The sequence below is a fragment of the Quercus suber genome, unplaced genomic scaffold (assembly GCF_002906115.3).
Source record: "Quercus suber isolate HL8 unplaced genomic scaffold, Cork oak 2.0 scaffold_24, whole genome shotgun sequence".
In the NCBI taxonomy this organism is placed as follows: Eukaryota; Viridiplantae; Streptophyta; class Magnoliopsida; order Fagales; family Fagaceae; genus Quercus; species Quercus suber.
In genome coordinates this window covers 2,328,040-2,389,367 of record NW_027069489.1, presented here as the reverse complement: position 1 = coordinate 2,389,367, position 61,328 = coordinate 2,328,040, and the positions used below count along the sequence as shown (strand labels likewise).

Genomic DNA, 61,328 nt, shown 5'->3' with positions numbered 1-61,328 from the left:
TAAATTAATATTAGAAATAATTGTAATATGACATTTTTTCTCAAATTTAGTTGCTTTAACAATTATTGAAACAAAATGGTGAAAATACAATTTTGGTCCCTACATTTTGGGCCAATTCACATTTTGGTCCCTCCTTTTCTGAAGAGCCTATGTCGGTCCCTAAAAATAAAAAATCTTTACTGTTTTAGTCTCTCCCATCATCTCAGTAACGAGAATTATCTATGTGGCAAATAAAGTGCACTACTGCATGTTAGATGCTGACATGACTAATAAAATAATAAATTTAATAAATTTTATTTGGCATTTTTTAAATGCCTTGTTAGAATTTTCTATTTTTTGAAGCTGTCATGTCAATATTTAAATTGAAAAAAAAAAAAAAAAAACCCTTAATCGGAAAACTATAACAAAAAAAGAACAAAAAAAGAAAAAGAAAAATACAAACACAAACGCAAATGCAATAATTAAAATATTAATTTTCTTTTATTTTCTTAGCAACCAAACATGCAAGAACACAAACACATACAAAATCTCATATCGAAACCATCTGTTTCTTACTATTTCTTCTCAAAATTCAACCCATTTTCAATTCCTCTCTACCTCACCTTTTTCTATTTCTCTCTTCTTCACCTAATCCCTTGCCTTCTCCCTACCCCTCTCTTCTTCACCTTTGCCAACTGTCGTTAGCCAATGCTGCCACCCCAATGGTGGCTCTCAAACCCACCACCATTCTAAGCAAACAAAGACAACTTGTAAAGTCATGATTTATAACTATGTTTTATGTTGACTTTAATTCTGTGTCAAATTTGATTGTAATTTTTTTCAATCATTTTCCTGTATTTTGGTGGGATTTAATGTAAGGGTTGTGTTTGAGAGTTTGGTGAAGAATTTGTGGAGATGAGGATTTTGCGACTAGCTTACGACTGCTGACCCGCAAAACATGCCACGTGAAAAGCACATGCTAGAATTTGAAGAGTCTTTGATAGATTAGATTTCGCGAGTCATTCACGACTCATGCCAAGTCGTTAGTGACCCATGAAACTCTCTGTCTGATTATTTTGGAGTGTGCCTTTTCTCATTCCTTTACCAACACTATATAAACCCTTATTATCCACGAAATGTAAGAAGAACAAGGAGTATTCACAAGAAACTTTTAAGAGAGAAAACCTTAGCCAAATACTTGAGAGTTAGAAATTATTTACCCACAATTCTCTATATCATTTCTTTAGAGTTTCCATTTACTTTTCGCTCTCCACCTATACATTCTTGAGAGGTTCTTAGCCTAAACACTTACCTCTCCCATTCTAAGTGTTGAGAGAAGTTTTGGTGCCTATGGGAAGCATTGGAAGAAGTCATTGAGTGACAGATGCAATCGGGCGGAATTGAAGGATCCGGATAACTAGTAAAGACAAGACTCCGATAATTCCGTTGGTAGCATGAGCTTAAAAGGCTCAAGTACATTAAGTAGATTAGGCTTTGAGAGTCTTTTTGATATTCGTGTACTCTAACTTATTCACTAGTGGTTTAGGCTTGGAGAGCCGTAGAGAGGTTTTTCATCGAATACTTCAATTTTCTCTTCAATAACACATCTCGGTGTTATCTTGTGTTTGAATCTCTCTTTCCTACTCTTTAAGCTTTACATTTATCACTTATTGTACTTACTTATGACTTATAGTAGAGTTCAAATTTATTGCGCTTCATTTACTTTTATTCTGCACTTAGATAAGTTAGAATAAAAGCAATTAAGTCATAATTTAAAATTGGGGGTCTAAATAAGTATTAGTGTTTTCACACTAATTGTGCTTTCACAACTTAACATAGCTAGCTGACCTAATGGCTTCCATCTTGTAAAAGAGTAGGTCAGGGAGAGAGAAGATGAGGTAGGTGTGTGCGATGTGAGTGATATTTGGGTCTTCTTCACCTTCCCTTGCCTCTACCCTCTCTTCTCTTAACCTAAACCTCTCTCTCTCTCTCTCTGCCATATGCACAAGGTGGGGCTTCCTCTCTTTTCTCCTATAGAGTTCGTTTATGATCTAAGGTGAGAGAATGAACTAACCATCGAGTTTTAAACTGGTTGCAAGGAATTTTTTTTTTCAGATCTAGAACTAAGATTTGTAAAGGTTAATTTGGTTTTTTTATTTTTTTTATTTTTTTTTTTTATAATTTCATTTTTCTGGGTTATTGTTCATTGTGTTGTGGAAGGACAAAAATGACGTTGAAAATCTATTGGGTTTGTTTTTGTTGCTGGCTCTTTATTATGTTCATGTGCTAAGTTTGATTTTTTTGTTCATCCATATGTATAAAATTTTCCCGATTCTATAGGTTTTAGATTTGCTAGAGAAATGTTTTTTGTGTTTTTTGTGTTTGAATGACTTTATGGGTTTTTGATTTTAAATGCCCAATAATTCAAAGAAATTCTCTGAATTATGCAGGGTTGGATTGAATGATTTTGTGCATTTTCTAGGTTTGCAAGTGTAGGTTTTCTAGGTTTTTTGGGTCTGATGGTTTATGTTAGGTTCGAATTTTTTCCTAGTTGATTATTTGTTGGTAATCAAGTTGTTTATTGTGTTAAAATTTGTTGAGGTTGATCATGAGTGGTTAGGTATGTCTTGATTTGGTTTTGTATGTTCTTTTGCATGTTTGGTTGTTAAGAACATGCAAGAAAAGAAAAGCCAAACACATTCTTTGGGAAAAAACATGAACTCAAAACATGAATATTCTTCCGAAAAAAGTTAATTTAACTAGATTGATTTTTTTTTTTTTTTTTGGTTTAAATTGTCTGACGTAGCTTCATTTAAAAAAAAAAAAATGCTAACATGGTGTTTAAAAAATGCCAAATAAAAATTATTATTATTATTTTATAAGCCATGTCAGCATCCAATATGCTAACAATGTACTCTGTCTGCCCACGTAAATAATTTCTGTTATTGAGATGACGGAAGAGATCAAAATAGTAATGATTTTTGATTTTCTATGACCAACATTGGCGCTTCAAAAAAGTAGAGACCAAAATGGTAATTTACCTAAAATGTAGGAACCAAAATTGTATTTTTGCCTAACAAAAGCAAATAAAAGGCAAAAGCAAATTTAATATCATGCAATCAAGAATACAAACACACACACACATATAATTATTGTGCCTAGAAAACAGGCTCATATTCTTATAGTTTATATTTTTTTTGTCTTTTTATTAACATGTAATATAATTAAAACTAATTCCCAAAATATTATAACACATAATGAAATTATACATTTTCTATAAAGATAATTTCTTACAAGTATTTTAAAATAAACATATAATATATTCATGCATTGTGCGAAACATCAACTAGTTTTTTTTTTGGGTAGAACAAAACATCAACTTGTTATCTAATCAAATCACAAGACTATTAATTAATTCATGTTATTAAAAGCACACTTGTTTACTTATTTAAGTTGACACATTGTGAATTGAAGGAAAATTCTATCTTCTAAAGAGTTAAATATCCAATTGGCCTATACTTGGCCCCTATGAAAAAGAAAACAAAAAAAAAAAACAAAAAACAAATTTATGCTATAAGCATTCAACCATGGTTGGATCAACCAGTCAAAAAATTTCTCACGGATTCAAATGGTTTTGACAACGTTGTTTAGCTTAAGATCTGGTCAAATATGAACAATGTGAAGCCGCCAAGTCCGTTTGAGGCCAAATATCCCTTTTAGCTTCAAACTACTTAGATTAGTGACAACTACTACCTTTATGTGGCTGAGATCCCTCACAGCCCAAGCACAACCACGCAATTATCATGAGCATGACCATTGAGCTAATAGCCCATTGTGAGGGCCTCCCGCTAGGGCCCACTACGCCAAAAGTGAGAGAAAGCCCATCCTTCTCTTTCCTTCAAGGTTTGCTTAGTTTTTCATACTTTCTATGTTTCTAGAGTTTATAATTCAAATAGTATGTCCACATGTTTAGAATTAGGGTTTCTCTTAATTATAAATATGTTTCCATGCTTTTGATTTATAATACTAAAATCACATGTTCTTGCATCCAAGATTGAGAATTATTTTGTTGATTAAGGTCTGTTTCATAGATCCAAATTGCTAAAAAGATCTTAGAATTTCCTTTTGATTAAAATTCTCAAACTTATTTTAAGAATGAAATATGTTTCAAAATCAAATCTTCTTTTCTAAATTGAATCTCTTTGCAAAATCTCAAGATCCTTTTCAAATTAAAGATTATTTTCAAAATCAATTTGGATCTATGAATTAATCTTACTCTCAAATTTAATTCTAGGTCTAAGAACGTAATAAAAGCATCAACATCAACTATGCTAAACAAATGCTATTTCCACACATCAAAAAGTTACTTTGTCTATTTTAACACATCATTTTACGATTTATCATTCATTAGATGTTCTATTTTAATATCACAACACATTAAACTACTATAAATAACACTTCTACAGAATTTAAAAAAAAAAAAAAATTTATAAAGCCAACACCACTGTACACAAGCACAATCCTCTGCCACCACCCACATGTACAACCCACCACCCACACGTACAACCCGCCACCAACCACTAGCATTACAAACCCTCCACCACCCAATATTACTTTAATAAAAAAAATTAAAAAAAAAAAAACCCAAAACTCCAAAAAAAAAAAAAAAAAATGAAGAGGTGAACAAAAAATCAACCAATTGAAATCAGCCCAAAATCACCAAAACAAACACCAACCCACTAGAAAACTAAAGACCACAAAAACCAGCAAACCACAACCCACCAAACGACCCACAAAACCCATCGCCGCCACCAATAAAGCTAATATATTCAGCCTAGCAACCAGAAACCAATGCCAACCCACTTATCACCGCTACCAGAGAGAAATGAGAATGGAGAGAATCCATGAGGACAAAGTCACCATTGTGATGAGTGGCTTTAGGCGAAGCAGAAACCATGGTGAGATCGATGCTTGGTGAGACGACTATGTGTGGAGATAGGCGGCTTGAGAGAGAGAGAGAGAGAGAGAGAGAGGCTTAGATAGGGAGAGAGTAGAGAGATGGGTGGAGAGAAAGAGAGGCAAACGAAGAGAAAAATTTGTGAGAAGAGAGAGAAAAAGTAAAATATATATATATATATATATATATATATATTTTTTTTGTTTTAGCATTTGTGTCCATATTGTTCCAAATTTGGAATAGTATTGTTCACTCATGCCAGATTTTTTAGCATTTAAAACATTTGATGTGAGAGGTTTTTTGGTGTTTGGTGTGCCAAATGCCAAATATTTGGCATTTGACACACCTAATGCTAGTGCTCTAACATGTTCACATGTTCTAGATTAGGGTTTATCACACATCACACACATATTCACCATGTTTTTCAATTTCAATTATTTGCATGCCTAGGATAAGATTTCATCATGCTTATCAATGTTTGTTTCACTCTTCAATCACTTGTTCTTGGATGCTATAATTGTTTGAATGATGTGATATGGTTATTGGCCACCAAAGTCTAGAAAAGTGGTTTCACTAGGCAGGTTGGGTGCCTAACACCTTCACAATCTTGTAACCTAGCCTTTGAACTTAGATTAGGGTTAGTAGATTAGGCTTATCCTTTAATCTTCTCTTTTTAGATTGTAAGTAAGAATTAAAGCAATGTATTTTTGTTTTAGATTGCGTCAAGGACCAAAACCATGTAATTCTCTAGTTATTATAAAAAAGGTGTGTCCTTTTCAATTCATCAATACAACGATGTACTTTTCAATTTGGTTTTCTTATTTTTCCAATTAAATAAGTGGCAACTCCATTATAAAACTCTTGACCTAGGGAGGCGAATAACACCAGTAAGATCCCCTACATTGTCTTTTGAGAGGCTATAACATGACTCCACCTCATTCGTGTAGGACATGACCAAAACCTACAACTTTTAGGTTTAGGCTTGGGGGCATGATCTCATACATTTCTAAGGCAAAACAAAGGTGTGTTTGCATAATGCCACAAGCACAAATAAGGTACAAACCCCAAGGTAATGGTCCACAAGATGAACTTGAACCCCACTATTTGTTCCATCCAACAACAAAACTAAAACTTTTCCCTTAAACAAAATAAGGCTACAATGAAAGTGGTTAGCCAACATGGTAATGGTTAGGATGCCTAATAACATGTAGAGAATGTGCATTGACTTCACTAATCTAAACAAAACTTGCCCCAAAGATAGCTATCATCATCAATGCAACAATTAGATTATTGACTTTATAGTAGGACAAAAGTTACTAAACTTTATGGACGCATTTTTAAAATACAAACATCTTAATGGACAAGGTAGATTTAGAGGAGAGTTGTTTGTCACTAACCATGGCCTTTATTACTACTGGATGATTTCCCTTGACCTAAAGAATAGAAGGGCCACCTACCAAAGGTTGGTGCACAAGATGTTCAAAGATCAAATAGGAAACAACATAGAAGTTTATGTGGACGACATGCTAGTGAAAAGCAAAATAAAAATGTCAAACACTTGAACGACTTAACAAGTTCATTTCTTGGGCTACTAAAAATCGTCTTCCCTTTTTCAAGGTGTTGAAGAAAGCATTGAGTAGATGAGTAAATGCCAAAAAGCGTTTAAGAACTTGAAGGTTTACTTGAGAAAGCCTCCAGTAGTCAACTCTTCCAAAGCTGAAAAGGATATCTACATCTACTTGGTGGTGTCCCTAAGGCTCCGCTTGGGAGTTTATAAAGGAATGGAATGGAATGATCATTAAAGGAATGGAATGGAATGGAATTGAATTGAATGGAATGAAATGGATTTAGTAGGGAAAGGAATGGAATGGAATGGAATTTAAAAATCTTGTTTGGATGTTATAAAATAAAGGAATGGAAAGGAATGGAATGGAATAGAAAGTAAGTAACACTGTTTGGAAGTGACATTGGAAGGAATGGAATTGAATCATTTTATAATAACATTACTATTATACCCCTCATTTTAAAGAACATAAAAATAATCAATGAGAACTTATAATTGCTTTGAAATGTTTAGTATTTAGTGGATGATGTGAAACTAGTTAGCCACAATTGGGTTTGTGTTAGATTATTGAATTACAATATAGTTTTTCAAGGTGAATAGATTGCATCATGCTAAGACCAAAGGTGATAGAAATATTAACATATCAATTTCTTGATATAAAACTAAAATAATTTTAGTTTAAGGAAAAAAGAAAATTTTATTGTAGCTAATAAATAAGTTATGTATATTTCCATGTTGTAAAGCAATTCACGCCTCACATATTTATTCTCAACAAAAAACTCTGGTAATGAGTCTTGCCAAACAAAACAAAATAACACAATCCATTCCAAAACTAAGGTTGGCCAAAAAATCCCACACTTTTTTAATTTTTAGGCCTAGACATCAGTAGTACTTGCTATGATAGGAAATCTCTTTTTAAGTACACCAAATGCTCTTTCAATAGCAGTGCGCAATGACGCATGTCGCAAATTAAACAATTCTTTAGCATTTTCAGGGGGACGAACAGAGTACTCTTTTAAATGATAACACACTCCTCTATAAGGTGCAATTAGATGACTTCTATTCATGTATCCTGCATCAACAAGATAATATTTACCTAATCAACAATAACAACCATTAATTATATACTACAAATTTTTAATTATAAAGAATACACCCTAATACATATTTGAATTAAATTTACCTCGTGGGATTTTCAAGTTATCATTTCTAGTTAAAGCACTCTTTATTATTCTTGAATCTGAAGCAGTTCCTTCCCAACCCGGTAATACATATGTGAATTTTAAATCAAATGAGCCTGCCGCCAACACATTTTGTGTTGTGTAACCTTTCCTACCCTGATACCTTGGTGCATCCTTATTAGACACTTTGACACGAACATGTGTTCCATCAAGTGCCCAATACAATCCTGAGATTAACATTATCTCTCAAAAACATTTATCTTAAAATATATTTGTACTAAACTACTATCAAATATAAATTATATGCATGATATATTTACCTTAAAATATGGGTTGAACCTACTACTTTGTAGTATTTCAAGTGGCACTTGGGTTCCATCAGGTTGTCAAAGGAATTGATCCTCTAACATAATTATTGATCTTAACACGTTATGGAAATGACGACTAATGGTCTCAAGGGAACGACAAAAAAAGAAGGACATTGTACGATGCGTCTGATTATGTGCTAGCATGTGAAGAAACTTGCCAACTTGCTCTTCAACCATGGCACGCTGTGTGTCTTGAAGATCACCATCTCTTCGCAAAATGTCACACAAACCTTGAAAATCTTGTGGACCCATGCGTATAACATCATAGCATTTTTCACTATTCCTAAGTCGAGACATTATTTCATCACGAACTTTTTGTCTTTCTATGGTTGATTATGTAGGAATGTGGGGAACACGTCTTCTTTTTTGTCGTTTCCTTTGATGAATAATGTAACACAAATAACGGCATGCAGCATGAACCAATGCTAGTTTTCGCATAAAGTCCGAAAAAATTATAGTCTTAAGTACCTCATCATTCAAATCCATCTATGTAAAAAAAATAGTTATGTTATCAGTCCAACTTAAAAATTTATGGGCACATGTTCTAAAAAAATAGTTACGTTATTAGGCTAACTAATTATAAGTTAGGATTTTAGTTCAATGGGGCAAGGTTACAAGATAAGATTGAAAACAAAATTAATCTAAAAAATATTAGTTTGCATCAATAACTTTGAACTGACATGTGATGTGCTCTTTGATTACTGGCATTATGAGTGTTGGACATATATTATATATATATATATATTTAGTTAAATAATAAATAAATAAATAAAAACATAATATACATGTATTTTAGTACATTATTAATACAAAATTTGGCGGACTAGACATGATCAGTAGAAGGCCAATGCCAACAAGCATTTGTATTCTTACAACGTAGAACAATCACTTATATTTATTTGTTCTGCATTGTAAGAATACAAATGCTTGTTGGCATTGGCCTTCTGCTAATCATGAGTTAGCATTTGTATTCTTACATTATTAATCTTGGGGGAATTCCCTCATACATCTGTACTAGTACAGTCCACATCCTTTATTTCCTCAACTACGATGCTATAGCAGACCCAACGTTTTCTGAAGCATCTGCATTATATTAGCTTAAACTAATATAATATATTAGTTTAAACTAAATTCATTAACCTGAGAGGAATATCATCTAACAAAAACCCTCTCTCTAGCCCTCACCCTCACCTAATGAAAATATGGCTAACTTAAAAAACAATCTGTTTCTTGACCGAAAAAACAGAGCATATCTCCTAACATGAAAGGCAAATAGCACTATTTGGATAGCCCCTAACGAGTGTAAAATTTGTAAACCAACTAAAACCCTTCCTCTCTTACTCACTAACATGTTATGCTTATATCTTTATAGGGAGACAAACTAATCTAAATATCCAATAGTAGAGTTTTGGTGCCCCTGGCACTATGCTGACCCAACGCTAACAAGTGTACCGGCAATAAAATAGTCAAGCCACCATTTGCTTTTCATTACATACTACTAAAACTTACTAGCCAAACTATATATAAGGTGATGCTGGATTTACCAAAGGTTGTGACTTTATTACAAGACTAGTCATTACCATGTTACTCTTTTTAAGTAATGTATCAGTATCACCCTACACAATGAAGAGTACTATAAAAAAATGTTTCAAACTTCTGGGAGAGCAAGATCAAGTTGAGGAGAAAGAGGGTTCTTTTCAAAATCAAGCAGTTTGTGATCAAATCCAGAAAACATGTCAACTAATCAACTAATCAAGTAATATTGATAAGCAAATGTATTACTTAAGAGGGAATGAACCCTGTTCCAGCATACCGAATACAGGGGAATGAAAGGAAAAAAAAAAAAAAAAACAATTGAAACAATGAAAGCAAAACCATTGAAACAATTGAAAAATGTTTTAATAGTAAATAAATAAATGAAATCAAAACAGTTGAAAAATTCACAGTTGGGATTAGCAGCAACGTGAGAAAGGGGCGGCAAAGAGAGAGCAAAAATATTGGTACGGCTGGTTGTGATTAGCAGCAGCGTGAGAAAGGAGCGGCAAAGAGAGAGCAAAAATATTGGTACGGCTGGTTGAGAATATAGAGGGCTAAGATTCAAGGGGTAGTTTAGGAATTTCAATAAAATTTTTATTAAACCTAAATCCATTCCCTCCTATTCCTTCCAATTTGGGGAGAACAAAAATTTGAGATTTTGAGGGCTTAGGAGGGAATGAGTATTCCCTCTTAACCATTCCATTCCCTCCCACCTAAACTCGTAAATAAGGGAATGAACTTTCCATTCCCTCCGTTAAAACTCCTAAATAAGAGGGAGGGAAGAATATTCTAAAAATATTCTTTTCTTTCCATTTCATTCCATTCCATTCTCTTCTCCCAAGCAGAGCCTAAATGTCATAAGGCCAACCCTCATTAAGGAAGATGAAGGAATACAAAGTCCACTTTACTACTCAAGTCGTTTCTGACGGGTAAAAGAAGATAGATATGAAAGTTTACTTGAGAAAACAGAGTTTTTCAACAATGGCGGAAGAAAGAAAAGAAAAAAAGAGATTGAGAGATAGAGAGAAAGTGGAGAGAGCTGTGAGAGAATTAATGAAATGAATAGCAACTATATTTCATTCTGATACATCTTTACGTGAATATATATACACAATCTCAAAGATAGATTACTCTAACTGCCTAACCGTAGATTCGTAAAAATTGGGACGGTTACACAAGTGAGTGACACGTCATCAGGTACAAACTCTAACCTCCAGACCGACCTTAATTACCATCACCAATAGCTGGACTTTTCTGCTATTGAACTCTGATATTTTACAAGTCAAAGATAAGGTTAGACACCATCTTTGACCAATAACACAGCCACTTGTCCTACTCAAACCAACACCATTTCTTTAATGAGAAATGATATTATATTTGAAACACTAGCAGTTAGATACTTCTTTAATTCTATCTTCATCCCCCCTCAAAACCTTGGGCACCATAGTGAACAAGATTTTGGAATAGAGAATTTGGAAACGGTGCGTTGGCAGACTCTTTGTAAAAATGTCTGCAAGCTGATCATATGTAGAGATGAATTTAATCTGAAGATCCTTGCGAAGAACTCGTTCACGAACAAAATGGTAGTCAACCTCGATGTGCTTCGTGCGAGCGTGAAAAATAGGATTGGAAGCAATAGCTAAGGCAGAGACGTTATCGCACCAGATCTTGGGAGGAAGAGTAAGAAAAATGCCCAAATCACGAAGAACCTGACGAATCCAACAAAGTTCAGCACTAATGGAAGCTAGAGCACAGTACTCAGATTCAGTGGAGGATCTGGAAACCGTTAGTTGTTTCTTAGCACTCCAAGTGATGGGGTTGGACCCCAGATACACAATAAAGCCAGTAGTGGATCTTCGATCATATGGGTCACCAGCCCAGTCTGAATCGGAAAAGGCAAATAGTGACAAAGAACCAGGCTTAAAAAGAACACCAAAATGTTGTGTACCAACTAAATAACGAAGGATGCATTTAGCGGCAACAAGCTGAACATCTGTGGGGAAGGACATGAATTGACAGACTTGATGCACAGCAAAGCTTAAATCTGGCCTGGTGAAGGTGAGATAGTGCAGAGAGCCAACAAGACTACGATAAACATGAGGATCAGGGGGAGCAGAGCCATCATCTGGAACAAGACGAACATTGGGAACACAAGGTGTTTTGGCAGGCTTAGAAGTAAGCATATTATGCTTAATGAGAAGGTCAGTGATGTATTTAGCTTGATTGATAAAAAGCCCTTGTGGGGAGCTATGAATGTGAAGTCCCAGAAAGTAGTGTAAATCCCCCAAATTCTTTAACTCAAAAGTTTGGCTCAATTGGGCAATAAGAGATTGAATGAACACTGGAGAGTTACCAGTGAGAATGATGTCATCAACGTAAACCAGGAGATATACAAGAACTCCGTTATAACGAAGAATAAACAGAGAGGAATCTGCTTGAGAAGATGCAAATCCCATGTGAAGGAGGTGAGTAGAAAACCTCTCAAACCAAGCATGGGGAGCCTGTTTCAGCCCATAGAGAGATTTTTGAAGCTTACAGACATAGTTGGGAAATCTGGGATCAACATAACCAGAAGGCTGGACCATGTGAATAGTCTTTTTGAGCTGACCATGGAGGAAAGCATTTCGCACATCAAGCTGCTTTAGGGGCCAATTAAACTGAACAGCAAGGGATAAAATGATCCTCACAGTAGGAGGCTTAATGATAGGGCTAAACGTTTCATCAAAATCCACACCAAATTGTTGATGGAAGCCCTTTGCCACAAGTCTTGCTTTGTAACGACTGATGGAGCCATCACTATTGCGTTTAAGTTTGTATACCCACTTGCATCCCACAACATTCTGACTGGGATGAGATGGGACAAGGATCCAAGTATCCTGTCTTTGAAAAGCCTCAAACTCTTCATCCATTGCTATACACCACTGAGGATATTGGACTGCAATTTTGAAGCTTGGTGGCTCCAATTCTGAGTAGTCAATCTTAGCAGTGAGAGCCTGAATAGCAGTGAAGGCTTTGGGCTTGGAAATATCATTTTTAGACCTAGTGACCATTGGATGAGTGTTGGAAGGAATTAAAGGTAAGGAAGCAGGTGTGGGGTCAGATGTAGGGGTAGGGTCAGGCTCAAATGTAGGATGTGGAGATGGAAGATCACTAGAAGATATAGGAGTGGATGTAGAGGTGGGCTGAGATTGAATAATGTGAGAATGAAGTAATGTGGCATCTGGAGTAGGCTGAGTAGATGGGACTTGAGGAGGCTGAGTAGAAGTATTAGGAGAAGAATGCCAAGAACCAGAAGATAAAGGAGAAGTCTCAGGATATAAAAACTCAGACTCATTGAATAGAACATGTCTAGTGATATATATTCTGTGAGCTGTAGGGTCAAGACAAATATAGCCCTTGGAGTGTGTGGGATAGCCAAGAAACAAACATGGTTTAGTGTGTGGTTGAAGTTTGTGAGAGTTGTAAGGGCAAAGCAAGGGAAAACATGTGCAGCCAAAGACCCTAAGGTGACTAATATCAAGTTTAGAGTTGTATAAATTTTCCCAAGGTGACAGATTGTTTAGGATAGAGAAAGTCTATTTATAATGTGTGTAGCTGTGGAAACAGCATAGGACCAATAGGAAATAGGAAGATGGGAATGGGAAAGTAGAGTAAGTGAACACTCCACAAGGTGTCTGTGTTTCCTTTCTGCCACACCATTTTGTTGTGGTGTGTGTGGACAAGAAAGTTGATGAGTGATACCTTGGGTGGAGCAGAATTCTTTAAAAGCATTAAAGGTAAACTCTCCACCACAATCTGTCCTTAAAATCTTGATTTTATGGTCAAGCGAATTTTCTACTGTGGCTTTGAAATACTTGAAAATAGTAAAGACATCAGATTTAAATTTGAGCAGGTAAAGCCAAGTGAATTTAGTAAAATCATCAACAAACACCAAATAGTATTTGTAATCATTGATTGAAACAACTGGAGTAGGGCCCCATACATCACTGTGAACAAGTTCAAGAGGTCTAGATGACTTAAAGACAGACTCTTTGAAAGGTAATTGACACATTTTGCCACTGAGACAATGTCTACAGTGTGTAACAACAGAATCTTTATTGAATACAATATCTGGACTAGCATATTTATTGAAAACACAAGGACAGAAAGTGGAATTTAGAACACTATCACTGGGATGGCCTAGCCTATTATGCCACAACAAACTTTTGATTGATTTCTGAGCATGGAAAACATGATTGGAGTGAGACTGTGATGGAGCTTGGACAGATTTTGGTTTTTAGTAGATCGGGTAGAGGCCATTCTTACTTAAGCCTTGGTAAAGGATTCTCCCTGTAGGAATATCCTGGATAAGGAATTTGTGTGCATCAAAATAACATGAGCAATTATTATGAAGGCAAAGTTTGTGTACAAACAGAAGATTAGATGCAATTCTAGGCACATGTAGGACATTTCTTAGTTGAAATTGATGAAATTTGGTGTGAAGAGAAGAATTACCTATATGGCTAATAGGAAGAGATTGACCATTACCAATTGCTATCTGATCAGGCCCTTTATACTGAGATTGACTTGTCAGATTGTTGAGATTTGTAGTGATATGGTCTGAAGCCCCTGAATCAGTAAGCCATGGATCTGAGTTGCCAAGAATTGCAGTATTTGATGCTGTTGACATGGCAGCCAACTTGGTTGGTGGATTCTTGCCTTGATAGGCAAAATCCATTCTATGATAACAATCTAGGCCTGTATGGCCCATCTTACCACAAATTTGGCATTGTGGATGATCAGTCGTACTAGATTGATTTTGTGAATGATGCTGTGATGAGAAATTGGGATTATAGAAGCCTGAGTTACCACCAAAGTTACTATTAGTGTTGTAGAGACCTGAATTACCATTGGTGGTGCCTTGAGGATGAGGTGTGTAATTGTTTGATCTACCACCACCTCTACCTCTGTTAAAATTGTTTCTTCCTCTTCCTCTTGGAAAACCTTGGTTCAGATACATGTTGGACTGTGAATTTCCTCCATTGCCATTTGGCTTAGAGTTAGAAGCATTCATTGCAAGGGAATGTGGAACAGATTCTGAAACTTCCATCATAGCTTGTTCCTCACTCTGAAGCATTATGGAGAGTTGTTCATAGGAGATAGGACCACTTCTAGTGCGAATAGCAGAGCAAAAGTGTGCAAACTCCTTAGGTAAACCTCTGAGAACTATACAAATCAGCTCCTTACTATCAATGACAACTCCAACTGCAAGAAGCTTATCTCTAGCTATCTTGATCTTTTGCAGGAATCCATTAACAGATTCATTACCTTTCTTCAGGCTTTGCAATTCAAGCTTAAGATTTAGTATATTGGCTCTCGATGTTGATGTGAACCTTTGATCTAAAGTGTTCCACACCTCCTGAGCATTTGTGATCCTAACAACCAGATAGAACACCTGAGGTGTCAGTGTTGAGTTAATTAAAGAAAGAAGAGCTTTGTCTCTTATCCTCCATGTTTGATAGTCTGGATTCACTGTAGTTGTTGGATTGCCTTTTGCATCACGCAGAAAAGGACATGGTGGTGAAATTGAGCCATCAATGTGCTCAATCAAAGAGTAGGCTTCAAGGATAGTCACCAATTGGTGCTTCCATGAAATATAGTTGCTGTAGTCGAGTTTAATGGACACCAGGTTGGACATGTTAGACAGAAGAAGTAATGGCGATTGAAGGAGTGATGGTGTTACTAGTTGAAGAAGAAATAGTTACAGAGGCAGTTGTGGAAGCCATGGTATTTGGCTCTGATACCATGAAAGTTTACTTGAGAAAACAGAGTTTTTCAAAAATGGCAGAAGAAAGAAAAGAAAAAAAGAGATTGAGAGATAGAGAGAAAGTGGAGAGAGCTATGAGAGAATGAATGAAATGAATATCAACTATATTTCATTCTGATACATCTTTACGTGAATATATATATATATATATACACAATCTCAAAGATAGATTACTCTAACTGTCTAATCGTAGATCCGTAAAGATTGGGACAGTTACACAAGTGTGTGAAACGTTATCAGCTACAAACTTTAACCTCCAGACCGACCTTAATTACCATCACCAACAGCTGGACTTTTCTGCTACTGAACTCTGATATTTTACAAGTTAAAGATAAGGTTAGACACCATCTTTGACCAATAACACAGCCACTTGTCCTGCTCAAACCGACACCATTTCTTTAATGAGAAATGATATTATATTTGAAACACTAGCCGTTAGATACTTCTTTAATTCTATCTTCAAGATACTCTAGCACGAAAAAGTTAGTCTTTGCCCTTGTCACAATGGCGCAAAAGCTTAGGCCATACTTTTGAGCCTACACAGTTGTAGTGGGGATGAGTCAACCACTAAAGAATGCCATAAACAAGCCTGATTCCATTGGAGAGCTAGCTTAGTGGGCTATTGAGCTAAATGAGTTTAGCATAAAGTATTACCCCTAGGATTGCAATTAAGGCATAACTCCTTAATTGATTTCATCGTAGAATTCATTACCACAAAGGACAATCCAAGTTATTTAATAGAACAAGAGGCAACTAGATGGAAACTTATAACAAATGGCTTATCCACTAAAAGTGCCATGTTATACACTTAGAACAAATGGCTTAATACATGATGTGACTTGAATTTCCAGACACTAATAATGAGGTAGAGCATGAAGCGCTCAATACTCTATTTAAATTGGCAAAGACACTAAGAGCAGTCTCTTTGGTCGACCATAATGATTCACATTTGATCGCTTGACAGGTCAAAGAAGAATATGAAGCCAAGAAACAGTGGATGAAGAAGTACTAGGGCATAGTACACCTAGGTAGGCCTTTGATAAACTCAAGCTCAGCTAGTGTTGGAAATAAAATTAAATGAACAAATTTGAATTTTTAATACTCAATTCGGCTCGGTTTGTTTACAGCTCTACAAATATGTGTATTACTTATGTAGGGTAGGGATTTGTGGCCCAAGCTCAAAACAATTAATTTGTAGAGTATGAGTGAAAGAGCTAGATTAGGTATGGGATCAACAACAATGAATCACAACTTTCAAGCACAAACCAACATGAGTTTACACGTAAAGAAGGAATATCCGAGGAGCTATCTTATTGATTATCTGATGAACACAGATATTAGGGTTACAGTTAAGTTCTCTCCCCTTTCCCCCCACTGCGTTAGGAGCTTCTTTCCTTTATATAACCTCTCTTCTCTTCATCTCCATCGTCCACTTGTACCTCATCCGTGAGTCTACTTGAGTACGTGTCATGTCAAGCATCTTCTTTAGCTCTGTGTGAGTGGCGGTAGGTGAGGATGCACTGTTCAGGGGTCTTTTCCACATAAATGCGGCCAGAAAAGTTGCTGCAGAGTATTAAATACGGTGGTAGCAGCTTTCCCTTTAGATATTTCTCTATCCTTATCGTTTCCCAGTGTACTCAGAGCTTATCTTGATCAGGTGGAGTCCTCGGAAGATCATTTTGACCTTTTATACGCTCAATTGATCTATACTATTCGTGTCAGAGGATTATAACCTCTTCGGACAGAAGATATCTTCTTCGGATTGTAATCATTCTTCCCTTTGAGGGTCTCACTTCCAGATGGGCCATGCCCTTACCATCTCCTTCTTCTCGGTCGCACAATAGCTCTCATATGGGCTCTCGGCCCACTATGTTGGACTGGGCCCTTTTCCCCCCACAACTTACATATATTGTTTTAGTAAGAATTTGTAAATAACACTCTTACAAAGTTTTCTATCAAATGGATGTAACATTCTAACAAAATTTTCTATCAAATAGTAAACCGTACATTAACAATGTAACTTGTTTCTCAAAAAAAAAAAAAAAATATATATATATATATATAACTTAGTAGTCTACAAAACAATGCAACTTGTTCTTTGAAGCAAAAAAAAAAAAAAATGTAACTTGTATACACATGGTATTATGGAGAATTGAGTCAGTTGATAATGTTGTTCTAGTAACATTATTTATATATTTTGAAAATGTGTAGGGTGAAAAAATGTAAAAATATGTGTAATGTTATTTAAACAATAAAAACTATTATTTAAATTACCCCACCAAACACCCCATTTATCACAATTATCAAAATGGCTTCCTCAAGTCTATTTTATAAGTTAGCGAAGAGAATGTTTTTGAGGGTAAAGAAATAAATTTTGTTTGTTACAACTTTTGAGTTTTTGTACGCGTCACGCGTGGCGTGAATGAGTTGTCCGTCTGTGTGTCGTTTTAGTCATCTTTGGATCGCCGGCCAACCAACAATAACATAATAACATTGTATCGATATTATATATTTATTATAGTATTATTAAGTTAACACAACTTCTTTAAAAAAAAAAAAAAAAGAGTTGACACAAAGCTCCTATGCTCCTTGTCTTTCCTATTCGTTGAAAATTTTCTTGCTCTCTCTCTCTCTCTCTCTCTCTGTTGTCTAACTCTGAATCTGTGATTTTCAAGATGAACGACCTTCTTACGGTACTTGTGTTTCTCACTTCTTTTCAACTTTTGTCAGTTATGTGTGTATATGTGATTGTTTTGTATTCTAGTGGATTGAATTCACTGTCTTTATGTTAACCAATCCTTTTCAATGACTGGGATATTAAAAGTGATGATTTTGCTATTTGGGTTGGTTTTCTCTGCTCTGTGTATGACTGCAAGATTGGTGTTGTCTGTGTTGGATTTGACACTCTGTTTTATGATGATGAATTTATAGTCTAAGATGCCTTTATCTGTGAGTTCCATGTAAAATTGAGCCTTTAGGGAATACCCACTTGGGATTTAAGAATTATTTACAATTAGATGGCTTATATATCTCCACCACCTTGGGTTTATGTGGTTTTCTTCATTGATATAATTCTCTAACTTGAATTGGCAACCAAACTGAGCTAATGGTACTGCTCAATAATTTATGCATGTGAGTAATTTATTTGACTATCATAGCACCATTATCTAAGACTTCAGAAACTTATTCTCTTGAAAAATTTAGAGATTGAATTGAATTTGGATGGGAGAGAAGAGACTGCTTAATTTTGAAACTTTTGAGTTTTTTTGTTTGGGTAATTTAATTGTTGATTCAGAGATAAATATGCAGAGCTTTTTTCTTTTCAGGTCAAATGTTAAAGAATTTTCATTTTTGCGTGCTTTTGTTGTGGTTTAGGATTCATTTGTTAGTGATGCCAAAGGTCAGCCTTCCAGAGAAAATGATATCGAAATGGGAATGCGTGTTCCTGGGAGCAATCCTGATTTGGGAATGGGAGCTTTCAATAAGCAGGTATGTCCTATCTATGATGATCTATTTCCTTTTGCAAAGCTTAGATGAGAAATGGAAATCCATCACATTTGATAATGTTGAATTTTATTTGATTTTTAGTGAACATTTATTAATAGTTTACATTAGTCAGGCAGGGCAAGAGAAATCAAATTTGCATGTGATTCTCTTTCTACTTCTGTTATTTTCCAGCAGGGGAAAAAAAATCTAGAACTGTCATCTTCAATTAGATTTTGCTTTCTAACAAGTTACTTCCCCCCCCCCCCCCCTCCTTCTCTCCTTTTCCTGCTGTTCTTTGTTATTAGATACAAGAGACTGAGAAACAGGTGGAGAAGCTCTCCGGGCTTCTTAAACAACTGAAGGTATGTTGATTCTCTCCAAGGGCTAAATTCTATTTGGGTTTTCTATTGAGAAGTATATAAGCAATGTTTCTGAAAACGAGATATGATTCATGTAAAATTTCATTGCCTTTTAGTTAGTAAATGTGTTGCATGTGCTGTAGTGTGAAACCTTTTGGTTTTGGTTTTCTAAATCTTTCATTTTGGTCTAGCACTAGAGTTCACACATGATGAATTCTATAGTTTTATTACTTGATCTCTACGGCTCCTAATAGGAATAGTAGTAGCACCTAATATTTGTCATCCAGAGCAAAGGTTAAGCTGGAAAACCTGTATGGTAGGCATCGAGTTCAGTTCTTCAACTTCTTAGTAAAGCCAACCTGCTCATAATATAATTAGGAGAACTGTAACAGGGTTAAGAAGGACAAGATAAATGTCAGAAACAATTTTGGAAATTTGATTAAAAACTCTAAATGATTCTGTAATTATTTCAAATTTAGTTGGATCAGATACTGATCCTAGTGACTGGCCTTCTACCTGGATGGCCAACGGGGTGTTTTCTGTTCCAAATGGCACAATGGTTTAACTAGAGAATCTCCCAGATAGTACTTTAAAAACAACATGTGAAACTTTTGTACAGGATGCTAATGAGGAATCAAAGGCTGTTACAAAAGCATCTGCCATGAAAGGTAACAATATTTCCTATATTGCTTACAATTGAAAGGCTTGTATTTGGAACAAAATGTCACCTCATTATCATTTTATCAAAACTTGGCTATGAGTAAGTTGCATGGCTAAGAACGAATCAACATAGGCAGGTAGTTGATAATGTTCATTCAATATTGGCCAAAGCACAGATTTATATTTTGAAAGCCTGAACTGTGGCACAAAGAAATAAAGCATTGGCAGAAAATTGGCAAGAAGATTTTGTTAGAATCCATGCCTTCAGGGTCCCCTGTGGATTTGTTTTACAAAATCTTGTCTATGCCTACTGACTTAGCCAATTGATTTTAACTTGGGGAAAACTCTTAATAACTTCTACAAGATGCATTAAGTTTACCAGTTTTGAGTATCTAATTTATCTTTGAGCTTGTTTTGTAGAATTATACTCATAACAACACTTTCTGTTAAACTATATTCAGCTATTAAAAAGCGGATGGAGAAAGATATTGATGAAGTGGGAAAGATTGCACGGAATGTGAAAGGAAAACTAGAAGCCATTAGCAAAGATGTAATACCTTGATCAATTGTGTCTAAATCTGCTAGTTTCTTCTGAGGGTCATTACCCTTTTTAAGGTTACTGACTCTTCATTATTTCCAGAACATTTCCAATCGACAAAAGCCTGGATGTGAAAAGGGAACCGGTGTAGACAGAGCAAGGATGAATATGACAAAGTCCGGCGCGAGTGCAAATATTTAACTCTTAGAGTGCTTCTGAATTCCTTTCTTTAGATAATCTAGCAAATTGACTTAAAATTAATTTTGAATGGCAGTGCCTTGATGAAGAAGTTCAAGGAGCTAATGATAGAGTTCCAGGCATGACTACATCTTATGATTGTTAATGTTGATTTTAGTTTCCACTGTCTTCTCATTTGTATGGTACGTTTCAGACCCTTAGGCAGAGAATCCAAGATGAATATCGCGAGGTTGTGGAGAGAAGAGTCATGACAGGTTCGAAAACTTCTGCCTGCAATATGAAAGATGCAAAATAACAAAATTATGAGTTACATGTTAAAGTAATGGTGTTATAGTACTATCATTGCTTTTTTGAGTTGGTGATAATGTTTTTATACATTTTTGTGCTTGTATGATTTGATTGAGCAGTCACAGGAACCAGACCAGATGATGAGGTGAGCCTGAATCCTTCTATTGTGCTTTGAGGATTGATAAATTTGGATATTATTTTAATTGGTCAAATTGTAATGACTTTTGTAGACAATTGACCACCTGATAGAAACTGGAAATAGTGAGCAAATCTTTCAGAAGGCAATGCAAGAAGCAGGACGAGGACAGGTGTGCTCTTTTTGACATCTAACATGAAATATATTGAATAGATTTCCTTCTGTTTTCCACTTTAGTTATAGCCCACAATTGATAATTATTTTTGGAGGCGTCTTACATTGTCATTGCTTCTTTTACTGAACTTTAAAATCATAAACACAAGAAATGACATTGAATATTTAACAAGCACATCCTGGAATGGGTTTGTCGTATTTTTTGTTTTAAATAAGATCATAAATAATGGCAATGTTTACTTATCCAAAAAAAAACTGCCAGTGTTTAAGTTACGTCGAGGTCAGTTTGCCATATGAAAAGGTAGAATATTCAAGTGCATGACTTGGAATTTGTGATGGAGCAATGGGAAGCATGTTGAGCTCCATTTTGGTAGTAATCAATGATAGAATGAACAGAGTGTTGGTATAGTGTTTGGCTAACATGGCAATCTAACTACAGAGAGTTTATTGCCATGTTCTGATCTAGGTTACTAATAATTTCCCATCAAATGGATTATTTAGGTCTGCAGTTAAATAATCCTGCCTCCTTCGACCAGTCTGATTATATACCTACTGATGAAAACTTTAATATTTGTTTTAATTTGTATCTTAATCACTCCATCATGCTAATAATGTCTCAGTGGATAGCACAGAAACTTGTCTTGAAAAAAGAGATTTGGATGAATGACCCTTCCCCTGTGTCCTGTAAACCCACCACCCACCCAAAGAGTGTTTACTTGAATTGCCCAGGCCTGCAAGTTGCATATTGAGGACTGGACAAGCTTACTTATATATTTGCAGCTTAATTCCGGTTATAAGGAGAATTTTCCAACAACCTTCTTGACTACATTATAGCTTTATTATGCTTAAAGGGCACAAGGAGAAGAAACAAAAGACAAAAGGGGGTTAAAAAAGCCCATTAATTATTTTTTGGGCCATGGTTGCAGGTGCTAAACACCGTTGAAGAAATTCAGGAGAGACATGATGTTGTAAAAGAAATTGAGAAAAAGCTGCTTGACTTGCATCAGGTATATCTACAGTTGAAGTATATATAATACACAACGTGAAATCAGATTTCTAATACAATGTCGAAATAATTTGTCAGATTTACCTTGATATGGCAGTCTTAGTCGAGGCTCAAGGAGAGATATTAGATAACATCGAAAATCAGGTTTGTTTCTGCTTCTACATCATCAAGCATGTGGGTCTGTGCATGTATATGTATAATCGAAGAATATGTATTGCTTGGTATTGGGTGTTAATGGGAACCTTGTCCAGGTTACAACTGCAGTCGATCATGTCCAAAGAGGGACAACTGTACTTCAAAATGCAAAGAAACTCCAGAAGAACTCCAGAAAATGGATGTGCATTGCCATTATTATTCTCTTAGTAATAGTTGCCGTTATAGTTGTCGGTGTCATCCAACCTTGGAAAAGTAGCAACGGTGCTTGAGCCTACCCCGTTTTGTTCCTTGTCCATGTAATATAGTAGAGTTGGTTTCCAAACTTGTCCATGATTTTACTCTGCCTGTGTCAGCAGCGCTTCTTACCTCTTTGTTGTGTCTTTTATTTATTTATATATTTGTTTATTTTTTGAAGTTGGTTTGATGTTGGTGGTGTGCTTTGTGGACGAAGGATTTGGTACTCCTCTAAATACAGTTTTTATAAATTGGAAGTTTGATTTGGCCTTTGCTGGCGACATGTTATTTTTCAATGATTATATCTGCTTCTTCTTTCTTGTGTGCGTGTGTTTTGTTTCTTGTTTTCTACAAAAGGAGGGTGAAACCAAGATAATGTTATCCCCCAAATTTTTAACTGACTAATCTGTATTTTTTTTAAAAAAAAATCCATCTGAGATTTACTTGTCTTGGTATCTTTCGTTTTTCTTGAGCTCTCTTGCATCTACTGCCTTGCTAAAATCAGGTGCTACGGAAAAATAAAATTACCAAAAATAAATAAATAAAAAGGAGAAGAGAGAGAGAGAGAGGTGTTGCCTTTAAATACTTTGAATATTACCAGTTTGGCAAGAAGGGGTTGTCATCACCTACCAGATTTTGTTATTTTGAATGAACCCTTGATGTTCAACTCGTCTAAGGTTTTTATGTATCATACTAGTACTGCACTTCTGAGTATAAATATTATCATAATTATACGAATCACAGTAGTCTTACTGTTCCAAGTACCCAAATATACATGGTTTTAGCAGACTTATAGTCACTCCTGTTGTTTCTACATATCTCTGTTTAACTTTTCTATATTTACCTAGAAGATTGATATTACCATCATTATTATACACATCACAATGGTCTTACTTGCTACTAGTATTAAAATATTTTTTTCTCAACTTGTAGTTTTTATGTAAATTGTTGCAGACTCTAATTTGCCATGCTTAAAATTTATAGTCATTGTGTCAGTATTTAACCTTAATACAAAATACTGATCCCAAATAAAAGAAGGAAAGAAAACGTAAGAGGCTTGGTTTCTCTTTCTTTTCCCTAAGATTATTTCATTTTGAGAACTGAACGCAGCGAAGAAAGATAGTTAAAATAAAAACCTCTTCATTTTTTCTTGGGCAAGTGAAACAAAAACTTGTCTCATAATGCAGTAATGCGCCATTTTTCGTTGCCCTCGCATATAGAGACGCAACCCAGCCCGCAAGAGAACAGGGTCATAGGGTAATAGTCACAAATCATGGCAAATCTGCAAAAGATTTGACCAAAAAGATTCCACTAATCGAAACCATAACTTTAAGACGTTATGAACTTCTCATTTGTGATCATTGCATGGCGTATTGGTTGACATTGTTCACTTGGTGCTTATGACGGTACTTAATGTGTTGTCCTGCTATTATAATGCCATGTTCCTCCCATTTTGGGCTATAGTAATGCTTTCTACTATTATTTGAATCGTTGGATACAGGTGACTAATGCGGTGGACCATGTAAAGTCGGGTACAGATGCTCTCCAATCTGCTAAGACTTTGCAAAGGAAGTCTAGAAAGTGCATGATGATCGCCATTATATTGCTCCTGGTTATTGCAATCATCATCGTGCTCTCTATTCTTAAACCATGGAACAAAGGAAAGTGAACTTGTATCTGCTCGCTCTTTCTTACCAACTTCCCCGTATATACGATTATACATAACAGAAACCAATAAGATTACAACCATTACATTGTGTAATGGTTACTTTCTTTCCTTTGCAATTTAATTGCATCTCTGTATACCAGTTCTTTTGACATTACATGTACACAAATAATGGAAGAATTTTTTATTTTTACTTATTTCTCTCTGTGCTCCCTTTTTGGTTGGGGGGAGGGGTTTTGACAAAGACATAAAGAAATCTAGCATTTTTGCAAGGCTCTCCAGACTCACCATCCATATTTTTTTCTTTGCTTTAGGTGAGTTAAACAATTCAAAAACCATACATTCAACTATTGATTTCAGGCAAATTTAGGAAAGAATATCAACTGCTAAAGAACTCAAGTCAGGATTGATGGACGGCACCCTCTTGAGGTAAGTTTCAATTTTTCTGCCCCTAACCGTTAGTAAATTAGCATAAATAATGAAAAATGATTATACAAAAACTCCACATACACAAGGAAAGGAAAAGAAAAGAAGGGGGTGGGGGAAGCTGCAAGAAAAACAGCTCCTTTTATGGTGTAATCCAGGTATAGCTGTGGCATGAGTCTATATCTTAATCAGCAGACTTAGAGCATTACAAAATAAACAAAACTGGTATCTGAAACTCTGTCAAATCAACCAATTGATGCAGGGCAACCACAGAACTCTGGAGTTAAAATTGATAGATTTTTTGTTGTTGTTGTTTAGTTAGTTAGTTAGTTATAGACGTATCCAGTGGGTTTTAAGCTCATGACTGTCCCCTCCACCTATTCTTGTGAGATGAGGAAATGCAATTTGAACTAGAGCTCATTGAGAAATTGAAACAAAATTAGGGCAACAGAAAGCATTGACAAAACTTCTGAAATTCTACTTTGTTATATCAATAGTAGAGGGAATTAGTCCTAAAAATTAAATCTGAAGGGAAAAAAACTACTCCTGGAAACATGAACTCATGGAAAAACATCCTTAACTAAAATTGGAATCCATCATGGAAAATCTTGCAAGACTGAACATTCTCCCAGAAGCATGTCCAGCAAGCTCACAATGTTCTAGCTTTCACCACCTCTCCATGTTATCTAGTTACATCCGTTCTTCAACTATAATCTCTCAATCCAATTTAATTGTTCTCCATCTTTGAGATCTTTTTTATGTAAAAGTTCTCCCTCAATATCTTATAATTTACTTTATCCAAGAGTTCAATGAAGTGAATAAACTATCCAGAAAGTGTCAAGACTTTCTACACTTTCTATCTATGTCTGAATCATCTTCCATCTTCTTTCCCTAACCATCAGCAAAGTACGTAGTCCCGGCCTTCCTTCAATTTACTTAATACTTGTATAGGGACATAACAACAATCACGGGCACAATCTCAGCTTTGTTCAATGGCCTTAGGTACACAAAGATGTCAAATGCATCAATCTACAGAGTACTAAATAGATGAAGCATACTGATATATTGCCAAAAATCTATGTCTTTCTTTTCTAATATCTATTCTACAATGGAATGTTCTTACAACTTCTTCCGAGATTCTCAGAACCATTCTCATTTGATAATGTGTTTTACATATGAGTTTAATTCAAATAATTTTTTAAACCCATGAACACCTAAAAGGACTTAAAATCAATACATACATACATACACACACAGACAGATTAGTGTGCATTGAAGTATACAATGAAAAAGAGATGAGAAAGTAAATTCCTCCATATCTTTTTTTTCCCAGTGAGTGCATATATATATATATATATATATCTTGAGCGAATCCTGTGAACCAAAATCACCTCAGTTGTAAAAAGTTCAAAGCAATCAAAAGCACCTTGGGCTGCCTGGCTGAGCGTTGAGCTGTGTCCATGTCTACTTTTGCATGATAGCTCTTAATGGCGGAAATCCAACCACAGTAAAAGCTTAATACTAGCACAAATGCAGTAAGATATTACTTAGCAGAGTCAATAGATAATGGGTTAATAAAAGGCATTGCGTGTGGGTATATGAGTTCGTAGCCATTATGTATAAAGCACACTTGTGCATGAGTGCATGTGTGTGTATGTGAGAGAGAGAGAGAGAGAGAGAGCCATAAACTGGACAGTTGCAGATACAGCAAATGGTCAGTGTTTTATAAACATGATTTAAAATGGCAAGTTCCTGGTAGAATATAAGGAAAACACAGCAAAAAACTGGAACTAAGAGCATATAACAAATTACAAATTTAATAGCATCACACTGGAATTCGCAAACTTTCATATCCTGTTTTCAAATCAGTTCATTTGTCCTTGAGAATACCACTTCATTACTACAAAGGAAATTTGTTCCAACTGAGACGGTGAGACCAAGGAAGTCAAACACAATGTAAGCACAAGATTCTGTGTGTGCACTGCTAATATCACAAATTCATTTAGCGGTTGTCCTACATGCTATGAACAAAAAATTCTAGTTTTACAAATTCATTCAGCGGCTCTCCTACATGCTAAAAACAATTGAAAATGCATTTGACATATCTACCATCAGTTATACACACAAAAGATGTGCCAGACAAAGGTAGAGGACAATGCATTTTTATACCCTACCGTTCAAGATCCTAAAATGTGATGATTAGATCACAAGGAGACCATTCTGACAACCAACAATGATTTTCCGACAATTTATCTTCTCAATCAAACAAAAAATGGGATTTCGCTCACTATCTAGATTAAACTAGCGAGCAGTCACTGCAACTTTATTTCCTCATTGTACAATAAAAACCCAGATTCGTAAATAAGAGACTGAAACAACGAGCCAACGACCTGAATATAGGGTTTATTTATGGATAGTGAAACCTACCAAAGAACTAAATGATACGTAAAGGATTTATTTGTTTTTTTTTGAGTATATATAAAGGATTTCTTGTCTCCCCAGATCTAAGCATTATAGATTGAAGGAATGAAAGGGAGGTTGTTGTCCCCCGCCCTAAACCGAACAAATTCCAAATTGCTATCTACAATAAGAAAATTTTAGATTTTGGAATCCAATAGTTATCGAATGGATTCATTCCGCCCTTTACTTACAGGTAGGACAAGATTGACCCTCCATCAACCATCACTGATAAATTAAATCGCAATGTGTGGAATTTTTATCTCGAAATGAGAAGTACACCACATATTAGAGACAAAATCCAAACCGCGAATTATGATACTATAACAAGCAGCCATTTATGCGAAAATCATGGACTAATGGGACAGGAAGAATTGAATCCTAAAACGAGAAATTGTTTATATTGTTCAAATCAATAGATGGATTTTTAAGCGTTATGAAATATGTGGATTTGAAATGATTTTTTTTTTAAGTGTAGAATATACATAAAATTTGTGTTTTTTGTTGGAGCAAAATCCTCAAAACTTAAAATCCATCATCCTTTGTTAAAATTTATGTCAAGTAAATCTCTCCAATTTGATCCTCAAATCCAAATGCAAATCTAACAAATACAACTGATTAGTAATGGTTCAGGTGAGTTTATCATTCTCTTTATTAAATCTAAAGTATAATTAGTCAAATCTAACAAATTATAATATTGAATAACTGAACGAAGAAAAAGAACTATATAACCTTTAAAAAAAAAAAAAGTACCAAAATACTGAATTGCAACAAAGAGATTTGAAAATTACAAGAAGAAAACAGTAAAGTTGAAAAGGTTGAAGATTCATTACCTGCTGCTAACGCGTTGACAGTTTGTAGAAAAACCTAACCTCTGAATCTTCTTGTAGAGAGAGAGAGAGAGAGAATGAAATGAAAGCGATACTGGATCTTTAGTCGCACCGCAAAAGCCAATCAGAGAGAGAGTGAGAAGAGGCCTGCCTATTAAAACGCCAAACAGGAAAAGCCTTGTATAAACTAGTCGTATTTATTAATGGGTCGTGATAAAATGTTTTTTTTTTTTTTTGAGAAATTAGGGAATAATGGTTAATTCTTTTTTTTTTTTTTTCCCTATAGGAAAATTTTAAAGATAGTTTATAAAAATAGTTAATTATTATTTTTAAATAATTTTTAAAAATGTTGAGTCCATGTGATTATAATAAGTAATCTAGCTGCAAATCTATAACATTAGATAGTTGTGAAAAATTGTGTGCTATTAAAATTTTCAAAGAGGTTCAAAGGCAACTCTTAAATTGTCATCAATTTTCTTCGTCATGGAGATGGGCTCCATTTTATTTGTGGTCATTTGGTAAAAGACATCTTGTCCTATTTTAATTATTTTCATCGTTCATCCTTCTCTCATGTTATAGGTATGGGAATGCTTTAACGCATATCTTAGCTAAGAGAGTTACACTTTTTTTTTTCTTTTATTAGTTTAGATAGAGTTTGAATAACTAGTTGAATAAATTTATGTTGAACTGTTTCTTTAAAAATAATAATAATAATAATAATAATAATAACATCTATATTCATATCCATGATTCTCTTCATTTGATGGTTCACATTAAATATTATAAATCAAAATGTATTTGGGACCACATTATTAAAATTTTAATATGATTTTACATTTAGTATACTGTCAAATCCAATAAATAAAATTTTATAAAAGTAAATTAAGAATATGAAGGAAATGATATCAAAAGTCAATATTATTTTAATGAGGGTCAAAATTTCATTAAGGATTACTAATTCATCATTATTTGAATCTCTCATTGTCATTTTGTCTTTTTTGTTCATCCTTTTTTTGGGTGTGTTTTTCCTTTAATGTGAGAATATCTTTGATCAGAGTTATTTTTAGGAAAAATAAGTTTAAAGGTCCAAAAGGAGCGAACAAAGTAAAAGTGTATAAGTTAGTAGAATTGATGATCTCTCTTCATCCCATTTTTCATTGTTCATTTATGGCCAAACATGTAGCTTGATGTATTAAAAATCAAATCAACTTGAAATTTTGGGAATCTATCATAGAACTCAAGACGGGATAATATCATTTGAAGAAAATATGGACCTAGGGCCTCTAGAATAGTACATGGATGTGGCTAATAGGCTAAGTTCTCTAAAAGAAATAAAGATAGGGCTAAAGCCCAAAGAAAGAACAAGATGGACCTTAGGGTCCTATAAAGAACGAGAAGGGCTTAAGCTTACTCATTATCACTCACAAATATTGAGAGATAGTGGACTGTGCCTCTTTCACTGTTTTAACTTTTAAGAACGAACTTCCCGTTGCCTTCCACTTTAGATCAAACTCAGAATCCAACTTCAATACAGAAAATTGATTCCATGCAACCATCGAGAGACATCCACAAAATATGAGAAAGAAATTGAAATGCTTAATAATGATAGTATTTCAAACATATATTTATGGAATTAAACCAAATTACAAAAATTTCGCCCCAGACAACTGCTATGAGCTAAAACAAGAAAAAACAAGCATTATGTGGCCCAAAATTTCCCAGAATGAACCAACTGCCTATATGAAATTATTACATCACATTATTCTTACGAGTTCGAATATATATATAAATATAATTTGGAACTGGGAAATAATCCCAGCTCCCAGACCAAACTCAACATATATAAGGTAGCACTTTTACATTCTTGCCTTGGCAACCACAAGAGATTCATCAACCGTGTCTACTGCACCTGGCCTAGTCCATGTTTCTTTGAATTGCTCCTCAGTCACTCCTGGAAAAAGATGAAAGGTAAAAAGAAACATTAGCAATGTGCTTTCATATTTTACTCAGGTTCATTTACATGGAAGGAATTTAGATACTTGCCTTTGCCCATTGCAGCAGTTGAAGAAATGCCTCCCTGGACAGTCTTGAGGTACTTATCATAGTAGTTTGCACCAGACCATTTTTGATGAGCAAGTGTGTCAACCCCATTGTTCCTCTCCTCCCTCTGGATCCTCTCTACATAAGCCAACATTCCCCTCCTTGCATAATCCCCTGCAAAGGTGTCAGTCACAAGAGCATCGGCATGGAAACCGGCCAGGGTTATAAACTGCCAACAGTAGCCTAACTTGGCAATCATAGGAATGAACTCCTTCATTTGTTCATTGGTCATTCCCGATGCATCCCAATTGAAGGAAGGTGAAAGATTATAAGCCAACATGATCTGGGTGCTTGGATTTCACCCCCTCAGCAAACTTGGTGCATTCTACCAAGTCAGGACTTGCAGTCTCCATCCAAAGAATATCAGCATGTGGAGCAAAAGCCCAGCCACGGACAACAGCTGCCATCACAGACCCTTTGAACCTGTAAAAGCCTTCTCTGGTTCTAGGCAAGTCCCAGTCCCAGAACAGGTTGTTGAGCCCCAATCTCTCAGCAACCTCGCGCCTTGCTCATTTGAGAGACATTATCATAACTAGAATAATTCGTCCACTCATTTACTCTCCTTATCTTCTCATTCTCCCCAATGTTCATATTCTTAATGGCATCCACAACACAATCAGAGAATGTCTTCAACTGTGCCATTGATATCCATTGGTCTTCAAGAGATTGAAGTTCAACTCCTGTTTTACCAGCAGCCATTGCTTCTGCCAAAAGAGTAGCCAAACTTTTCCCCTTAAGGTTTGGATTTGTCACACCCAAAATGAACTGATGATCTCTTGGGTCAATATTAGTTTGGATCAAATTATTAGCCGCGACTGCATCAGTCCTAGCCACCAAAATTGTCTCAACCCCCATGACATCAAATTGCAACCTTGCAGCCACTAGCCTATTGATGTGTTCACTAGTGGCAACAAGTACTTTTCCAGCCATGTGGCCACATTTTTTGGTCATGAGGACTGGTCCTCAATGTGAACTCCAGCTGCACCACGTTCCACAAAAAGCTTACAAAGCTTAACAGTTGCTGTGGAGGCACCAAATCCAGTATCCCCATCAGCTATGATTGGTTTCAAGTAATCAATATAAGGGGTTCGAGCTCTCTCTTCTCTGCTCATGCTCATTCTTGCTTCTCTTTGCTTTCTATCATGGTATTGTTGGGCAAAAAATAAATGTTCCACTTTGTTTGGGACTGTGTCATAGGGGTAGTCAGCAAGGTCTGGACCAGGTTCATTGGTGGAGGTGTGGGTGGATGAGCACTGCCAACCAGAGACATATACGGTGTCCAAGTGCTTGGCCATCATGGTCACCTGGACAGGATCAAGTGCACCAAAAGTCCTAGAGGCTGTGCCATTGGCTTGGTGGCTCTTGAGAGTTCTCCATAGTTTTTTCGCCATTTCATTCGAGCCGTAGCTTTGTCTGAGGTTTCCTCGTAGTGACACAACATCTCTAGCCGAATATGGACGCCTGGTTTGCTTGAACCTCTCGGTGTTCCACCATGCTTGCACCTCTGCAATTTCAGCTTCAAACCTTCCTTCTTCCTCCATTATCTGTTTACAAAATTAACGAGACTTATAAGTAATAGTTCCAAACTCATCTCACAATAATGTGATTACATTGTAATATATATAATATATTTTATATAAGTAAAGAAGTCTATATCTTGATTGTTTTGTATACATAAATTTTTTTGGCAAGGAAACATAATGCAATTTTTTTAAAAAAATCTTTTTGCACTTTATTTTCAATTATTATATATGACATACGTTAAAATAGAGTGAGATATGCATCAAAATACAACAAAATTAGAAAATGGAAAACGTATAATTTTTATTAGAACATGAAAATGAATTTTGATGATTTCATATGAAAGCTAACATATTTTGCATTTTTGAGAAGTTATTGAGCAATTTATCCAAATTCGTTTCCATTTTATCACATAAGTACTATTAAACAATGTCATAACAATTTATATTTTGATAATCACTAAACTCATATATGAGAATCAAGTATTACAAAAAAACTGTGTTTCCAAAACATATGCTAATTTCTATTTTTCATTTCCATACAATTTTAAAAAATGTGAAAAACTAAGGAAGCTAAATGTGTAGTTGATTTTAGTCAATCAATAAATAACATAAAAGGGGTAGGGGAAACAAACATATTCATGGTATAACTGTTTATATATGTCCATATTTGTTTTTGTATATGTTAATACTCTTGTTTTCTAAAATATTCATGTAGCAACTATATCTTGTTTGATCTCTCCCAAGTCTTCAGTTTTAGCCAACTCACAACATATAAACCAATGATCATGAAAAAAGAACCTAGCAAGATAAAGTCAAGCACAATTTCTAAATTTTAACAAATAGGAGATCAAGATTATAGAGAAATCGAAGAGAGAGAGGTGCCTTTGATAGTAGATTTCAAAAACAAATATGTAGTGACAATTAAAAAAAAATACTATGTTATTGGTTCTAAGAGAGATCAAAAGAAAACATATAAATAAATAAAATATATATATATATATATATCGTGTGTGTGTGTGTGTGTGTGTGTGTGTAGGGGAAGGGAAAAAAGGTATACACAATACAGAAGTGTTGTAGGAGGAAATATAAAGTGTGTGTGTGTATATATATATATATAAATATATATAAGTAGAAAGTTTGAATAGAGAACTTTTGGGGTACCATATAGGTTTATGAGAAATTTGGGACTTTTCATATTATTTTTTTTTTCCCAAAACTTTTTATCGGAGAAAATAATTTCCTTCATAAATGAGAATTTTATGGTTTTTTTCTTTTTCCATTTTCAATTAGATAGAAGAAATATATAGGTGGGGAATGACTTCTCACCCCCAATTATACCAAAAGGGAAATTGTAAGTAGAAATTAATTATTTTAACTCTTGCCTTTTAGGTTACTCCTGCCTCCCCCCCACCCCCAAAAAAAAATTTGACTTTTTAGTTACTAATATGTGTGTGTGTGTGTGTGTGTGTGTGTGTGTTAGAAATAATTTAAGAGGAAAATTATACCCACTATAGGGTAAAAATAATTGATTGTGTATTTAAAAGAGCTAATAGTGAATATTTAAGTACATATTATCCAAGAATTATTATAATAGTGGAATTTATAGTATGCAATTAAGAATATTTTTAAGTACAAAAGAAATGCCTAGTTGATTTCCTATTATATTTCTCATGTTATTTCTATCACATTTTTGTATATTTAAGAAGTATGATGGATTGAAGTGCAACATATAATAGCCAAATTGAACTCAAAATAAGATATAAGATATAAGTTTAAGGTTTTTTTTTTTTCTCTCTCTTGAGAATTAGATAAGTTTATTTAGCCTAACTAAGGTAATATGATTTAATTCATTTTGGATATACATACATACTATATATATATATATATATATATAATATCTATTGGTTAGCATGATTTGAATTAAGTTGCAAAATTTCCTAAAAATGAGATCACGTCGAGGCATATGTTTCAATTGAAATAATTTTTTAATTCTAAAGTAATGGACATTAATATTACCATAGAAAACATAAAGTAATATTGCATGCATGTTCACAGTCATAAAATGGATGCAATAGTTCAACATTGTAAGCGTCCCAAAGTTATTTCCTTAAAATTATAAATTGTAAGAATTTTTTTTTTTTTTTGTGAGAAGATATATGATAAGAATTAGAGATTAGATCTTATATATATATATATATATAACTTTAGTATGTCTAACTTCCTTAATGTAATTTACATCATAATTTGTCGAAAGATTAATGAAAATAACCATATAAGCTAAGTTATAATCCCAAATACAAAGAAAAAGATGAACACCATACAGTCCATACTTATCAATTAGAATATTTTGTTTCCTCTTCCAAGTTATCCTAAGATGTTAGAAATTAGCATAGATTTAGATGAGATTAAAAGAAAATTAGCAAGAAATTATGCCATATTTAATTTTAAAAATTTTGCAAAACCATTCAAAAAATAAAATAAACAAATGTGAGGCAAATGATCATGTACTAAATCAATAAAACATATTCCAATTCTTTAGACACAAAAAATTTTAATGGGTAAAACGCAATTATGTAAAGAAAAATTGTAAACATGAATACAAAGAAATAGACTATCAATTGGAAAAAAAAAAAAAAAAAAAACCATGGTATTTACAACCTCAGAAAAGAAAATACAGTACAAACCTTTACATCGTAATTTGTTGAAAATTTGATGAAAATAACTATATAAAGCTAAGTTATAATCCCAAATACGAAGAAAAATACGAACACCATTCAGTCCATACCTATCAATTATAATATTTTATTTCCTCTTCCAAGTTATCCTAAGAAGTTAAAAATTAGCATAGATTTAGATGAGATTAAAAAAAAAATTAGCAAGAATTTATGTAGTGTTTAATTTAAAAAATTTACAAAGCCATTCCAAAAATAAAATAAACAAATGGGAGGCAAATGATCATGTACTAAATCAATAAAACACATTCCAATTCTTTAGACATAAACAATTTCAATGGGTAAAACGCAATTATGTAAAGAAAAATTGTAAACATGAATACAAAGAAGTAGACTATCAATTGAAAATTGAAAAAAGAAAAAAGTAACATGGTATTTACAACCCCGAGGGAAAAAAATCCAGTACAAACCATAAAAATTGCAGTAGAAAAGCAAAAAAGTTCAAGTGAAGAAAAAGAAAAACTGACCTCAAATGTACTTTCCAATTCTAGTTGTAATTTGGTGACTTTTGATGTGGAGAGAAAGCAATTCAAAATCTTTATATAAAAAATTAAATCAGTGGGTTTTAAATTCAAGGGGGAGGCAATTGACTGTTTTGATGGGGAGAGAAACTGTTAGTTCGTTAAGGAGATGAAAATTTAGAGAAAGAGAAGGATTGATTGCTGAATTTAAAGCAAATTGGATTCAATGGGAAATTTATTAATAGTATAAACATTAGCTATTTGTTTGATGGGAAAATGATGAGTTGAGAGAGAAAAAATCAGATTCATTTAAGAAAAGGAAAGTGTCGTGGTCAACTTTATTATTGGTTGCATTATAGTCGGTCCTATTTGGTTCAGGTGTTTGAACAACCGTTTTCAGTGTTTAAACACTAAAATTGTGGACCCAAAAAAACAACGTGTTTGGTAAGGGTGTTTTTTATTGGAGTGTTTGAATTATGTTGCTCATTTTACGGTGTATAAACACTAAATATAGAAAACTCATCTTACCAGTTTTAAATTATAAAAAAAAAAAAAAACGTTGTTCAATGACACTTTTGTAAATATGTTGAAAACCATGGAACTCACTTGATTAGACAAAACCATGTGCTTGTCAGCTTTTTAAAAATAAAATCAACACATACCAAAAACACAATTATGTTTTTTCACACACTAAAATATGTTATTTGAAATATGGTATCAAACACATTTTTTGCTTTATGAATACTATAAACACGTGTTTCCACAACACTTTTTAAACCACTGTTTTCACATCATTTTAAACAACGATACTAAAAATCTCTAACCAAATGAGTCAATGTTTAAATTTCCAACTATCTACGGTGAATCTTTGTTTATTTAGGAAATAATATCTTCTAGGGAATGACTCATTTTTCTAAAATTATTTTGTATAAAATTATCTCATTTTTCTATATTTGATAATAATCTTAAATAAGTTAAAAAAAAATCTTCTAACTTCCCTTATTTAGCTTACTGTGAGATAGAGTTATTTTCAAAAAAAAAAAAAAAATGGTTGTGTTATTGTCAACGATCAATGTTTAAATTTCCAACTATATATCACTATATGAAATATTTTCTTACTACTTTGGTTCTTGGGGATAGTATCAAAAATTTAGAGACAGATCCATGCAGGCTAAACTAGAATATGCATTAACCACTGTTGAGAGTAACGAACTAAAGTTTGAAGGAGAAAATGGGCAAATGCCCGTTCAAACAAAAAAAAATCCAGCATTTTGCCATCTTTTCTAAACTAATTTGGGAAATGTCCTTTTTTTGAAACTCGACTTTCTTAAAATTGAGTTATATAAAAAAAAAAAAAAAAATTTGGAGCCCTATAGCGGCGTTTTTAAGGAGCCTATAGTGAAATTTTAAGGACCTATAGTGGCGTTTTGTAACTTGATCTCCATGAAGTCAAGTTACATGCAATTTTTTTTTTTCTTTTTTTTACCTATAACTCGATTTCATGGAGATCAAGTTACAAAACGCCACTATAAGTCCTTAAAACGTCATTATAGGCTCCTTAAAAACACCACTATAGGGCTTAACTCGATTTTGAGAAAATCGATTTTCAAAAGAGGGGCATTTCCCTAATTAGTTTGAGAAAAAGAGCAAAATGCTGAATTGTTTTTTTTAAAAAGGGCAAAAGCCAATTTTTTTCCAAAGTTTGAATATAAAAGTTACAACTATATAGGCAGCCCAGAGAGGGGGAAATACAATATATAACTCATTTCGATTACTTTACTGTACAAAATCAAAACCAATTCCCTAAAGATATTCCAAGTGTTTTAATCAATTTTTTTGGTAAGCAGTAAAAACTCAAAAAATGTCATATATATATATATATATATATGAGTAAATTACATATTTGATCCTTATCCTTTACAGCATATTTCAATTTGGTCTCTAACCTTTCAATTGTATTAATTTGGTCCCTAACCTTTCAATGTCGTGTCAATTTAGTCCATGTTGTTATATTTTAGATGAAAATTGATGACATCTCAAATGGCCAAAATAAAATTTTAGTGTATTGTTACATCAATGAAAGATTATTTTTTAGGCTACCCATTAAACACGTCATCAATTTTCATCCAAAAAATAACGGTAATGACTAAATTGACAAGGTATAGAAAAGGTAGGGACCAAATTGACACAATTGAAAAATTATGGATCAAATTGAAATAGGATGTATAGGACAAGGACCAAATATGTAGTATATATATATATATATATATCAGAATTTGATGTTAGATCTATTGAAAGCCAAATCTGTTCTTTATATAAAGTTAGTAGTGAGTTTTATCATAAATAGTGCAATACATGATAATTATGCTCCCCTTTCTTACATAAATAGTGAGTTTTATCATGTATTTAATTAATAGGATGCACTATTATGAGATAAGAGAATGTCGAGATTGATGTTTTCATGCAAAAATAGCCTGCTTCTTAGTACTACCTCCATCTCAGTTTGTTTGTCCTCTATTCCATTTTGAGATATTCTAAAATATTGTCCTGTTTCTAAAAATAAAAATTATTAGTTTATTAATGTTCGTATTATACCCCTACTTTATTTTCAAAACTATTTGAAAAGAAAATTAACTAATATTCAAAAAAATCAATTTAATTGGGGCACCTTTTTAGTTGTAAGAATAACTCTTTTTAAAAAAATTGATAAATTTATTTAAGGGTATTTTTGCAAACTTATATATTTTTATAAGACAGACAAGACAACAAATGATGTTCCCTTAAAAAGTTTAACTTTTCAAACATGACAAATAAATTAGGACAGAGAGAGTAGTTAATTGAACGTGAATTATGTATCCGGATGTGGCTCACACACATAACACAAGATCTAACTAATTTTGTTTTTCCTGATTCATTTTTCCATTCTTATTATTTTACTTTGTTGATTTATTTATTCTACACTGATTTTCTTGTTGGAAACATTCTACTCCAAATTTTTTTTTTTTTTGAGCCAAACGCCAATTATTATTGATGAGTTATATACTAGCTTTGTTATTTATAGACCCGTATAATACACTGTATAATTTATTCCGTATGTATAGTATTGCTATACTATATGATTACTTTTGATATATGTACATGGATTGGTTTAAAATTACACGTTGTGTCACTCTAAGTAATGTTAAATCATCCAATAACTTCTTAAAAATCTATATTTTGAAAACTCATCGTTGGATTACATGTTCTATATATTCTTAACATGCATACTAATTTTCATGCCAATCAAATGTTATTTACCATTTGATTTATAAACTTGTCTTTTATGCATTATTTTAAACTACAAAAACTTAAATTTAAAAACTGATTGATAACAAGCATGGAGAATGTACGAAGAAAACGCAATCCAACTATGAATTTATCAAAATTTGTATCCAATTAAAAAATATGAAGTGGGGTAACATTACTTAAAGTTACATCAAATGTAACTCTCTCTCTCTCTCTCTCTCTCTCTCTCTCTCTCTCTCTCTCTCTCTCTCTCTCTATATATATATATATATATATATATTTTTTTTTTTTTTGAGCCAAACTCCAATTATTATTGATGAGTTATATACTAGCTTTGTTATTTATAGACCCGTATAATACACTGTATAATTTATTCCGTATGTATAGTATTGCTATACTATATGATTACTTTTGATATATGTACATGGATTGGTTTAAAATTACACGTTGTGTCACTCTAAGTAATGTTAAATCATCCAATAACTTCTTAAAAATCTATTTTTTGAAAACTCATCGTTGGATTACATGTTCTATATATTCTTAACATGCATACCAATTTTCATGCCAATCAAATGTTATTTACCATTTGATTTATAAACTTGTCTTTTATGTATTATTTTAAACTACAAAAACTTAAATTTAAAAACTGATTGATAACAAGCATGGAGAATGTACGAAGAAAACGCAATCCAACTATGAATTTATCAAAATTTGTATCCAATTAAAAAATATGAAGCGGGGTAACATTACTTAAAGTTACATCAAATGTAACTCTCTCTCTCTCTCTCTCTCTCTCTCTGTATATATATATATATATAACTGGCCTGTCCCGTCCTGGCACTAGACCGAGCCTAATCAAGCCCAACCGAGCACCCAAACCGCTTATCTCTCGTCATGCCGAGAATAATAGATAATGCCTTGGGGGAATCTACCCACCGAGCATTAACTAGCGTCTAGTGCAAGTTCTAAGTAAGTCATGTCAACAGTATGCAGTAGGTCCCCCCTAGTTAGGTTTATAGCACAAAGGGGCCCACTGGCTTGGGGAAGACCCCTCTTAATCATTACAACCCCACTAAGGAAATGATATAAATAAGGGAATACAAACACAAACTAGGAGGTTGAAAAAATTGGGGAAGGGGAGACATGAGAGTTGCGAGGAAAGACATCCTGGGAGTTAAGAAATTTTGTTTGGATTTCAGGGAAAGGGCTCGACTACATAGTCGTCACCTCAGCTAAGCTAAAATCAAGAGAGTTTAGGGCCCAAACAACACTTTAACTCCATTAATAACCTATAAAACTGTTTCTTGGACCTCTCATTGTGGAATAAACCCAACTCAAAATACAAGTAAATTGGGAGATCTAAGCCCAAAAATCCCAACACCATTAGGCTGAGCCACCGCATGACTAAAATAGCTTCTAATCTTAAGTGGCTTAATAAGTAATTTGACCTCAATAGTGTTAGATGATTTGAATCAAACAAAGGTCCCATCGTCTAAGGGACAAAACCTCAGGTCCTACACTACATCAAGATCTTAAACGCTTGTCAATGACATAGGTGGTGATAGCACAGGTTAGAATTGATCCAAGTTACTTCCAATAGTTATAACTTACTTCACTCTCTATTTGGATATGATTATAATAGCCCCTAATCTAATGTGGTTGATCTATATGATCTGACCTCAATTCTTCGTAGTTCAATAGTTTTAGATTATGAGACGCAATACTCTTTAAAGCAGAATAGATACAAGATAAAATATGCCACAATTTTTTTTCCTATGAGAATCTTAAGTATGCCAATAGTTTTATATAATAATAAATATATTACTGGATTGATACTGTTCACCAAAGCCATATTTGTACACAATAATAAATGTAACGTGTTCAGCCATACTCTTTTCTCATAGGAAAGGGGAGATTTTTACATCCAAAAGACACACTTGCATACCATACGGGGTATGGCTATATGACAGGAGTTTTTGTCACATCACCTAGAGAGGAGTAGTTTGAGCAATAACTCTAACAAGGTCCATGTGATACACATGGTATTACTCATTACTATCACATGGCATAAAGTTGATGAGCCCATACCAAAGACCCCATTTTTTTATTCAACCAAAAAAAAAAAAAAAAGGACAGGCTTGCATTGTGGCAAAATCCTCATTATTTCACTTTGCTTTTTTAGGACTATTGATATCATATTTTGTCTGGCCCCAATTCACGCATCAGAATAAAGACAAAAAGAAAAAGAAAAAAAAAATTAGAAACGGTGCAAAATCATGAATTTCAAAGCCAAAAAGGGTAAAAGTAAATACAAAGTGCTTGAACAGTGAATCAAAAAGTCACAACATTTGAAAAATCCATTTTACATAATATATGACCAAAACCCTAACAGGGTATGATAGAAAGTTTAATTTTTGGTCTGATTGTTGGATCGTGTTGGATTTTGGACCGTCTTATAGGACATATTTTTCCCTTTGAAATGATAATTTACAGGCCAAAATTGGAGTAAAAATGGATGAGATATCACAAAAATACTAAAACCTTAACAATATCTTCATTGTATTTTTCAGGAAAACTGGCAGTTTTTTACCCAACTTCATGTAATAAATTGAAACGATTGGACAAGAATGATCGGGCTAGACCATCTTGAAGAATAAGATCTTAGCTAATTTTCACCAAAAGAGCTTGACGATATATTCTTCAAATTGGAAGATATGAATTTTTCAAGAAAAAATGTCCATAATTTTTCAGTTTTGCATCACCCTCCTTTAGGGCATGATATCTCATTGACCCTAGCTTCAAATCGAACAAGGCTAGGACCATTGGAAATTAGACATCCAGAGCTTTCCGTTCATATAAAATTCTTATAAAATGGAGCTTGAAAAGGCCTCCAAAGAGTCGCATGAAAATTGGGCCAGAAATCATAAAAGTACAAAAAGGGCTAATGACGTGTGTTAGGGGCGTTTGTTATTCGTTGCCCACATGATGTTAGGAGAGTCAAAACTGAGACTCAACTTTAGGTTTGGAACATGACCCAAAGGCTATCGGTGAAGTGTGAAAGGCCCATTTTGCTTTAAGTGTAGGATGCATCAAACAAAGATTATAATAAGGCCCCAAAAATACCTCCTGCATAGATAAGCTAGCACAAAGGATGGCCCACCACAACAAGTGCTCAAATAACAGTCCAGGGGTAAGTAAGAAAAACGTCCAACGGTAGATGTTTGAAAAATCAATAAATGTATTTGCATAGTAAAATTATTCATTTCCTCCATAGTTGGTTAATATAGAAGTTGGCCCATTTAACAAGTACATAAGGGGAAAAACGGTCTAGTAGTGAATATGACAGACCTCCAGTGGCAATGTCTGATTAGTTAATAAATATGTTTACATGATAAAAATTGTATAGTTTCTTTATTATTATCAAGTTATCATGAGGGAAAACTTCCATAGTATCCAAAACATTATGGCTTTCATCATAATAACAATAAACAAGGACTAAAGGCTTCATAATTACAAGTAAAAGAGGAAAAAATAGGATGGAATGAAGAGAGAGAGAGATTCCAGCTCGGTGCAGCACATATTGAACTAAGGTGCATGAATGGTGTAGTGTAGGCTATTTTTGAGTGGGGGTATTTAAGCTTGTGGTTGTGTGATGGAGTTAATGTTGAGGCTAAGGTTTTTATGGGTAAAGAGTTGTTCGTGACTGATTAGGAAACATTTATGGGCTATGAATATGCAGAAAAAGAAAGGGAATGTTTAAGGCTAAGTGAGTGTGGGCTAAGAGGAATGATTTATGAGCTTAGGGAGAGTTGAACCACAAGCAAATTGACAAGAAAATCAGAAATTTCAGAGGGGTTTGGTGTCTATTTTAAGGTGCTAGGATTTTTTGAGAAGATGGAATGTGATGTTTATGGGTAAGCGTATATGAGCATTTATGGACTAAAGGCTAGGTTCTAAACTAAGGGATTGACTTATGGACTGAAAATAGCACGATGGGTGAGGAATTTTATGATAAGATTTGTTATCTTCCATGAGTTGATGGTAGTTCCCTTTTATAGTGAAGCTTAAGGAATTGATTAGCAAAAGTCCAAAAACGTAGGACTGATCAAGGGCAGGACAACAAACTTAATTATCCTAAGATTTGGCCTAAAATGGGAGATTTTCTTTTGAGCCTATTTTGCTTCTTTGGGCAATGTCACACATGGGTAAAAATCAGCATAATCTTGCATTAAATACTAAGAATTCTGAGATTGTGTTCAGCCAATGGGATTAAGGTAGGTATTGAAGAAGAATCCTAGTGTTGCAACTGAGATTTGGACTCTAGGAAGTAGGATTCAACACCCCAAACCAAGTGTCAAAATTTAAGTCTATTTCAGAGGGTTCTGCTGGAAATCCCTTTATACCCCCCAAACCACATGTTCCCAAATTTTTCTCTTTAAGATTCATGGGCTTGGTTTATGAACCAATCACATACATTTTTAGTAATAAAATAAACTATTTGGTTGCAAATTTCACGAGCTTAAAGGTCTTGGTTATGGCTTCCTTGAGTTGTGACCAAAACTTGGGGAAGAATGGTTTTTATTAGCCTTTAGGTGTCAACCTCTGGTACTGTTCACATCAAAGTTGGCAGTGGGACAGGTAGTCATCTCCTAATTTGGTTTGGGAGTTTCGTTGCTTCTTAATGTGACTTCCAGCGAAAGGCAAAACTTAATGGAGTTCTCCAACGGGGTCAGTTTGCACACATGGGCTGTTTTGGCTAAGATTTCATGTTGGGCTTGGCCATAAGGGCTGAGTATTTTGGTGGGCCTCTGACCTGGTGGTTCTCTCCACTTAACCCTATCCTTTTGCTTTCTCATTGTGAGCCCCACAAAATGCACAAAGCTACCATAAATTGCCATGGATTTTTATTCCATATGGGTTTTAGTTGTAATTAGTAGAAATAAAATGAATCCATAAGCTTTAATAAATATTTATGATAGTGGGTTCCAGTTAGCTCAACTGGTAAAGTCTCTGATGGTTGTATAAGAGATCTGGGGTTCAATCCCTGCCTACACCAAAAACTGATTGGTGTCTTGGTCCGATAATAAAGAGCAATTATCAGGAGCGGACGCCATAGGTTGAAACTCTCTCAAAAAAAAAAAAAAAAATTTTATGATAGGTTTTGGGTATTAATTTTCATGGGCTTTAAATAACAACTTGTATAGTTTCTCATAATTTTTACTATGGATTACTTTGTAAATGATATTTTCTTTGGGGCTTTTTAAATAATGACCTCCAATATTTTTTTGAGAATAATACTTACCATGGGTTTTAAATAGAGGCAATATCCATGGGTTTCAAATAAAATATGGTAACAACCACTATAATGAAATAATGTGATGTCTTCATTAGTTTTTCTATAGATAATCATAATATGCTTGTAAGCTGAATAATTATCATGAGTTTTGGAAATAGATATTATGAATGTTGTGATTTAAGATAAATAGTGACCATGAGTTCTTATATAAATTCCATGGGTTTATATTATGGTTGAAATAAATAAATGTCATAGGTCCAAAATAAATAATCATATCTTTTCATGGGCTTTTATATTAGTAACACAAATTCATAATTCTCCATGGGCATGATATATATTTGCAATGGGTTTTGGAAAAATGGATAGTGTTACGTAACATAAATAGTTACCATGATTTTATAATATGGCATGAAATAAATAAATATTATGGGTTTAAAATAAATCATAACTTTCCTTGGGTTTTTATATTAGTAACACAAATTCATAATTCTCCATGGATTTGATGTATGTTTGCCATAGGTTTTGGAAAAATGAATAGTGTCACGTAACATAAATGGTTACAATGGGCTTTATAAGATAGATTTCAATAGGTTTAAGAACTTAAAACATTGTTAATCATTGGACTTTAAGTGAAATATTTATGATATAGTATTTTGGCAAGTGTTGATAACTTTGGGCTTTTTACAAAATAGTGCCAAGTAGCTAGCTTGGACTTTTAATAATGCCAATAAGAATTGAGCTTTTGATATTTTGCTAATAAGAATTGGACATTTGAAATATTGTCAAGCATTAGTAGCCTTGGGTTTTTTTTTTTTTTAAAAAAGATGGGATGTGTGCATTGGGCTTGTAGGGCCAGCTTTGGGTTTAGTAAAAATAATGGTAATAAAATTAGATAAGATATGAGTTTTTTAGGTTTTTTGTGATAGTTTATATCATGACCCAATTTAGATAATAAGATATGAAATATTTGTGGTTAACATAATAATATGACAAAAAATATATGGGAAAGTCCAATAACTTGTTAGTGGTATTTGAAAATAAATAGGTGACATTTAAATAAAATTTGGTATAGAAAAATATATATACCCCAACAATGTGGAAAAAAGAGGAGATTAGCATTAGTGTATCAGGATAGACCAATGCTAGCTGCCTCTTTGAAGGGGCAGCTAGCACTAGTGTATCCTAATACACTAATGCTAGCCCCCCATTTTCCAAATTCCCTTATAAATGCTCCCCATTTTTGAAAAAAAAAAATATTTAGAGATTTTTATGAAGAAAGAAAAGAAAAAATAATGGAAAAAAGGAGTGAAGTAGAGAGAAAAATAATAAAAAGTGAGGAAATTCTAGAAAAATAGCCTTAGAAAAAAAAAATTCTCTCCTCTCTCTCTCTCTCTCTCTATGAAACCCTACACCGAAACAGCCTCATCCTTTTCTTTTTTTAATCTTTGTGGATAAGTTTTTTTGGATTGGTTAGTTTCTTAATAACTAAACTCATCCCATCCCTTTTACTAGTGTATCAGGATAGACCAATGCTAGCTGCCTCTTTGAAGGGGCAGCTAGCACTAGTGTATCCTAATACACTAATGCTAGCCCCCCATTTTCCAAATTCCCTTATAAATGCTCCCCATTTTTGAAAAAAAAAAATATTTAGAGATTTTTATGAAGAAAGAAAAGAAAAAATAATGGAAAAAAGGAGTGAAGTAGAGAGAAAAATAATAAAAAGTGAGGAAATTCTAGAAAAATAGCCTTAGAAAAAAAAAATTCTCTCCTCTCTCTCTCTCTCTCTCTATGAAACCCTACACCGAAACAGCCTCATCCTTTTCTTTTTTTAATCTTTGTGGATAAGTTTTTTTGGATTGGTTAGTTTCTTAATAACTAAACTCATCCCATCCCTTTTACTACCGTAATCATCATTTTCATATATATATATATATATATATCTCCTCTTTACTTTGTGTATGTATCCTTTACTTTAATGTTTATATTGTTGTTGGTTATTATTGTTGTGTTAGTATCCCTAGATAGGTATTGGACCCTCTCCTAGGCTATGTATGGAAAGTACCTTTAGGGGGTAGAAATCCCATTCCACCTAGGCATCTAAGGATTTTATTATTGCATTTTAGCATCTTGTCATCGCATTTACTTTCAAGCAACCCCCATTCCCTTTTAATATCTTGTCATCCCATTTAATTTCTTGCACATCTCCAATCCTCCTTTATTTTATTGTACTTATATATTTACTATATCTAGACACCTAAAAGAGAAAAGATTTTCTACTATCTCTCTTAAATGGTTTTTAAACCTCCATTAGAGCACAATATGGGTATGTCTCATAAGAGTGGTAATGGCTTAAAACTCCAATTTCTTTATGCTGAAGGATGCATAAGACTTGAAAGATATAAAAGTTATTTAAGGGAGAAATTAAAATAATAATAAAAACCTTTTAATCAACCTTTCAATATTCCAAGTTCTTTACTTTTATATCATTTAAATTCCAAGTCTTTACTTTTATGCCATTTAAATTTCAAGCTCTTTACATTTATGTCATTTAAAACCTAAAGAAAGAACAAGATGGACCTTAGGGTCATATATAGATCGAGAAGGGCTTAAGCTTACTCATTAGCACTTACAAATATTGAGAGATAGTGGACTTTGCCTCTTTCAATGTTTTAAGAACGAACTTCCCGTTGCCTTCCACTTTAGATCATTCAATACAGAAAATTGATTCCATGCAATCATCAAGGGACACCCACAAAATATGAGAAAGAAATTGAAATGCTTAATAATGATAGTATTACAAACATATATATATATATATATATCTCGAATTCAACCAAATTACAGAAATTTCGCTCCAGACAACTGCAATGAGTTAAAACAAGAAAAAAAAAAGGCATCATGCGGCCCAAAATTGCCCAGAATGAACCAATTGCCTATGAAATTATTACAGCACATTATTCTTATGAATTCATATATATATATATATATATAATTTGGAAGTGGGAAATGTTCCCAGCTCCCAGACCAAACTCAACATATATAAGGTAGCTCTTTTACATTCTTGCCTTGGCAACCACAAGAGGTCCATCAACCATGTCCACAGCACCTAGCCTAGTCCATGTTTCTTTGAATTGCTCCTCAGTCACACCTGGAAAAAGATAAAAAATAAGAAGAAACATTAGCAATGTGCTTTCATATTTTACTCAGGTACATTTACATGGAAGGAATTTAGATACTTGCCTTTGCCCATTGCAGCAGTTGAAGAAATACCTCCCTGGACAGTCTTGAGGTACTTATCATAGTAGTTTGCACCAGACCATTTTTGATGAGCAAGTGTGTCAACCCCATTGTTCCTCTCCTCCCTCTGGATCCTCTCTACATAAGCCAACATTCCCCTCCTTGCATAATCCCTTGCAAAGGTGTCAGTCACAAGAGCATCGGCATGGAAACCGGCCAGAGTTATAAACTGCCAACAGTAGCCCAACTTGGCAATCATAGGAATAAACTCCTTCATTTGTTCATTGGTCATTCCCGATGCATCCCAGTTGAAAGAAGGTGAAAGATTATAAGCCATCATGATCTCCGGGTGCTTGGATTTCACCCCCTCAGCAAACTTGGTGCATTCAACCAAGTCAGGACTTGCAGTCTCCATCCAAATAAGATCAGCATGTGGAGCAAAAGCCCAGCCACGGACAACAGCCGCCATCACAGATCCTTTGAACATGTAAAAGCCTTCTCTGGTTCTAGGCAAGTCCCAATCCCAGAACAGGTTGTTGAGCCCCAATCTCTCAGCAACCTCACGCGCTTGCTCATTTGAGAGACACTTATCATAGCTAGAATAATTCGTCCACTCATATAGTCTCCTTCCCTTCTCATTCTCCCGAATGTTCATATTCTTAATGGCATCCACAACACAATCAGAGAATGCTTTCAACTGTGCCATTGATATCCATTGGTCTTCAAGAGCTTGAAGTTCAGCTCCTGTTTTACCAGCAGCCATTGCTTCTGCCAAAAGAGTAGCCAAACTTTTCCCCTTAAGGTTTGGATTTGTCACACCCAAAATGAACTGATGATCTCTTGTGTCAATATTAGTTTGGATCAAATTAGCCGCGACTGCATCAGTCCTAGCCACCAAAATTGTCTCAACTCCCATGACATCAAATTGCAACCTTGCAGCCACTAGCCTATTGATGTGTTCACTAGTGGCAACAAGTACTTTTCCAGCCATGTGGCCACATTTTTTGGTCATTGAGGACTGGTCCTCAATGTGAACTCCAGCTGCACCACTTCCACAAAAGCTTACAAAGCTTAACAGTTGCTGTGAAGGCACCAAATCCAGTATCCCCATCAGCTATGATTGGTTTCAAGTAATCAATATAAGGGGTTCGAGCTCTCTCTTCTCTGCTCATGCTCATTCTTGCCTCTCTTTGCTTTCTATCATGGTATTGTTGGGCAAAAAATAAATGTTCCACTTTGTTTGGGACTGTGTCATAGGGGTAGTCAGCAAGGTCTGGACCAGGTTCATTGGTGGAGGTGTGGGTGGATGAGCACTGCCAACCAGAGACATATACAGTGTCCAAGTGCTTGGCCATCATGGTCACCTGGACAGGATCAAGTGCACCAAAAGTCCTAGAGGCTGTGCCATTGGCTTGGTGGCTCTTGAGAGTTCTCCATAGTTTTTTCGCCAGTTCATTTGAACCGTAGCTTTGTCTGAGGTTTCCTCGTAGCGACACAACATCTCTAGCTGAATATGGACGCCTGGTTAGCTTGAACCTCTCCGTGTTCCACCATGCTTGCACCTCTGCAACTTCAGCTTCAAACCTTCCTTCTTCCTCCATTATCTGTTTACAAAATTAATGACTTATAATGCCATAATGATACAAGTGCTATGCCTTATTGAACACTGTATGATAGGCATTAGAATTTAATTTAAGCAAATCCAATAGAAGAAAGGCCAAGTTGTCCCTAGGGAGGTTCGCTAAGACACAGACTCCAGGTACATCTGCCTCTGCTAAGTAGGTTTACGTAAACTCTCTCCACGTACGATTTCATGCTTGTAAGCAGAAAGGGAATTAATTTTTAATTCCGTAAGAAGAATATTTTATATTTCAAAGGTTTGTCGGGAATTTTGATTATTATATGAAGAAAAAGAACCAAAAAAATATTACATATACTCTGTAAAAGCACATAAGAGACTTTTTCTACTGTTGCACCTGTGTATTACTTTTACTGTTATATTTGTACCTCTTACAGTTGGGACCTAAGATTTTATCCAAAAACACATGATACAGATCATACACACAATCACAAACCCACAAACATGTTTATCCACACAATAAATTTAAAAATTTCTTTTCCAAACACAAACCCACAAACATGTTTATCCACACAATAAATCTAAAAATTTCTTTTCCAAACACAAACAAAACACAGAAGTAAGAAATGAAAGAGAGGAAAAGGGTGGATAAGAGGGATGGAATTGGTCTTGCATGTCATTTCCTGCATTCTTGATCAACGTTGTCGGGTCATGAAAGACGAGCTTGGCATCGCTAGTGTCTGTCAAAGGTGATCTTGCAAGCTGGGTGACGGTGGAGATCGGCACTAGGTGAGGTGGAGATCGGTGCTGGGTGGATTTCCTTTGCTGAGTTCGTCAAGGGTTTTGGGAGAAACAGGGCTAACCGTGACCGACAAGCATAAGAGTGAAGAAGAAAGTACAGGAAGATGTTTGGACTCGGTGAGAGGAAGAGAATGGAGGGGCGGAGAGGGGTTTGTACCATGTGTCTAAGTATTGGAGGAGAGTGATTGTTTTTTTTTTTTTTTTTTTTTGGAGAGAGAGAGAGAAAAGAGGATTCATGGGGAGAGAGAGAGGACACATGCAGCTATGCTAACCGTGAGCCTGACATGGTGCTCAGGCAGTGAGTCCCACAAATAGTACAAATTTTTGAGTTATGAGAGGTTAGAAATAGTGTCAAACGTGCCAAGAGTAGGAAGTTAGGGTATTTTAAGTGATAAGTGATGAATGGTGAATGATGAATGATGAGAATTGAGTGATGAGTGACGAGTGAGGACATTTTTAAAACCAAACAGCCCCTTAATCTTCTAAGATACTTCTAAGATACTTGGTACAAGATGTTTTGTGTTGCATATGTTTAAATGCAACTAAAGATAAGAAAATAAAAGTGTTGTTGTCAACTTTATTATTGGTTGTGTTATAGTCGGTCAATGCTTAAATTTTCAACAATCTATTGTGACTTTTTGTTTATTTTGATGATAATATTCTTTTAGAAATTGAGTTATTTTAAAAAAAAATATTTTCTATAAAACTATTTTATTTATTTATATTTGATAATAATCTTAAGCAAGTTGAAAAACAATCTTTTAATCTTGATGTGAAGTAGAGTTGTTTTTCAAAAAAAAAAGATTATTGGTTGTGTTATTGACTTATAGTCAACAGTCTATTTAAATTTCCAACTATTTGTCACTATATGAAATATTTTCTTACTACTTTGGTTCTGGGGATATCATCAAAAATTTAGAGACAGATCCATGTTGGCTAAACTAGAATATGCATTAATCACTATTGAGAGTAACGAAACTAAAGTTTGAATATCAAAATTGCAACTATATAGGCAGCCCAGAGAGAGGGAAATATGATATACAACTCATTTTGATTACTGTAATGTACAAAATCAGAACCAATTCCCTAAAGATATTCCAGGTGTTTTAATCAATCTTTTTGGTAAGCAATAAAAACTCAAAAAAAGGTCATATACATAACAGAATTTAATTAATAGAATGCACTATTATATGAGATGAGAGAACTATATAGGCAGCCTAGAGAGAGGAAAATATGATATACAACTCGTTTTGATCACTGTACTGTACAAAATCAGAACCAATTCCCTAAAGATATTCCAGGTGTTTTAATCCATTTTTTGGGTAAGCAGTAAATACTCAAAAAAATATGTCATATACATAACAAAATTTAATTAATAGAATGCACTATTATATGAGATGAGAGAACTATATAGGCACCCCAAAGAGAGGAAAATATGATATACAATTCGTTTTGATCACTGTACAGTACAAAATCAGAAACAATTCCCTAAAGATATTCCAGATGTTTTAATCAATTTTTTTGGTAAGCAGTAAAAACTCAAATAATGTCATATACATATCAGAATTTAATTAATAGAATGCACTATTATATGAGATGAGAGAACATCGGGATTGATGTTGTCATGCAAAAATAGTCTGCTACTTTGTAGTTAATCGAACGTGATTTATGTATCTGGGTGTGGCTCATCCACATAATCTGTACTGAGGCAACTAGAATAAAAATTGTAATGCAACAGATTAGCTCAAAACATATGCAACGCTAGCTCATCGCATGAGCACCAAAGTGTTGAATTATCTTGAACCATAAGCATGGCTCAAGCTATCAAACTTCCAGTGAGAACAGACCAAGAGATTCGAGAAGAGAAATAAATAAAGGCTTTCTGGCCAGTGTTCTTACCATTGAGGGCACCGAGTAAGATGCAGCCATGGCAGAAGTTTTTCTTTGTATGAAATATTTTCTAAAACAATAAGAAGTAAACAACTAAGTAGGAGAAGTTCATGCTTAACCTCTTCCAAGCCCCTCAATTTATAACGCAAAGGGATACTCACATCCCCTTGTGGGAAAAAAAAATAGTAAAACCAATGCCCTTCTGGATAAGAAAAGAACAAAAACCAAGAAAATTCACACTTCATTCCTCTCAGTTATGTTTATCTATTAATCTATTACATAAAACCTTTGTCATTGTTATATGCCGGGTACAGGATATACAAAATCGTCTGAATGGGAGCTGCATTGATTTGCACTTTGCAGGCATGTAGGTGATGGCACCACCTATCCTGTGCCACCATGATATTCATCTTTCGTTCTGCGTGATGTCACTCCTTTATTTAATTTTATAGCTAACTGATTCTGTTTTTCCTGTTTCATTTTTTTTTATTCTTATCATTTTACTCTGTTAATTTCTTTATTCCACACTGATTTTCTTGTTGGCAACATCTTACTCCAATTATTATTATTATTATTATTATTTTGAGCCAAACTCCAATTACTATTGACGGGTTATATACTAGCTTTGTTATTTATAGACCCATGTAATATACTGTATAATTTATTCTGTATGTATAGTATTGCTGTACTATATGATTACTTTTGATTTATATACATGGATTGATTTAAAATTATACGTTATGTAATTCTAAATAATATGACATCCTCTAATAACATGTTAAATATATATTTTGAAAACTCATTATTAGATTACATGTTCTATATATTCTTAACATGCATGCTGATTTTCATGCCGATCAGATGTTATTTACCATTTGATCTATAAACTTATCTTTTAATCATTGTTTTAAATTATAAAAACTTGAATTTAAAAATTAATTGGTAACAAGCATGGAAAATGTATAAAGAAAATGTAATTCAACTATGAATTTATCAAAATCTGTATCCAATTAAAAAATATGAAGTGGTGTAACATTACTTAAAGTTATACCGAATGTAACTCGAGCCCGAGCTCACGGCTCACTCCCCAAAACCAGCATGTCCCGTCCTGGCACTAGATCAAGCCTAATCAAGCCCAACCGAGCACCTAGACTGCGTATCTCTTGTCATGCCAAGAATGATAGATAATGCTTTGGGAGAATTCGCTCACCAAGCATTAACTGGCATCTGACACAAGTTCCAAGGAGGTCGTGTCAACAATATGCAGTGGGTCCCCTCTGGTCAAGAATATAGCACAGAAGGGCCCATAGGCTTGGGGAAGACATACTCCCCCCCCCCCCCACCCCCCCCCCCCCCCCTAATCATGACAATCCCATTAAGGGAATATAGACACATATTAGGAGGTTGAAAAAATTGGGAAAAGGGAGACATGAGAGTAGCAAGGAAAGACATCTTGGGAATTAAGAAATCATGTTCGGGTTTCAAGGAAATGGCTCGGCTACATAGTCGTCACCTCAGTTGAGCCAAAATCAAGAGAGCTTAGGGCCCTAACAACACTTTAACTCCATCAGTAACCTACAAAACCATTTCTTAGACCTCCCATTGTGAAATAAGCTTAACCCAAAATACAAGTAAATTGGGGGTCAAAGCCCAAAAATCCCAACACCATTGAGCTGAGCCACCACATGACTAAAATAGCTTCTAATCTTAAGTGGCTTAATAAGTAATTTGACCTCAATTCTATCTAGTTCAATAGGGTTAGATGATTTGAACCAAACAAAGGTCACATCATCCAAAGGACTCAACCTCAGGTCCTACTCTACATCAAGATCTTAAATGCTTGGCCATGACCTAGGTGGTGATTGCATAGGTTAGAATTGATACAAGTAGAGAGAAAAATCATAAAAAGTGAGGAAATTCTAGAAAAATAGCCTTAGAAAAAAAAAATTCTCTCTCCTCTCTCTCTCTCTCTCTAGGAAACCCTACACCAAAAAAGCCTAGTCATTTTCTTTTTGTAATCTTTGTGGGTAAAGTTTTTTGGGATGGGTTAGTTTATTAATAACTAAACTCATCCCATCCCTTTTACTGTTGTAATCATCATTTTCATATATATATAAAAGTCTCTTCTTTACTTTGTGTATGTTTATAGTTGCTTTATTTTTATGTTCTTCTACATATTGTTTATATATCTAATCATTTACTTCAATGTTCATATTGTTGTTGGTTATTATTATTGTGTTGGTATCCCTAGATGGGTATTGGACCATCTCCTAGGCTATGTATGGGAAGTACCCTTAGGGGGTACAAATTCTATCCCACCTAGGCATCTAGGGATTTTATTATTGCTTTTTAGTTTCTTGTCATCCCATTTACTTTCAAGCAACCTCCATTCCCTTTTAATTTCTTGTCATCCCATTTAATTTCTTGCACATCCCCAATTCCCCTTTATCTTATATATATACCATATCTAGACACCTAAAATAGAAAAGATTTTCTACTATCTCTCTTAAATGGTTTTTAAACATCCATTAGAGCACAATATGGGTGTGTCTCATAAGAATGGCGATGGCTTAAAACTCCCATTTCTTTATGTTGAAGGATCCATAAGGCTTGAAAGAGATTAAAATCTATTTAACGGAGAAATTTATAAATAAAATAAAATAAAATAAAACCTTTTAATCAACCTTTCAATATTCCAAGTTCTTTACTTTTATGTCATTTAAAGACTTGCTTTTATGCCATTTAAATTTCAAGCTCTTTACTTTTAGGTCATTTAAATTCCAAGTCTTTACATTCTTGTCATTTAGATTTCAAGCTCTTTAATTTTTGGGCTATTTATTTATCTATCCCTTTACATTTCTCATTAATAATGTGCCATAAAATAAATATGCTAGAAAGTAAATGAGAGAAAGCATGGCTAGTTAGCAAATTTACAATTTTACCCTCCCACCAACGTTCAACCACCAGCTAAATTCTATCATCTTCCCTAGTGGTATTCACCAAATTGGAAAACTGCACCAAAATCATCAACAAAATGGCATAACCAAACCGCACTGTAAGATGCAGTACAGTTTACAATTTTATAATGAGAAAAACGCACAAACTGCACCACACTATTTTTATATATTAATATATTTATTTTTTTAGTATTAAATATATTATTAGTAGTTTAATAACCCCAGTTTCCAAAAAATATATATATATATACATATATATACTTTAATAGCCCTATCAAGTGTTGTTTAGGAAAGTCAGCCTAAAAAAAAAAAAACTAACTCAATAGTTCAAAACTTAGCCCAAAACAAAGGGAAAAATTAGTTTTGCGTTGGGTAGGAAAAGCTCAAATTTAAAAAATATATCAACTTCAAACTGTTCAAACTGCATCTTAAATAACGCATCACACATGTGACCGTAAAAATGAGATGTGGTGCGGTTATGGTTTTGGATAAATTCTAAATCACACCATACTACAAAGTACTGCACATATGATTGCAAAAATGAAGTGTAATGCAGTTATGGTCTTGGCTAAACTGCACCATAAAGTGTGGTACTAAAAATGTTATAAAATCATATCGCACTGCATCGCGAACACCCCTAATCTTCCCTATCTTCTTCTACTTTTGGTCATTTTTTGCTAGATTTCTATCAGGTATCGGCCAGCCAAATGGTAAAATAAGCTAAATAACATTTCATCTTTTTTTTTTCTTTCTATAGCATGCCTATTAAAATAAATTAGTCAAAAAGTTGAATAAGGAAAATGATGTTGAGTTATATATAACTAGCACGTAACCCATGCAAATGCACGGATGCATTTAAAATTAAATATAATTTTTATTATAAAAATATAAATAATTAGTCAATTTTTTTTAAAAAAAAAGCATTTTTTTTTTTTTTTTTAATTATAGTCAATTAATATTAGATTTTTAGTAGTTTGCACTTATTAACTCACTTGGCACAAAGATTAAAAAACTTAAGTGGATAATGTGGTGTGATCCCCATATAAATTTAGACACATGGCGCAAAATTAGATTCTAATTTTAAATTATAATTTAACTTTCTCTAATTTTTACCTATTAATATATACTAGCATATAATTTATGCAAACACATAGATACATTTAAAATCAAACACAATTTTTATTATAAAAATATAAATAATTAGTTAAATTATTAATATAAAAAAATAGCATGTAACACAGACTTTAATGCATACGTATAGATACATTTAAAATTAAACACAATTTTTATCATAAAAATATAAATAATTAGTCAAATTATTTTTTAAAGTAAACGTAATTAATCACATATTAAAATTCTTACCTAAATTTAATACTACTTATGGTTTTTGTTTTCTAATTTTTAATAAAATAGAAGGTGTGGGATTTTTATTGAGTATATGTGATTTTTTTTTTTTTTTTTCATATAGTTCATTAATATTAAATTTTTAGTATTTTGCTCTCATTAACTCACTTGGCACAAAAATTAAAAAATTTAAGTGGACACATGGCACAAACTTAAGTGGATAATTATGGTGTGGTCCCCACATAAATTAGACACATGGCGCAAAATTGGATTCTAATTTCAAACTCTAATTGAACTTTCTCTAAGTTTTGCCTATTAATTTATATATAGATTAGTTAACTTATTTTTTTTAAGTAAACATAATTAGTCACATATTAAAATTTTTACTTAAATTTAATACTACTTATGATCATTTTTTTTTCTTCTAATTTTTAATAAAGTAGAACGTGTGGTGATTTTTATTGAGTATATGTAATTTTTTTTTAATTTTATAGTTCATTAATGTAAGGACCAGATTTGAACTCGTAGCCCACTACATAGAGGGACTTAAGTCCAAAAAGCCCAAAGCAATAAATTTCTAGAGAATTGGTTAGAAAACTGGGTTTTAATTGATTAAACAAACATAAGATTAGATTCGGATCATAAGAGAATGAAAAGAAATAGGGTTGTATTGAAGAAAAATAGTCCTCAGCAATGTCCGAGGTGAACTGTTTTCGTATATTATTTATCAAATTGGGTTACAAGCTTTCTTCCTAAATGCTACAGTGTTTCTTCTTTTAATTTCAAATCCTCATTCCATGGAGAATACTTCCTATTATATAGTTCCTCTTGGACAATCTTCACCCTCTACTTGTCAATAACTTGGGCTACTACTTGAGTACCTGTCCCATCAGCCACCTCCTTTAGCCTTCTATGAGTTGTAATTGTTAATGCACTACTGTTCAAAGGTTTTCTTCACATAAATGCGGCCAGAAAAATAGCTGCAATGCATTTAATGCGGTGTTAGCAACTTTTCCTTAGATATTTCTGAGTTACCTTACTTTTTATACGTGTACAATGCATGTTTTCATCTCTGGAATCTCCTGGAAGGTCATCTTGATCATTAGGAGCTATGCTTGACCTATTCCCAATCTGACCGAGGAGATACTCCTCCTCAGATAGTCTTCCCTTCATGCTCTGTTCATTAAATCTTTATCTTAAACCATTTTGTATTGCTCGATAGTCCTCGGATTATTCACCTCCTCAGACAGGATCCGAGGCCCAATATGCGGCTTGGGCCCTCAACTCCATAATTAATATTAGATTCTTATTATTTTGCACTCATTAACTCATTTGGCATAAAAATTAAAAAATTTAAGTGGACATATGGCACAAACTTAAGTGAATAATTATGGTTGTTTTACATAAATTTAAGCACATGGTGCAAAATTGAATTCTAATTGAACTTTCTCTAAGTTTTGCCTATTAATATATATATATATATATAAAGAATTATATATAACATATGTAATGTGTTAATTAAAAACATTTCTTTTTTATGTACTATGTAATAAGGGTAAAAGGTATAATAGTAAATTACTACTAAATTATCTTTTTCATTTTCTCATTTTTTTTTCTCAACCAAAAAATGAAACTTATATTTGTTTTTCATCCTTATACATTTCCATCGTTTGTACTAAAAAAAAAAAAATGGTGAAAAACTAAATTTTTTTTATCCTTCTGATCAAACTGAGTATGAACTTTTTAGGACTACATTACAACTCAAAGTCAAAAACCAGTATCCAACCAAATTAGAGAATATGAACAATTTTAGCGAAATGATGGAATGACTAGAAAAATATGCTAAGACAAACCAATTTGATTGTAGGATGGTTGACCTATCAACCATCAAGGAAACCAATATCTTTGCTTGTGTAGGGTTAAATTTGAACCCCGCCCTCTTTTTATGCTCCTGGCCGCCACGACATGCGGTCAATTTTAAAAACATTTCAGTTTCGTGTTAAGGATAGAGCAGTCGAACATTAGGCTGAAGCCAAAAACCCAATGGTAAGTGTTATATTTTCTCCTTCCGTGGCCATAACTTAACCACATTAACCTCTCCCACTCCCCCCCTACCCCTCTTTTTCCATCCTGCAGATTACTAAGCCTCTCTCTCCACGTGGCTATAGAGAAAGTGTGACACGTTAGGGAAGATGAAATTAAAAAGCAGTATTATCAATTATGTGTCAAATTTGGAGGCTAAATGGATAAAATAGAGTAGTTCCATAGTTATCTTTTGTATTATAGATAGAGGTTTTTTTTTTTTTTTTTTTTTTTATTTTTTAAAAAAAAAAAAAAAAAAAAAAAATTTGCATGCATGAACTACATTTGGACCTGATCCTCCTACTAAGAGGTACGTAGGAAATCTCCCTCAAGATTCGGTCCACATTTTAATCCATAACATCACCATCTACATATTTATCTACATGCATCATACATTCACCACGGTTAAATACTAATTGCAAAGTTAGGTGTCTCTTTCATACATTGACATTCGCTTTTCAAGCTCTCCCAATGAAGGGCATTCTGTTGACACCCCATTTTACAACCGTATTTAACCTCACATGGAAGGTAGAAGGGTAATTCTGTATTGGAAATATGCATCTTGATTCTTGCCATTAGAGCCTTAATCTCATTTCACTAAAATGATCTTGATATTGTAATAATCAAATCAACTGGTCATAAGCCTTAATCGGACCACCAGATTGAAAGTTATCATCATATCAAGTTTTAATGGCTGAGATGCACTATCACAAATTTAGTCCTACTATATGTGATTATGAACAATTAATTTCAATTGGTTATAAGCGTAATCAATTTGAGATCAATGACATGTCAGAATTTGATTAGTTAGGACTACATTTTATGGTAAGGTTGCATACACATAATTAATTAGATAGTTAAACATTAATTATTCAATGAGTAATTTATGCAATTATCTTTTAATTAGAGTAAATTTGGACCCAATTAAGTCTGAAATGGGAGTGATTGGAGTCACTTAATGTTAATTGGGAGCTAATTTGAGACCCATTAATGTTAATTGTGCTGAAACCATTTTCTAACAAATGACCTCTGCTCACCATTTCATCGATATCTCTCATAATATCTTGAATCTGTGAATGAGGTTAATTTTCCCAGAAACTAGACATCCAGGGTTTCAATTTGAGCATAAGAACGAGACAATTCCGATCAGAGTCAAGTCAGATATGATTTTTTCGAAGTTGGCTCTACAGGCTGTTATAGCAGCTACAAGAAAACCGAATTTTGGCTTGCTACTCACTCCCATCAATCTTTCCATTTAATGCACCATATTTTTTCCAAGGCTAAAATGAGGTCTAGGTTCATGATTCTTTGTCAACCCTCATTAATGGCCTTCCATTCATATTCCCTCTACCACTACTATATAAACTATCCATTTCCTTCATTCCAGAGACACAAAAAATTCCCTCTCCTCTCCTCTCTTGAGTTCTAGTAAAGTTGAGTAATCTTGTCATAGTTTGATCTTCTTGAAACTCAAGGTATTGAGTGAGACTTACTGTCCCTCTTCTAGTTCTTCTTTTTTCCTCCACCCTTAGGACCTCTACCAAAAGTGACCTCTACCAAGAGTCTCCTCCTCCATCGTATGGATCTTGCATGAAGGTATAATCATTTTTCGTAACTTGTTTTTGTGTTACCATGATGAGAATTTAAGATTAAAGTATGATGGTTGTAATACCCTGATTTTATCATCATTCTTAATATTATTATTTTAGCTTTGACAAGTGATGTGGATAAACATGTAGTGTTACGATAGGATTATTTACATAGTTAGTTTTTGGATATGCTACATGTGAGGTGTAATTTTGTGGCCAAACAAAGATTACTACCCAAAGTAAGAGATGAAACAATAGACTGCACAATTAGATAACGTGTAGTCCTCATTTATTTTGTTTCAGTTATAGAAAGATTAAGGAATTAAAGCATTTAGTCTCTTTATCAGTTAAGGAAATGGATGAGAGAATAAAAATAAAAACCTTTTTGGGTAACAAGTCTTAGAGTTATTGGAATCCCTTGGAATTCTAGTTTACCTAATAGGTCAATAGTTAATAATACCTTAAATTGAGGCTAATTAGAAGCTATGAAATCTTGGAAGGCTCTAGGGTTTCTTCATTTTATGCGTTAACCAAAAGTCAAAAAAGAAAAAAGAAAAAAGAAAAGAGCATGGACGGCTGGAGGCATCGTCTATAGACTATAGTTGGCGCTCAAAGATTTATCTCTCATCAGGTAATCATTCCCTAGTCTTGGCAAGGGAAGATCTATGGTTTTTATTAGAACTATTGTCATATAGTATTTGGCCTGTGATTAAAGATGAATAGAAATTCTGTTTAAGCGTATCGCTGCCATGTTTAAATTGGTTATTAGACTTTAGAGCGTGAAAGACTTTGGTATGAAGGACTAGACTAGACTCTGAATACTTTGATTATATTACTAGTTTAGGATTGACCCTAATGAGAAGGTAGTGTTCAAAAAAATAACATGAAGTCTTGAAGTTGGTGTAATATGATATTTGATATATTGGTTGATTGGTATAGAATAACTAATAGGTATATTCGGATTAGATGTTTCTACGTATGGGAAATGGTTCTGCCTATAATATGACTCTAGGAAAAAGAGAAGGTTATGGAGGATTATAATGTTTTTTTTAAGGAAGTAGTTTATGATAATGAATTTTCATGCTTATGGATTAAAGTAATCTTCTGTTTAGAGCTTACGGAAGACTAAAGTGCTTGGCTGTGTTTGGATATATTAGCAAGAGAGGTAAGTAATTATGCATAATATGCACAAGTTTTGTCCATTAGGTTCTTAGAAGTTAAAAGTTTTCAAAAGTTTTGTATTTCAAACCTTTATTTTCTAAAGTTTGTCAAAAGTATTTTTGCATCATTGAAAGAGAAATTTCGACTATTAAATAATGTTTTAAAGAGATAATTCAAATTTTAAATAACGTTTGAATGTCCAAATCTCATTTAAAAGAGGATTTCTAAAGTAAACGATTTTCAGAAAAGAATTGAGTTTTAAGTAAGTTTCCTAAGAAGGTTCTTGCCCTTTAAGTTTGTTTAAGATTAAGTGATTTCAAAGTCATATTCTTATTTTCCAAAGGGTATTTAAGACGTTTCCTCTAGCAAATTGGGTTTCTAAATTTACACAAAAATTGTAAAAATATTTATAGAAACTCTTCAATTCTTATTCATTCCCTAAGAGAGTCAAGCATCCTTTGATTTATGTTCTATTTGATATTGTGATCTTTGATATGCCCTTGTATTTGAAAAGAAATTGTTAATATCAAGTAAATTATTATATTTTGTGTAAATTGTGTTTTGTGATATGTGACTCAAAATAAGTGTTTTTTTTTATTTGGAATTGATCAGATATATTAGGTATATGTGTAAATCCACTCACAGGATTGTATGTGAGAATATGTGCTGATCCCTCACCAGCAGGGGTTAGATGTTGGTATCCGCTCACAGGATTGTATGTGAGAATATGTGATGTGTATATGTGACATTGTGCTCTGATCAATTTTATGTGATTTCTAATGATTTTAAGATGTGATTACATATGTATTAAGTGATTCATTATACGTTTTGGAATAATTATTTTTGATATCATTAAATGAGTTTGTGAAAAATCAAAATACTCGTGCGTTGCTTGACTCTGTTCTGTTGTGTGTTCTGTATAATTACTTACTAGATATGGCTCACCCCATCAATTACTATTTTTCAGATTGAAGTGTAGTTGGGAATATAGGACCTTCTGATCGCTTGGTAAGGTGCAAAGTTGAGCGTGGAGGTTGTAGGCGATTTCTATATTACTTGAAGACTTATAGAATTTTAGTTATCCGTATTTTGTAATTCATGATTTATATTTTGGAGATTATTTCCAATTTGTGGAGCACAGATTTTTGTAAGAGGTTATTTATTAAGAGCATTGTTTCTTTGGAGTTTTAAATTATTTTGGATTAATTATACTTATTGAGTTATGTAAGATTAGCAAGTTAGTCATGTATCTAAATTCATGTTCCATGGATTTGGGTCGTGACAAT

The 61,328-nt window shown here is 33.8% G+C and overlaps 3 protein-coding genes and 1 long non-coding RNA gene across 5 annotated transcripts; 1 reads left to right on the top strand and 3 right to left on the bottom strand.

Moving 5' to 3' along the window:
- The first annotated feature begins 17,936 nt into the window (after positions 1-17,936).
- Positions 17,937-24,489, top strand: LOC111988434 (syntaxin-132). Of its 2 annotated transcripts, none has more exons than XM_065766490.1 (13): positions 17,937-18,084; positions 18,767-18,880; positions 19,183-19,239; positions 19,856-19,904; positions 20,358-20,446; positions 20,537-20,610; positions 20,709-20,751; positions 20,826-20,886; positions 21,040-21,065; positions 21,151-21,228; positions 22,157-22,237; positions 22,315-22,380; positions 24,128-24,489. In XM_065766490.1, exons 1-13 carry the CDS (start codon positions 18,067-18,069, stop codon positions 24,293-24,295), a joined length of 924 nt encoding a protein of 307 aa, XP_065622562.1. In that variant the 5' UTR covers positions 17,937-18,066; the 3' UTR covers positions 24,296-24,489. The 2 variants fall into 2 exon arrangements, with proteins under 2 accessions (XP_065622562.1, XP_065622558.1); XM_065766486.1 differs by lacking the exon at positions 24,128-24,489 and adding an exon at positions 22,488-22,922 and having other exon boundaries at positions 17,939-18,084.
- A 1,263-nt stretch (positions 24,490-25,752) lies between these two features.
- On the bottom strand, positions 25,753-28,188 carry LOC136064580 (uncharacterized). The gene is made up of 2 exons (XR_010626206.1): positions 28,009-28,188; positions 25,753-26,239 (listed from the first exon to the last, which is right to left on the bottom strand). It is a non-coding gene; the product is annotated as an uncharacterized LOC136064580 (long non-coding RNA).
- Positions 28,189-29,579: 1,391 nt separating this feature from the next.
- Positions 29,580-35,023, bottom strand: LOC111988428 (isocitrate lyase). The gene is given in 7 exon segments (XM_024020222.2): positions 29,580-29,956; positions 30,049-30,389; positions 30,391-30,604; positions 30,607-30,630; positions 30,633-31,055; positions 31,058-31,649; positions 34,828-35,023. Coding segments are annotated over 6 exon segments (1,686 nt in total). The 5' UTR covers positions 31,647-31,649; positions 34,828-35,023; the 3' UTR covers positions 29,580-29,861.
- Positions 35,024-46,335: 11,312 nt separating this feature from the next.
- On the bottom strand, positions 46,336-50,963 carry LOC111988425 (isocitrate lyase). The gene is given in 4 exon segments (XM_024020217.2): positions 46,336-46,550; positions 46,643-47,700; positions 47,702-48,243; positions 50,919-50,963. Coding segments are annotated over 4 exon segments (1,725 nt in total). The 5' UTR covers positions 50,949-50,963; the 3' UTR covers positions 46,336-46,455.
- Between the last annotated feature and the right edge of the window lie 10,365 nt (positions 50,964-61,328).

Bases quoted from the DNA above. Each gene is read 5' to 3' on its own strand.
- LOC111988434 (XM_065766486.1), top strand. The intron at 18,881-19,182 runs GTATGTCCTATC...CTTTGTTATTAG, and splicing joins TGGGAGCTTTCAATAAGCAG to ATACAAGAGACTGAGAAACA. The intron at 20,752-20,825 runs GCATGACTACAT...GGTACGTTTCAG, and splicing joins AGCTAATGATAGAGTTCCAG to ACCCTTAGGCAGAGAATCCA.